We start from the raw sequence: 72,089 nt of genomic DNA, 5'->3' as shown, positions 1-72,089 counted from the left end.
ACCCTAATCAATGTATTAAGAATACGACTTACATGGTTAATGGATATTTGAAATCTATCACTCAAATCGCCATTCAAAAGACAAAGCCTAAGTTTCATTAGAACAAGGAGCATCTCATCTTTTCTGCTTAGCTTTCGTTTTGGTCCAAATTTCTTTGGTGACTGTAAAAATTTCCTTGGTACTTTAGTTGAAACAAAACCCTTCTTCCCATACCAATACCTCATTTTGTCTACTTTTGGTGCTATAAATTCATAGAGTAAATCAAACATTGCAATACTAGGTAGGTGGTATAGAATCTCACTTTCTTATCACTTGTTAGAAGTTGTTCACACATTGATTTTGTCTACATTTCACGTATGACAGATTTGGTTTATCATCCAATTTTGATTGTAACTCGTCAATTTGTTCCAGCAACAATTTTATAGTTTTTGATTTCTTTTCACAACCTTTACATGTGCAACTGGTAACACATTTACACTTAAAAGAGTAACTATGCTCATCAGTAACACTGAAGTCAAATGGATGTTCATTGTGTATGTACTGTTGTGAGTTGTTATTACAGTTATTATTATCACTGGTCATATTGTCACTATAATCCTCACTATCTGAAGCTTTTAGTCTCTTTGTTGGAACTGAAGCTGGAAACTTCTGAATTTTCCTTCTTGGTGCTTTAAGTTTTGCAGAGTAACCTAATTTCAGGCTGGGTATGGATTTTCTGTGGTTGGTCTCCCATCAACAAAGTGTTCAGAACAGACTCTGCTGTATTTGTCAGGCATCCAATTCTTTTTGTCTGAAAGTCCATTAGATTCATACGCCTAATCCATTCTTTATGTTTATCAGACTCTCTTTCCTTTGATGGGAATGTGAAAAGTTGAAACGGTGGTGCACAGAAGCAATTACCAACACCATGATGAATCTGATGTCTTTGACAAAACTGCCTTTTCCATGCTCTGATCTTCAAGGTATTGTTTGTGCAACCATACACTGAACAGGAACAGGTTGGCATTCTAAGAGAAAAAAAAATGTTGTTAGTTTAGTCAGCAAAAAGTCTCTGTCATCTGAAAAGTACAAACTGTAAACTTGTGATTATTTTTTGGCTATATATCTGTACTATGTATCAACTTCAAATTAACCGGTATATGTTGACATGCAATATTTAGCTAAAAGAGCAGTCATCACAAGCCGAATAGTCTATTTATATGCACTAAGCCAACTGGTATTATTGACTGAAGAATTTAACATTGACTTTAACCCTTTTCATGCAATGGTTTGGCCCTATCCCATCGTTTTCAGTGATCAAGTTGGACCAATATACAGATAAATGGGTGAAAGGGTTAAGTCAGTTTTTAACAGAAACATTGCTTGCTATACATAAACGTTCAGGCAAACAGTTGCTGGATTACCAACTTTTGGCTGATATTTATATTTTCCCCAATTTGCATGTTTTGGAACAATCATCTTCATTTGAACAAAGCCATATCTATACATACCATACTACATCTACACACCAATAATTCTTCACAAGAGTATGTTTAACTAGAAAATTATTCTAAACTAACAACTCTGGGTAATCTTTCAATTGCAAAATTTAAAGAAGTAACAACTTACCTGTAACAAGTTGCAGCTAGCTTGCCTGAAGATAGCTATGAAACTAACTTTCTGGTCCAAATCCTGCAAATGTGAGATATAAAAAGGTTAGAAAAACTATATTGCACATAACCAAACATTTGTGCAACAAATGAAGATCATTTGCTGTAAATGTTTGACATCAAATATGAACAATTATGCAAAACTTGCATACATTGCTATAAACGAATTTCAATATTTACCATGATGAAGCTACACTTGTTCAAGTTTATGGATTGGAAAAAAAAATGTAACCATTATAACTAAAACTTCAATAACTGACATAGTTTCCCAAGATCTTGTTTCCATGTTGCGTACATATTGCGGGACATATACATCTGCAACCTTTCTCAATGTTGGTACGGCTGTACCGTTGCCATATCCAGCGGCTGTACCAGTCACATAGCGTAGCTCAGTCGCCAGAAAAAAATATCAAAAAATTTCATCGTCACACGTCGACAACTGGTTATCTATGCTAGCTGACAAGCAAGACTGGCTGTAGAATGCAAACAGTGAACACTTACCTTGTAATCGGCAAAAAATTTTGAGAGCGGCAAATTTCTGCTTCCGGGTTTGCTGTCTGCTGCACAGATCTACGTACGTGTTGCGCAATCTTTGTTATGGTTCTTACCTCTGACCTCTTGACCTCTTAATTATTCAAAATGGCGTACGGAACTGGGACATCGACAAGGCTTATTAGTTTATACGAACGATTAATGGAGGGAGGTTTACCAGTGATAATAGTCGCGCCAGCGGCTTACTGACTACGCATGCGCTTATTCATAATATACTATGCGAGTAACCGGAAGTGTACCCTTCTTTCTCTTCTTGGGCGCCGCCATGTTTTTTTTTTTTTGAGTACTCGTAAATAAACAAATACGAAACAAATTACTATGATATAACATGCCTTTTATAAAATATACCTCTTTTATTAGTCAGTAAATGTTATTATACACCTTGTCGCTGATACAAAGTATCGTTGATATAGATAAACGGAGAAAACTGTCGTGCATATGAACGGGGGCATACGCAAAGAATGCTGGGATTGAATTATAGAAGAGCGCCCCCCTGTGTCAATAATTAGATTCAAAAATTGCAAGTTTTTAGACGGAACGCTATAGTTTTCAGCTTGCAAGTGGAAGGTGGGCAGTGCGGTTACCATTGCAATGATAATTATTGCATAATACGTCCCTTGTTTAACGCCATAGGCTGTTATCATTGTAAAAATTGCCAATTTTTGTCCAAAATTTTTACACGCTACAGAAAATCTATACCTGCCCTGCTGCAGGGTTTGACGTCGTGTAAGTACGTGAACTGCTTTCATCAGAGGGAAACTGGGCATAGTTGTCATATAAACGTTTATGAAGTAACAATTACAGTTTATCATGAATCAATACAAATAACATTGCCAATCTTTAATAACCCCTGGCGCGACACCAAGGGCTGAGCCCTATATAATATTATATAGGGCTTAGCCCTTAGTGTCGCGCCAGGGGTTAAGATTTGCAATGTTATTTGTATTGATTCATGATAAAATAATATGTAACAGGTCTGACCTGAGAGCGAGCGCAGCGTAGGGTATATCGTCATTGATGTTTTCAAGTAATAGCATGCTAATTTCTGTGTTTGTTGCACGATGCATATTTTGGCCATTGAGGTTGAATTGCTGTCAATTGTTTTTAGAATAATATTTATAGATTATTATGGCAATTTAACTCGGAAATGCCAAGTTCACTAACGAAAATTATTTAAAACTGGTAAATTACATGATTCCGATCAGTTTATTGTAACAGGGGTGGGAACACAGGCAGTCTAATGTAAAACACATACTTGATATTCCCATCGATAGCTCTCAAGCACACGATTATCGCGTGAGTTGACCGTTCGTCCTCGCGAGAGCTGGCTTGTTTCAAAATGGCGGCGCCTAATGATGACCGGACCAGGCTTTCAAAAGTGATCGAAAATAGTCATTTTGAACCAAATTTCACATTTTCTTTGGAAAAGAGAGATTCTTTTGTCGGAAATACACATTGTCGAGTAGGATCTGGTAGATGATATCTTTAATTTCACGGAATCCGTGTAAAAGTATTCAAAATTGGCCGCATCCATGCAAGTGCTCTCTTTTCAAACTCGTAGATATATAGAGATTTCATTCTAATTTTCGTGTACACACGTTTTTCTTAATGCTCGCTTCGCGAGCGGCCTATTATCGGCCGCTCTCGCTGCGCTCGCTATAATTAATTGTTACTTCATATGACAACTATGCCCAGTTTCCCTCTGATGAAAGCAGTTCACGTACGTACACGACGTCAAACCCTGCAGCAGTACAGGTATAAATATTCTGTAATGTGTAAAAATATTGGACAAAAATTGGCAATTTTTACCATGATAACAGCCTATTGCGTTAAACAAGGGACGTATTATGCAATAATTATCATTGCAATGGTAACCGCACTGCCCAACTTCCACTAGCAAGCTGAAAACTACAGCGTTCTGTCTAAAAACTGGCAATTTTTGAATCTGGTTATTGACACAGGGGGCGCTTTTCTAAAATTCAATCCCGGCATTCTTTGCGTATGCCCCGTTCATATGCACGACAGTTTTCTCCCTTGTTCTATTTTTTATGCGTTATATTAACGATATTTTGTATCAGCGACAAGGTGGATAATAATACTTACTGGCTAATAAAAGAGATATATTTTACAAATGGCATGTTATGTATTAATTTGCACATTTTTGTTTATTTACGAGCACTCAAAAAAACATGGCGGCGCCCACAAAAGTAGGGTACACTTCCGGTTACTCGCATAGTATATTATAAATCTGCGCATGCGTAGTCAGTAAGCCGCTGGCGCGACTGATAATAGGGTTATACACAAAATACGGCCCTGTATGGACTGAGTGACGTATAAGGTTCGTCCAATACGTCACTCATTGAGCCCGAGTCCATACAGGGCCGTATTTTGTGAATAACCCTATAATATTTTCTTACCATCACACTATTATATATGGACACTATTCGGCCCATGTGACAACCATGTCGAGAATGTCAAACGTATGAAAAGAAAAATTTTGCGAAATAACGTAAAGTTTTGTAAGGGCAATAGTTCAGCTTATTGCCCGACGCACTGCCTCGAGAACTGCTTCCTGGTAGTGGAAAGGTTAAGTCTCAATGAACAATTAAGGCGAAATTTCCATAACTGACGTCCGACTGGTATCACGTACGTAGCAGTAGTAATTAAAATATGCCACACAGCACTCAACATGTTATGCATGAGCTGGTTAAATTTATGGTCTTGATGCTTGTAGATAAGGTGCGAATCAGACAGGGTTAATGGTACCCTGACCAAGAAATATATCATAGCAAACACTTTATAAATATTACATTCTATAAAATGATATTCAATTAATTTATTTCGACATCGCTCTTCAAGGCTAAGTCACTCAACATCGAAACAGCTCGGGAAAGTTTGTTTCGAGGTGAAGTTGGTTTCAACGGGAGATACGCGGTACATACAGCACTACGTGCCAGCTCCGGAAAGGGTCCCTTGATCAATGGTACTGACGTCATGGCAATTATCAAATCAACGTTGGATAAAATGAGACAGTTTACAGAGGTAATTGTTAATTTTGAGTATATATATATTTATCACATGAACTGGCCCGTATCTCTACCTGTGTGACGTTCACCAGCACAGATAAGAAATCCGTATTACCCCTGTTGTACGTCATCAACCGGAACTTTTTTCCTGCAATGGTACCGTTCGCACATGCACGTATGCACATCGCGACACAGACCGATTTTCGTGATCGATGCCGTGCTCTCATGGCAATTTGACAAAAAGGTGACCCGATAAATCCAGATATGGAACAGAGAAGGCATGCCCAACGAAATTTCGAGTCGCTAAAGCTTTAGCTATTCCCTAGAATCGAATGAGGATACCGTCGATCGTTTTAATGGCTCAGTAACGTCACAGCACCAGTCGTATAGCTCAATGTGGACGTCGTCGTACCTGGCGCGGCGATCGCCAAGCGACGTCCTACCTGGCGATCCCGGTTGGCGATAAACCCGAAAGATACACCTCAACGAAAGCTCAGCTTAATAAATAAGTACCGTATAATCTTCGGGAAAGCGACATAGAAGGCAAAAGCATAAAGTCATTCGACGAACAACGATAAATTTCCTTCATCACACAAATTATTCCGTTGTTTCCGTCGTTATAAATCAAACCTGCAGCGTTACAGGCTGTAGTGAAGACATAAGCTGTCGACCTGTACAGAGAAGCGCTGTAGAATCCGATGTATTTCGAAAGTTGACGCGGACAACACTCACAACAGAACAGAGTGCCTGTCAAGTAACAAAATTGGAATGTACCTACGGGTGATATATGTGTCATAGCAAATATCAAAGTCCGTAAGACGAAAACATTGACGACTGAGATGGCCACTGGCGGAGACCGGTGACGGCGCGGCAGTGCCCACCTCAAGCCTACACTGTGTGTGTCATCGATCTGAAACTTTCGGGCTCGCCAAGGTCGTAAACGTGATATTTTAAAAGCCACAGCATCTCTAAGAATGATAACTACTGTTTCGATCGTGTCGTCGCATTAGCTTCATAAATATAATTGCAAATATTCTAAATAACTCATGTTACTGTGGTTATCCGTCGCTAGCGCGGTGAAAGCTATGTCCGCCGATGGCAGACTTGCCTTGGCATCGGTCCAGTGCGAGACAATGATTGACAGGCGCACGTGACCGAATCCGTATGTCTGATTGGTGGAGATACCATTCTATGTATCTAATTTTCAGCTTAATTGGATTTAGGCCAGGAAGAAAAAATAAATTGTTCATCAGAATCGCCGCTTCTACTTTGGCATACTTGGAATTTTTTTTTGATCGCGGCAAATTCTTACTTCCGCGTTACAAATATTTTTAGTACTGCCGCTGGTGGCGCCCTACACTTTGTCGGGTTTTCCCGGGCACGGGATTTTGAATGAGACTTCCGACGTGTTTGGACTTTATAGTTGACCGCCAACACGTTGTTGTGACGTCTGAATTTGGCGAATCACGGCGCAAAGTGGGTCGATTTGGCCAGAAATTTCCTCGTTTTGTAAAGGTTAGTACATGTCACATCATGAGTATTAATTTTATCACCAACATTCGACGTGATGGCCAACAGTTAGTTCCAAAGACGCTATTTAGTGTTTGTCCTGATATTACGTTCGGCGATTTGTTCAACAAGATCGCGACAGCAGATGGACGGTGCATCCGATTGAATGAAAATTGCATCGAAAGTATAAAAATTTACGGCAATGACAAAACACGTGGTTGCGTCGATGTTAAAGTATCATTTGAAGCTTGCTGTTTCTATTGTGGAGTACAAGACAGCCTTCTGAATGATGACTATATAACTCTACTCCGATCACAGTAGAGTGTTGTTAGACCATTGTGTAAAATGTGTAGAGACAGTGCTAAAGAGGCCAAAACATGGGGCCAAAGTAAAATGAAAAAACTCAGATGCTAGGTCCCACCAGGACAATATTAAAGGACAATACTGAATTGTTGGATTTCAGTGATTTGCTGTACATTTCAGTTTTATTCTGAGAGAATGTTGAAATGCTCAGAATATGTTGTGCAAACACTATGTTATTGTTGGGAAATATAGTATCGAATTCAGTTACCAGTATCAGTGTTTCTTGTCTGAGATATTTCTGGTAAAAAGGGAAACAATTATCTTGCCTTGTCTGCATCGGTGCAAAAATGCCAGAGAACCGCGTTTACCTTCGGCCTAAAAAAATAAAAATAAAAATTTTCGCTCGCCGCTCCTGGAACCTTGTCCTAAAAATCCGATGAACAAGATTTTTTTTCTCTGGCCTTGTCGTGAATTACATTATTGATATATATTTTATTGCAATATGTTATTATTATTGTTTACATTGTTATTCAGTCATTTCAAGTTCAAACCAGTTGTGTTCTAGTATTACACGCGTTCCTGTGGGAAACTGTCACAACTTTATGGACCAGGCCATTCTAGCCAATCACAACGCAGCCCGCTTAAATTGTTTTGTCCTACCGAGCCTATATAAGCACGCATGCCATGTATTTTTGGGCAGTCAGAGAGTGAGCGAGAGAGCGTGCACATGTTAGTCATGTAACAGTACTGCAGTCAATAAACGTGCATTTCCAGTTACAGCACAGGGTCCTCGAGCTCCGATGATGATGATGATTAAACATTTAAAAATGAAGAAAAATAAAAATATATTTGGACTCAGTAAAGTTGTTGTTGTTGTTATTGCTGTTCTTGTTGTAGTTGATAGTATTTGCAGAAAAGGACGAATTATGCGCTGCAAAATTCAATACGCACAGCCTCACTGTACACATGGAGGTAAGCTACCTCCATGCTATACACATGCGCTGCAAAATTCTATACAGCGATATTGATGATGATGATGATTAAATATTAAAAAATGGAGAAAAATAAAAATATTTTGGACTCTGTAAATTTGTTGTTGTTTTTTTTTATTGTTGTTGTTGTTGTTGATAGTATTTGCAGAAAAGAACGAAGTATGCGCTGCAAAATTCAATACAGCCTTACTATACTATGCGCTGCAAAATTCAATACAGCCTAACTATACATGTGCGTTGCAGCCTAACTATACTATGCGTTGCAAATTCAATACAGCCTAACTATACATGTGCGTTGTAGCCTAACTATACATGTGCGATGCAAATTCAATACAGCCTAAAATTACCCAAGGTTTGTCACTTCATTGCCACACACTTTTTTTTCAATCGCCAAAAATGCACCTAGCAAGCATCGAAATCGGTAAAATTCGACGTAGGGTCAAAGCACATTAGTCCTTCTCAATCATACTCAGACATTTTTACCTCTTACCGATGAAAAGTCGACAAATCGGCAGGTTTTTCAATGCATCTCGTCGTCTCTTGATTCCAGATTTAAAATACCCCGCGAAAGATCTAGTCACGTGGGAGCATTTCAAATCGAACCAATAGCAGAGCTGGATGGGCCAAGTGTGAAAACCCAGCAGTATAGTAAGTTTCTTACGTCTTTTGGAGACTATGGGTGACACTGTCTGCATGCGTCTGCGTATGAAATTCTGGTAACTTTAACAGTTCCATTTCACCCATAGCAAGAGAACGTTCTTTCCAAAGACTTGAGAAACTTACGTTACTGCCGGGTTTTCACGTCGGGCCCATTCTTTCAGTACGGGCTCTGCTATTGGTTCGATTTGAAATGCGACTTTTTATCGGTAAGAGGTAAAAATGTTTGAGTATGATTGAGAAGGACTATTGTGCTTTGACCCTACGTCGAATGTTACCGCTTTTGATGCTTGCTAGTTGCATTTTTGGCGATGGAAAAAAAGTGTGAGGCAATGAAGTGACATCCCTTGGGTAAAGTTAGGCTGTATTAAATTTTTTAGCGGTATGTATAGGCTGTATTGAATTTTGCAGCGCATACTTCGTTCTTTTCTGCAAATACTATCAACAACGACAACAATAATAAAAACAACAACAACAACAAATTTACTGAGTCCAAATATATTTTTATTTTTCTCCTATTTTTAAATATTTAATCATCATCATTATCGCTGTATTGAATTTTGCAGCGCATGTGATAGCATGGAGGTGTACAGTGAGGCTGTATTGAATTTTGCAGTGCATAATTTGTCCTTTTCTGCAAATACTATCAACTACAACAACAACAACAATAACAACAACTTTACTGAGTCCAAATATATTTTTATTTTTCTTCATTTTTAAATATTTAATCATCATCATCATCATCATCATCATCGGAGCTCGAGGACCCTGTGGATACAGTTCAGCTAGGTGTCATTGTCTTGTTTCGTCACCCACTCATTGCTGTGAAACGAACCCCTTCCATTGTGGCTCACCCACAATTTGGTACCGAGACCAGGATCACAGCCAACCATGCCGATTTTACAAGCTCTACTGAAAAGACGAGAAAAGGCAAAATTTCTTCTCATCGGACATCTGGAACCGTTAGAAGATCTCATCAGACAACATGACACTACCACAACCAAATCAAAGGATTACCACGAAATCATCACTGGGAAACCCACACTCGATCGGAAACTTGAAAGCCTACTGACTGCCTGTCAAGAACTGTACGATCAATTAGACATTACTCATGCAGAATTCGGAACTACCGCCGATCTCGAACGAGCTATCTCCGCCCGATGCTCAAGCGTCGCCGTATTCATTGACACAATCAAAGCTGCTGAACAGGTACGTACCACCACCGCACAACAAGTCAACACCATTGATACCTCGCAACAACCGATTCCCACTCAACAAAATCGACCAGCTACTCCATACAAGACTATACAACTACCAAAATTGGAAATCCCGATCTTCTATGGAGACTACAGACAGTGGAATCAATTTTTCGATAACTTCCGGTCCGCCATCGATGACAACGAACATTTGTCAGACGTGCAGAAATTCGTATACTTGCGCAGTTTCCTCGGAGGTGAAGCCAAACGTACCATCGATGGATTCGCGACCACCGACGCAAATTATGCTACCGCTGTCAAACTACTGAAAGAGAGGTACGGTCGAACTCAACTCATCAACGCACACATGAGATATTTGTGGGAACAACCACCCCCTTCGAACAATCCAGAAAGTTTGCGACAATTTCACGATGAGCTGGAAACCACGATTCGCGAATTCAACGTCATTAAAAGAATGAAAACGACTTCGGCGAGCTACTCATCCCGATGCAACTCGAGAAATTACCTAAGGAATTCCAAATGCAACTTGCACGTGGTCGCGACGACGATTCGTGGACTCTATCGGAATTAACCAAAGCCATGACCAAGGAAATTCGCGTATTATCAGTCGGAAATAAACTGTCAGATCTGTCTACGGTTGATGGAGATACTACCCCCACGGTTTCTGCGTTCTATACGAAAACCGCTCGCGGATCTAACCACGCCACCACTGGACTCAACCGCCGAAAATCGCATAATACTACTCCCGCGAAACGATCGCCACCTACTCAAAGAAAATGCGCGCTCTGTAGCGGACGACATTCTCCGAACGATTGTATCAAGATCTCCGAACCAAGTCAGAGACTGGAAATTGTCAAACGCGATCACTTGTGCTTCAACTGTCTAGGTAAACATTCTGCGAACTATTGTTAATCCAGATTCACTTGCCGTGTGTGCAAACAGCGACATCATACCGCCCTTCATGATGACAGCAAGGTCCGTTCAACCTCTCCAAACTCTGACTCCAAAGCTAACCAGGCGAGCGTCAACTTCACACAGCCGTCACGTGATTCGACCTCCACGAAACGTTTGTCTCCTCCTCGCCGCATACTGTTGAAGACTGCAAAAATCCGCGCCAGTTACAGAGGTAAAGAAGCCATCTCCAACGTACTTTTCGATGAAGGCGCCGACCGATCATTCGTCACCAAGCGATTTGCCAAATCACTCAACGCAAATGTGCATAACACTGAACTTTTGAAGTTGAAATCGTTCAACAACTCGCAAACTGACTACACGTCCGTTCCTGCCACATCACTGCAACTACACACACGGTACGGCAAACGCGTACTCATCGACGTCTTGTGTGTAGAGGAAATATCGGACAATTTGGACAATAATATAACTTCTGAAATCGCGAATCTACGATACTTGCACTCGCACATCCCATTTCTGACGAGTCTGCAATATCAATCGACATATTAATCGGCGCAGATCGTTATTGGGATTTCATCGGTAATCGCGTTGTTCGCGGACCGGGACCAACAGCTGTGAGCTCATCATTTGGATTTCTACTATCTGGACCACTACGTCACGGAAAACCGCGTTCGAATCAATCACAGACATTTCACATCACTACTCTGCCTCCTGACGACGAACTTCTGGACAAAAACGTCGCTTCGTACTGGGATCTGGAATCAATTGGCATTCGCGATACAATGAACAGTCCCCTAGAGAAATCTACGCCCGACGAACAATACGCTACAAATTGTTTGACCGAAGAAAACGATAGATTCACAGCTAAACTGCCTTGGAAATCGAGTCATGACCCACTACCCACGAACTATGACATTGCTCGCAACAGAACACGTCACATGATCCAGAAATTACCCCAGACATTGTATACATATACGACAGGATCATCTCGGAACAGCTGGAGTCTAACTACATCGAACAAGTGAGAGAAGATGACAACACAGAAGGACATTATCTTCCGCACAGAGCCGTAAAACGCGACAGCGACACTACGCCAATACGAGTCGTCTACGATTGTAGCGCAACAGGTGGGCTAGGTCAACCGAGCTTAAACGACTGCCTTGACACCGGTCCATCACTCCTCAACGATTTAACAGCGATCCTACTAGACTGCGCTTTCGCTCTAATCCGGTCGCATTGACAAGCGATATTGAGAAAGCATTCTTACAAATACGCCTGCACCCCGATGATCGCAAATACACCAAGTTCTTATGGCTATCAGATGTGAACGACGTAAACAGTGACTTTGTAACTTATTAGTTCAGTTCTGTACTATTTGGAGCAACATGCAGCCCATTCATCCTGAACGCAACCGTCAAAACATTGGTAGATGACAATACCGACTTGCCAGCTGCAACTGCTAACAACCTACGCGACGATATGTACGTGGATGACGTCATAACCGCATGTCGCGATACCTCTGAAGCCTCACAATTCTACGAAGACGCGAACAAAATATTCGCTACTCGCGGTTTTAATCTTAGATCATGGTGCTCGAACGACCCGACTATTCAACAAATCGCCGCCAAAGACAACAAATTGAAAAGTTCTTGCACCACCGGAACACTCGGTATGAAATGGGACGCCAACAGAGACTCGCTCCATTTCAAACAGATCGATTCGCCTCAAATCGGCTCGCTTACTGCGAAACGCAACATTGTCAGTTACTCAGCCAGTTTGTATGACCCGCTCGGACTCTTGTCACCTGTACATATTCGTGCAAAACTACTTATACAGAAACTATGGCAACTCGACCACCAATGGGACACCCCCATTTCCGCTGAATTGCGCAACACATGGTCAACAATCGCCAATGACCTTAAGGAGGTCACCAGCATCAATATTGCACGACGCTACTTTCCACATGACAACTCAGAGTCTGACGTTGAGATACACGCATTCGCCGACGCATCCGACAAGGCCTATGGAAGCGCCGTCTACATCAAGTCAGGGAATCATACTACGCTTGTTATGGCAAAGACGCGCGTCGCGCCGATCAACAAACAATCACTAACGCTACCCCGGTTGGAACTCATGGCCGCAGTAATTGCTACAAGACTCAGTAAATTCGTTACCTCAGCCCTATCAACGAAGTATAACATTCTACGTAACGTGTTGTGGTCAGATTCACAAATCGCGCTCCGTTGGATTAACGCACGCGGTAAACCAGACGTATTCACAACAAATCGCGTAAAGGAAATTAATAGCTTCACGCAAACCTACAAGTACGTCCCTACAGCTCACAACCCCGCAGATTTACTGACTCGCGGAATAACTCCTGATGAACTACGCAACTCCTCACTGTGGTGGGAAGGCCCTGCTTGGCTGAAAAGCAACGATAACTGGCCCGTATGTGAACTTATTGATTCTGCATCTGAAGCGAACATTACAGCTAATCACGTATCCTTGGCAACGTCTCCTCCAGTGGAACCAGTTCACGGATCACTACCCACTGCCTACGCGAAACAAGATACCGCGTCTACTGCGGACGTCACTACGGACAAAAGCAAAGACAATCACGACAATTCCTGTCTGCATACAATATGCCATGGACATCAACCAATACCGCGATTATAATCACTTGCTATTCGTATCTGCCTACGTCCTACGATTCGTACGTCTGCTGAAGAAAAAGGAAAAATGCAAACAAACACTACCATCAGCGACCGAACTCAACAACGCTGAAGTACTATGGATAGCTCACGTCCAACGCGAATACTATGCGGACGCTATCACTTCGCTCAGGAACAGTACCAAGAAATATGGAGCCTTGAGTAAACAGCTGAAACTGTTTATTACAGAAGATAGCTTGCTTCACACTGGTGGACGTCTTCACAATGCCAAACTCGATTATTACGCGAAACATCCTCTCTTACTGCCTCGCGAACACCAGCTGACACGAATGATCGTGCGCGATACACACGTTCGCTTGAAACACAGCGGTCCCCAGTCAACGATAACCGCTCTGCGAGAAAGATACTGGATACCCTCGATTCGACGCATCGTAAACAACGAACTGAACAAATGCGTTACATTAGTCCGTGGGCTAGAGGGGGTCTACGTGCAACCCCCCCCCCACAGGATAACAAACCTGTATTTTTCAGAACCCTTGGGATCCCTAGAATACGAAATGGAATTTTAACAGAAAAAATATAGGGACGCAATAGCTGTTATGGTCATGTTTTGAAGGGTACCGCAAAATCACGATTTTCCCAATGCATTTTCGTCAAATCTGTCTTCTTGTAAGTCATGTGCTGAGCTCATTTTTTAACATAACCTCACTTGTTTGGTATCATAAGAAAGGAAATTTATTCCTCTTTAAGATGACGTATTTCATTATGCAATATCTTCTATAGTTTTTGTCAAATATAACCAAAACTTACCCCTTACCCAAAAATTTAACATTACAAATCACAGAAAATCTCAAATTCTACCATTTTTTAGCTAGGCATAATAAAAAATGCAATGCTTTGTCTGAAATTTGTTTTATTTGATACAGGGACATGTCAGAATTATGAAATAGACTTTTAACAGAAAAAATATTGAGAATCTACAGCTGTAACAGTCATATTTTGAAGGGTACCGCAAAATAATAGTGTTGAAGATTTGCATGCATTTTTGTTAAAACTGTCTTCTTATAAGTTATTTGCTAAGCTTGTTGTTGAATATAACCTGGCTTGTTAGCTATCATTAGAAAGATAACTAATCTTTAGAATGACATATTGTAACATGCAATATCTTCTATAGTTTTCATGATATATAACCAAAACTTACCCCTTACCCAAAAGTTTACATTGAAAATTTCAGTCATAGCTAAAACCAAATTCTACCATTTTTTTAGCTTGACACAAAAATTCTGGCCGTTTTTGCTATTAAATCTATTTTATTTGGTACAGGGACATGTCGAATTATGAAATAGACTTTTAACAGAAAAAATATAGGGAATCTACAGCTGTAACAGTCATATTTTGAAGGGTACAGCAACATGATAGTGTAGCAGATTTGCATGCATTTTTGTTAAATCTGTCTCTTTATAAGTTATCTGCTGAGCTTGTGTTGAATATAACCTGGCTTGTTAGCTATCATTAGAAAGATAATTTACTAATCTTTAGAATGACATATTGTAACATGCAATATCTTCTATAGTTTTCATGGTATATAACCATACATTACCCCTTACCCCAAAGTTTACATTGAAAATTTCAGTCATAGCTAAAACCACATTTCTACCATTTTTTTAGCTTGACACAAAAAATCGGGCCGTTTTTGCTATTAAATCTATTTTATTTGGTACAGGGACATGTCGGAATTATGAAATAGACTTTTAACAGAAAAATATTGGGAATCTACATCTGCAACAGTCATATTTTGAAGGGTACCGCAACATAATAGTGTAGCTGATTTGCATGCATTTTTGTTAAAATTGTCTTCTTATAAGTTATCTGCTGAGCTTGTTGTTGAATTAACCTGGCTTGTTAGCTATCATTAGCAAGATCATTTACTAATCTTTAGAATGACATATTGTAACATGCAATATCTTCTATAGTTTTCATGATATATAACCAAAACTTACCCCTTACCCAAAAATTTAACATTACAAATCACAGAAAGTCTCAAATTCTGCCAATTTTTTAGCTAGGCATAATAAAAAATGCAATGCTTTGTCTGAAATCTATTTTATTTGATACAGGGACATGTCAGAATTATGAAATAGACTTTTAACAGAAAAAATATTGAGAATCTACAGCTGTAACAGTCATATTTTGAAGGGTACCGCAAAATAATAGTGTTGCAGATTTGCATGCATTTAGTTAAAACTGTCTTCTTATAAGTTATTTGCTAAGCTTGTTGTTGAATATAACCTGGCTTGTTAGCTATCATTAGAAAGATAATTTACTAATCTTTAGAATGACATATTGTAACATGCAATATCTTCTATAGTTTTCATGATATATAACCAAAACTTACCCCTTACCCAAAAGTTTACATTGAAAATTTCAGTCATAGCTAAAACCAAATTCTACCATTTTTTTAGCTTGACACAAAAATTCTGGCCGTTTTTGCTATTAAATCTATTTTATTTGGTACAGGGACATGTCAAAATTATGAAATAGACTTTTAACAGAAAAAATATAGGGAATCTACAGCTGTAACAGTCATATTTTGAAGGGTACAGCAACATGATAGTGTAGCAGATTTGCATGCATTTTTGTTAAATCTGTCTCTTTATAAGTTATCTGCTGAGCTTGTTATTGAATATAACCTGGCTTGTTAGCTATCATTAGAAAGATAATTTACTAATCTTTAGAATGACATATTGTAACATGCAATATCTTCTATAGTTTTCATGATATATAACCCATACTTACCCCTTACCCCAAAGTTTACATTGAAAATTTCAGTCATAGCTAAAACCACATTCTACCATTTTTTTAGCTTGACACAAAAAATCTGGCCGTTTTTGCTATTAAATCTATTTTATTTGGTACAGGGACATGTCAGAATTATGAAATAGACTTTTAACAGAAAAAATATTGGGAATCTACATCTGCAACAGTCATATTTTGAAGGGTACCGCAACATAATAGTGTAGCAGATTTGCATGCATTTTTGTTAAAATTGTCTTCTTATAAGTTATCTGCTGAGCTTGTTGTTGAATTTAACCTGGCTTGTTAGCTATCATTAGAAAGATCATTTACTAATCTTTAGAATGACATATTGTAACATGCAATATCTTCTATAGTTTTCATGATATATAACCAAAACTTACCCCTTACCCAAAAATTTAACATTACAAATCACAGAAAGTCTCAAATTCTGCCAATTTTTTAGCTAGGCATAATAAAAAATGCAATGCTTTGTCTGAAATCTATTTTATTTGATACAGGGACATGTCAGAATTATGAAATAGACTTTTAACAGAAAAAATATTGAGAATCTACAGCTGTAACAGTCATATTTTGAAGGGTACCGCAAAATAATAGTGTTGCAGATTTGCATGCATTTTAGTTAAAACTGTCTTCTTATAAGTTATTTGCTAAGCTTGTTGTTGAATATAACCTGGCTTGTTAGCTATCATTAGAAAGATAACTAATCTTTAGAATGACATATTGTAACATGCAATATCTTCTATAGTTTTCATGATATATAACCAAAACTTACCCCTTACCCAAAAGTTTACATTGAAAATTTCAGTCATAGCTAAAACCAAATTCTACCATTTTTTTAGCTTGACACAAAAATTCTGGCCGTTTTTGCTATTAAATCTATTTTATTTGGTACTGGTACATGTCAAAATTATGAAATAGACTTTTAACAGAAAAAATATAGGGAATCTACAGCTGTAACAGTCATATTTTGAAGGGTACAGCAACATGATAGTGTAGCAGATTTGCATGCATTTTTGTTAAATCTGTCTCTTTATAAGTTATCTGCTGAGCTTGTTATTGAATATAACCTGGCTTGTTAGCTATCATTGAAAGATAATTTACTAATCTTTAGAATGACATATTGTAACATGCAATATCTTCTATAGTTTTCATGATATATAACCCATACTTACCCCTTACCCCAAAGTTTACATTGAAAATTTCAGTCATAGCTAAAACCACATTCTACCATTTTTTTAGCTTGACACAAAAAATCTGGCCGTTTTTGCTATTAAATCTATTTTATTTGGTAGAGGGACGTGTGAGAAATATGAAATTGCCTTTTAACAGAAAGAATATTGGGAATCTACAGCTGTAACAGTCATATTTTGAAGGGTACCGCAACATAATAGTGTAGCAGATTTGCATGCATTTTTGTTAAAATTGTCTTCTTATAAGTTATCTGCTGAGCTTGTTGTCGAATATAACCTAGCTTGTTAGGTATCATTAGAAAGATCATTTACTAATCTTTAAAATGACATATTGTAACATGCAATATCTTCTATAGTTTTCATGATATATAACCAAAACTTACCCCTTACCCAAAGTTTACATTGAAAATTTCAGTCATAGCTAAAACCAAATTCTACCATTTTTTTAGCTTGACACAAAAAATCTGGCCGTTTTGCTATTAAATCTATTTTATTGGTACAGGGACATGTGAGAAATATGAAATAGACTTTTAACAGAAAAAATATTAGGACTCTACAGCTGTAGCGGTCATATTTTGAAGGGTACTGCAAAATATCAGTGTTGCAGATTTGCATGCATTTTTGTTAAATCTGTCTCTTTATAAGTTATCTGCTGAGCTTGTTGTTGAATATAACCTGGCTTGTTAGCTATCATTAGAAAGATAATTTACTAATCTTTAGAATGACATATTGTAACATGCAATATCTTCTATAGTTTACATGATATATAACCAAAACTTACCCCATACCCCAAAGTTTACATTGAAAATTTCAGTCATAGCTAAAACCAAATTCTACCATTTTTTTTTAGCTTGACACAAAAAATCTGGCCGTTTTTGCTATTAAATCTATTTTATTTTTTCATACAGGGACATGTCAGAAATATGAAATAGACTTTTAACAGAAAAAATATTAGGACTCTACAGCTTTAGCGGTCATATTTTGAAGGGTACTGCAAAATATCAGTGTTGCAGATTTGCATGCATTTTTGTTAAATCTGTCTTCTTATAAGTTATCTGCTGAGCTTGTTATTGAATATAACCTGGCTTGTTAGCTATCATTAGAAAGATAATTTACTAATCTTTAGAATGACATATTGTAACATGCAATATCTTCTATGGTTTTCATGAAATATGACCAAAACTTACCCCATACCCCAAAATTTACATTGAAAATTGCAGTCATATCTAAAATCAAATTCTACCATTTTCTTTACCTAGACATATAAATTCCGGCATTTACTTGTATGAAATCTATTTCATTCTATAATGGGGCATGTAATAAATATAAAATAGACTTTTAACAGAAAAAAGATTGGAATTCTGTAGTTGTAACAGTCAGATTTTGAAGGGTACAGCAAAATCTCAGTATTCCTGACTTGCGTGCCTTTTTGTTGAATCTATCGTCTTTTAAGTCATCTGCTGAGCTTCTTATAGAATATAATGTAAGTTGTTAGGTATCATTAAAAAGATTATTTACTAGTCTTTAAAAAGTCATATTGTAACATGCAATATCTTGTACAGATTTTTATGAAATATGACCAAAACTTACCCCATACCCTAAAATTTACATTCGATTCGAAAACTACTGTCATAGCTAATGTCAAATTCAAGCAATTTTTTACGCAGACATAAAAAATTAGGCAATTTTTTGAATGAACTGTTTTATTTTGTACTTGGCCATATCAGAAATATGAAATGAACTTTTAACAGAAAAAATATTGGGATTCTATAGCTGTAACAGCTGTATTTTGAAGGGTACAGCAAAATCTCAGTATTCCTGATTCGCATGCGTTTTTGTTAAATCTGTCATCTTATAAGTCGTCTAATGAGCTTGTTATTGATTATAACCGGGTTTGTTTAGTATCATTGAAAAGGTAATTAAATAGTCTTTACAATGACATAATGTGACAGGCAATATCTTGTATAGTTTTCATGGAATATGACCAAAACGTACCCCATACCCCAAGGTTTATATTGAAAGTACTGTCATAGATAACGTGATCAAATTTCGTGAATTTTTAGCTAGACATGATAAAAATAGCTCTGTTTCGGTATTAAATCTGTTGTATATGGTACTGGATCATGTCAGAAATGTGAAATAGACTTTTAACAGAAAAAATATTTGGACTGTATAGTTGTAACAGCCATATTTTGAAGGGAAATGCAAAATCGCAGTACCGCAAATCGGCACCTTTTTGTTAATTCTTCTTCTTGTAAGTCATCAGTGCTGAACTTATTTTGTGACACAACCTGGCTTGTGAGGTATCATTAGTAGGGAAATTTATTTTTCTTTAAGATGACATATTGTAATATACAATGTCATTCATAGTTTTCCTGGAATATGGTCAAACTTTACCCCATACCCAAAAAGTTCAAATCGCAAATTACAGCGTATCTTAAATTCTACCATTTTTTGCTGCACATAATACAAAAGGCAATTCTTGTTTAAAATCTGATTTATTTGTTACAAAAGTATGTCTCAAGTATAAAATTAACTTTTAACGGGAAGATGATACAATTTAGTAGCCATTTGGATCATTTTTGGAGGGGGAACCCATATATTGCAAATGTATGTGTTTCGGCAAATTTTCCCTGATACCTAGGTACCCTTACAAATATGATCCAAAAGGCTACAAAATCATATTATGTTCCTGTTAAAAGTTAATTTCATATTTGTAACATACTTTTTTTCACAAAAACACATATTTCATAGATTGCATACAAGCATTGCCTTTGGTATATAAAGTTAATAAATTGTAAAAAATGGTAGAGTTTCAGATTTGCAGTTATTTGCTGTGTAAACCCTGGGTATGTGGTAAGCTTTGGTCTTATTTTATGAAACCTAAACAAGACATTGCATATTACAGTATGTCATTTTAAAGACTAGTAAATTACCTTTCTATTGATACCTAACAAACCAGGTTATGTCAAAAATCAAGCTCAGCAGATGACTTTTAAGAAGACAGATTTAACAAAAAAGCAAGCGAGTTGGCAATACTGTGATTTTGCGAGACCCTTCAAAATATGACTGTTACAGCTGTAGAGTCCAAATATATTTTCTGTTAAAAGTCTATTTCATATTTCTGACATTTCCCCGTACCAAATAAAAAGATTTCATATAAAGCATTGCCTTATTTGTTATGTCTAGCTAGAAAATTGGTAGAATTTGACGATAGCTACGAAAGTAATTTTCGATATAAACTTTGTGGTATGGGGTAAGTTTTCGTCATATTCCATGAAAACTATATAAGATATGGCATATAACAATATGTCATTTTAAAAAGTAGTAAATTAGCTTTTCAATGGTACCAAATAAACATGGTTATGTAATAAAATTAGCGCAGCAAATGACCTACAATGGGACAAAGTTAACAAAACACATATGAGTCTGCACTGCTGTGATTTTGCAGTACTCCACAGAATATGCCTGTTACAGCCATAGAATCCCAATATTCTTTCTGTTAAAAGTCTATTTCATATTTATTACATGTTCCTGTACCAAATAAAATAGATTTAATAGCAAAAACGGCCAGATTTTACATGTCTAGGTAAAAAAATGGTAGAATTTGGTTTTAGCTATGACTGAAATTTTCAATGTAAACTTTGGGGTAAGGGGTAAGTTTTGGTTATATATCATGAAAACTATAGAAGATATTGCATGTTACAATATGTCATTCTAAAGATTAGTAAATTATCTTTCTAATGATACCTAACAAGCCAGGTTATATTCAACAACAAGCTCAGCAGATAACTTATAGGAAGACATTTTTAACAAAAATGCATGCAAATCTGCAACACTATTATTTTGCGGTACCCTTCAAAATATGACTGTTACAGCTGTAGATTCCCAATATTTTTTCTGTTAAAAGTCTATTTCATAATTCTGACATGTCCCTGTACCAAATAAAATAGATTTAATAGCAAAAACGGCCAGATTTTTTGTGTCAAGCTAAAAAAATGGTAGAATTTGGTTTTAGCTATGACTGAAATTTTCAATGTAAACTTTGGGGTAAGGGGTAAGTTTTGGTTATATATCATGAAAACTATAGAAGATATTGCATGTTACAATATGTCATTCTAAAGATTAGTAAATTATCTTTCTAATGATAGCTGACAAGCCAGGTTATATTCAACAACAAGCTCAGCAGATAAGTTATAAGAAGACAGTTTTAACAAAAATGCATGCAAATCTGCAACACTATTATGTTGCGGTACCCTTCAAAATATGACTGTTACAGCTGTAGATTCCCAATATTTTTTCTGTTAAAAGTCTATTTCATAATTCTGACATGTCCCTGTATCAAATAAAACAGATTTCAGACAAAGCATTGCATTTTTATTATGCCTAGCTAAAAAATTGGTAGAATTTGAGATTTTCTGTAATTTGTGATGTTAAATTTTTGGGTAAGGGGTAAGTTTTGGTTATATTTGACAAAAACTGTAGAAGATATTGCATAATGCAATATGTCATCTTAAAGAGGAATAAATTCCCTTTCTTATGATACCAAACAAGTGAGGTTATGTTCAAAAATGAGCTCAGCACATGACTTACAAGAAGACAGATTTGACGAAAATGCATTTGGCTTGGAAAATCGTGATTTTGCGGTACCCTTCAAAACATGACCATAACAGCTATTGCGTCCCTATATTTTTTCTGTTAAAATTCCATTTCGTATTCTAGGGATCCCAAGAGTTCTGAAAAATACAGGTTTGTTATCCTGTGGGGGGGGGGTGCACGTAGACCCCCTCTAGCCCACGGACTAATGCAAGAGAGTCGACGGACATGCATATTGCAAACCTCTCACTGCGCCTCTACCTAAATTTCGCGTGATCGAAGTGCCGCCTTTCAATGTAACCGGCATCGATTACACCGGCGCTCTCTACGCCCGAAACCCAAACACTAGCAATACATCTAAGGCTTATGTATGCCTATTCACTTGCGCAGTGACTCGCGCTGTACGTACATCTGGAGTTAGTTCCTGACCTGACCGCTTCATCGTTTATGCTCGCATTTCGCCGATTTGCAGCCCGTCGTTCAACTCCTTCTACACTTATCTCCGATAATGCAACGACGTTCATATCAGCGGCAGATAAACTGAAGGAAATCGTGACTAACCCGGAAGTACAGACTCTGTTAGCAGATCGCCGCACCACATGGAAATTTATCCCGAAACGCGCTCAATGGTTTGGAGGATTTTACGAGCGTATGATAGGAATCACCAAAACCTCCATAGAGAAAGTGCTTGGGAAATCATGTGTAACATTCATCGAGTTGGAAACTCTACTCGCAGAAGTGGAAGCCTCTATAAATGATCGTCCATTGACTTATGTATCATCTCACGTTGATGATCTAACACCGCTAACTCCGTCACAACTAGTCAACGGAAGGAACATTTCCGGACTGCCTTACGCGCCTCCTAGCGACCCCACGGAATATACTCCGAATGTTCGCAATCTCAACCGTCGTTGTGCACATTTATCATCGCTTCTACGCACATTTTGGAAACGATGGTCCACGGAATACTTAACCGCTCTAAGAGAACGACACTTATATACGACGGACGGTACCAAACATAATACTGTGAAAGTTGGTGATGTCGTACTGATCAACAGCGACGTGGACAAACGCGTGAACTGGCATTTAGCTAGAGTTACACGTCTACTACCCGGTGAAGACGGAATCGTACGCACCGTTGAAATCAAGACCAAACTGGGAAAAACAAACCGCCCAGTCACAAAGTTGTATCCCTTGGAGACTAGCGGAATCCCGTCGACAGCTGATCTGACGTCACGTCCAGTAGGGAATCCCCCCATCGATGATAACGCAAGGCAACCACAGGACACGGATGAAGCTACACAAACTGAACGCGCTCGTCCGACGCGCAAGGCTGCAGACGTAGCCATGCAGAAAATCAAACATTGGACTTGTTGATTTTCGCAACTCTTGAATGATCATTTATAAACTCTTAACAGAAAGGAAGTTGAATTTTGAACTCATTGAGTGAACTCAAGTTTTCAGTGAACATTGAATACAGATATTATTGTGTTCGTGTTATTAACATTGCAGTTATATTTCCATGATCGCTAAAAATAAAGAATCAATAATCTTGGAGTTCTTTCTCGCGGCCGGGAGTATGTCGTGAATTATATTATTGATTTATATTTTATTGCAATATGTTATTATTATTGTTTACATTGTTATTCAGTCATTCCAAGTTCAAACCAGTTGTGTTATAGTATTACACGCGTTCCTGTGGGAAACTGTCACAACTTTATGGACCAGGCCATTCTAGCCAATCACAACGCAGCCCGCTGAAATTGTTTTGTCCTACCGAGCCTATATAAGTATGCATGCCATGTATTTTTGGGCAGTCAGAGAGTGAGCGAGAGACCGTGCACATGTAATAGACATCAAATCAGGTCCAATAATCGTTATCATTCAAGGTAAACTATGAAATTTACCAGGTCCAAGGAACATATAGATGATGACAAAGGCAATGGGGCCATCTTGAACCACGAAATAGTGGTGGTACCAGGTGTCCGGAATTGGTAACAGTACTGCAGTCAATAAACGTGCGTTCCCAGTTACAGTTCAACTAGGTGTCATTGTCTTGTATCGTCACCCACTCATTGCTGTGAAACGAACCCCCTTCCATTGTGGCTCACCCACAGGCCTTATGAATAAAAGTATACCTGTAAACATTTGCACATCTCCTGGGTGACGGGCCGCTTTACTCATAAAATGTAAGTAATCCGCGTAAATAAAACACAAAATCGCGATAAAAATCATGCAATTTGTTACAAAAAGTGTTCCATCCACATCAAAGAAAACTAAGAAGACTGTTCATGTGATAAATATATAATCCCATGGAATTTTTCTCTGTTTGACGAGCCGCAGAACTCGCATTCGGCTCGAAGTTTTACAGCTCCGCGAAAAACACTAGTATACGATGACGTTAAACAGAGAAAAATACCATGGGATTATATATATATATATATATATATATATATATATATATATATATATATATATATATATATATATATATATATATATATATATACTTAAAGTATAAATTAATGATATCTGTTACTTAACTCTCATGAATCCTGCAATCTTCAGACAGAAGAAGTTAAAGAATTTTTATCTCGACACTGTCATCTGTCATGTATATGTTCGGGACGTACCACTCTATATGCTGGTGGTGTTAAAATTTCACAAATACTCTTGGTGGCGACATTTTGAAACCAACGCATTGCGTTTGTTTAAAGGCACATTAGCTTTAACTTTTGATAATATTTTCAGTACTTTTGTTCTGTGTGTCACCTACACTTTCTTGTTCTACTCCCTACATCATGTTGATAGGCCAATTATTCAGCTTGTCACCACAGTCAATATATGCACTACCAGCAATATTATTGTTAACAACTTAATTTTAGTCCGGACCAAAAATCAAATATCAACAATAACCTGGCATTTTACAAGCATACATATTTTGCTGGGAAGCTCAATACTTGGCACTTAGGCATGTTCTAGTGAGTAGATCAAGAAACGGTAGCTGTTGAACAGAACAAATATAGTGAAATAATCATCAAATCATCATGTATGTATATATATATATATATATATATATATATATATATATATATATATATATATATATATATATATATATATATATATATATATTATGTATGTATATAATTTATTTATTTATTCATTATTTGCGAGAGTGAAAGCGACAACGTGGTCTTTTTAATTTACATATGTATGTATGTACCCAGTTTGCTCGCTATTTCGTTATAACTAAATCAGTAGATAGCGGTTAGCGTTTTTTCCGAATCAAGCTGGTGTGTTTGTTTGTTTGTTCACGACGATGCAAGGTAAAGATGTATTTTATTTGCAGGCTGTCAGAAGTGGCGAATGGAAGGGATATACCGGAAAATGTATCTCTGATATTGTCCATATCGGTATTGGTGGATCAGGACTTGTGAGTGAGCTACTAAAATTAGTTTTTTTTATGTGCAAGAGATTATTATATCGTTGTTTATCTTTTCGTTGGCTCGGAACATTTACATGTAAGTGTTACAAATGCACAGACAAATTAATGAAGTTGTAAATTCATCTGTCAACGTAAGTGGTAAGTTTTTCTTAAAACAGTCAAAATATGTCGGCCTAATTGTGCATGCCTGTCTTTGTTGCTATCTTTATAATTATCTGATACTTTTGAATTGTTGTTCGCAGGGTTCTTTGATGGCAACGGAGGCTCTGAAAGCTTACGCTGGTAGCATAAAAATACACTTCATATCCGAAATTGATGATTTTGAAATCGCAGATACACTCAAAGAAGTTAAAGCTGATTCAACACTATTCGTCATCGTGTCACAGGTGAAGTTAATCTAACTTTATTGATCACAGGCATCATAAAATGTAATTTTAAAATTATTAAGAGAAATACTAAAGAAAGAAAGAGAAGATGATTGTGTCAATAAAGTTTTGAAGTGATTCCGGATTAACACAGTCGGTTTCCAGGTTTGTTTCAAAGGTGATATGATAAACGCCATTACAATATTATGTTATTTTCAAATTTCATTTCGTGGTTTCGCTGGCGAAATTCGAAATTTGGATACAAAAGTCGAAAGAACGGAATAATTGTCATAGTGCCAGTGGGCTCACATTATTTTTTGACGCATTTTACTACTTTTTTCCTCCTAGAACACTATATTACTGTATCCAGAATTACAAATACATTAGTTTGCAGATACAGAATATATGGCTGAAGTGGAATAAGAAACGGGGTTACCGTATGATTTAAAAATTCACTCGTCCTCAAAACAGAATTGTTCAATGATAAAAATAATTTCGATCAATAGCTGTGAATGCAGCATATCTTAGAATATATAAAAACTGTTAATAGCGAATATAATGTTACACAGTCCAAATTCCGAAAACGGCTGTATTCACTTTGACCAGTGCATATTTGCAATTCTACACTACGATGACTGAAAACAAAGTTTAAGAAACTATGAATACAAAATTGATATGACCCCTGGGTTACATAGCTTGGTCAAGTGTACATTATTCTTTTGCCCTCAAAATGATACAATGTTGGGATTTATTCATCAAGTAAGTGTGTTTGTCATAAAACATCCTTAAAACTAGTAACATTGAAGCTATTGCGATAATTGATAAAGTTTTATTAAATATTACAAAGTCTAACATCTTTCCGGCTTAATTTTCATCATGTACATTTCGAAACAAATTGACTACGACTTTAGCCCCTGGGTTACATAGCTTGGTCAAGTGTACATTATTCTTTTGCCCTCAAAAAGATACTATGTTGGGATTTATTCATCAAGTAAGTGTGTTTAACATAAAACATCCTTAAAGCTGGTAACATTGAAGCTATTGCGATAATTGATAAAGTTTTATTAAATATTAAAAAGTCTAACAACTTGCCGGCTTAATTTTCATCGTGTACGAAAAAAATTGACTACAAATTTAGCAAGTAACGTTTCATGGATGCATCGGATCAAGTCAAGAAGTTTCAATGAATTGTACTGTGACTTTGCAGACTTTCACAACGAAGGAAACAATTTCAAATGCATCATTATTGAAGATGTGGTTTACAACGATAACTCAGGACAACAGTGCATCCAAGAAGCATTTTGTAGCAGTAACACGTAACGTGGTACATTTCATTATATCTTTTCTTACCATGAAATAGACTATCATACGAATATCATTATATAGCAGTCCTTGCTAGATCAAACAGACGTATAATTCAGCAATAATGTACCCCCTCCCGGCTCATACTGGACGAAAGCGAACTTTGCACGACATAATGTACGAGGCGAAGCTGGTCATATTATGGGGTGAACAGTTTGCTTGAGCCCATTATGGGCCGGAAGGGGGTACAATATTGCTATTGTTTTGTAGTTTTGGCAATGCCAGTGAATTTGCAGATGTAGAAAACGAATGAAAAAGGAAAATGTAAAGTGAGTTTGAATCCCGTGAGCATCGCCCGGCCAAGATCGGCCCTGAATCTCTATACTGTATACATTTACACACACACTCCATATTCACTGCACTGTGCAAGCACGTTCAACGCACAAAAAATAAGCAGTACATTCATGGTTCGATTTGGAAATAAAAACTATGTATTTCCGAAGGAATTGAAAAGTAATTACATCCCTACCGTCTATATCCAGCTAGAAACATAAATTTCAATATCATATCATTCAAAGAGCTCAAAACACGTGAAATGTACGGAGGCTTAATGAGGCCACAGGTGTATTTTTTTATTTCATACTTGTGATTTTTATTTCATACCTGTAATTGTTTTTTCATACCTGCATTTTTTTTTCATACATGTAATTTTTGTTCATACCTGTAATTTTTATTTCATACCTGTAATTTTTTTTCATAGCAGTAATTTTTTTTTCAAGCCTGTAATTTTTTTTTAATGCCTGTAATGTTTTTTCATGCCTGTAATTTTTTTTTCATGCCTGTAATGTTTTTTCATGCCTGTATTTTTTTTTAAGCCTGTAATGTTTTTTCATACCAGTAATTTTTTTTTAATGCCTGTAATGTTTTTTCATGCCTGTAATTTTTATTTCATGCCTGTATTTTTTTTTTTCATGCCTGTGATTTTTTTTCATAACCAGCTGATCGATGCGATCAGTATCACAGACAAAAAGACAGTGTATTCGCTAATAGCACAACATTTAATTACAAACAATATCAACAAAATTCTGCAATTTTGTTTAAATGTTTAAATTTCATTTATAATTGCGTCAATAACTTTGATTTTCCATGGCTTCCTGAGGAGAGCTAGTGAATTTTGGCGAGCGGGAATACTCGACGTAAACGGGTGCTTGAAAGCTACAGTTCACAATCATACTAGAGAGGCTTTGTCGGGAACTTATTGAAACAGATAATGATATTTGTCGCCTTTTTACAACCGGTGCATCAGAAATAGGTTGTCGAGATGTTAGATCAACGGAGAGCCCACGGTCATCATGATTGATGGTCGTAGCTGACCTTGGAAAGAGACTTTGAATGGCTCCGTAGTCATTTCCGTAGACGCTACCGGACAAGGTTGATGACAGCTGCCATTGGCCTGTTGATGGCTGGTTAGAGTGGCTTTTAACGCTTGCCTCGTTTACATGGCCACTAACGTGGATAATATGCCGTGTGTAAAACCCAGCATCACCTAGGAGTTCACAAGCCGTGGCTCAGATACAGTGGTTAGTGTAGATTTTTTATAGTTCGGCCTCTTTGCTCAAAATTTTCATCATGGCCCCTAGAGTATTCTCCCCCCCCCACAGGCGCGTTCACGTTTTTGATAAATCGCACAGAAAGGCATTATTATTGACATTGTTAACCATTATCAAGAATTTTCGTTTAAATGTATTCCATGTTTACCCATAATTTCCCTCCTTTTAATTACTCACACCTTTATTCGTTTACAAACAAAAACCTGAGGGGCCACAATGCTGGATAGTGGGATACATTATCAGTAAAAATCAGGGGGTATGACGTAACAAAATTCACTGGTATTTAAAAAGCTACGATATAATGAATTTTAATGAATACAGCGTGCATTACCCGCAAATTGTCCTACCTCTCCTATGAAAAATTAACTAACATTCATCCTACATTAATACTCACTAAAATCGCGTTGACACATACTAAAACTATCAGGTAAGGGCAATTAGTATGCAATGTTTATGTGTGATGATGCGACATAACACACTAAATATCGTTCATTATATATATATATATATATATATATATATATATATATATATATATGTGTGTGTGTGTGTGTGTGTGTGTGTGTGTGTTTCTCTCTCTCTCTCTCTCTCTCTCTCTCTCTCTCTCTCTCTCTCTTCTTTGACATTTCGTTGTCAATCATTGACAAAGCATCGAGGTACTCTAATATAAGCAATCGGTGTAATCTTTGTATATCATGAAAGCTGCACATTATCAATTCTGACAAATCCACACTGTTAAACAAACGCTCTGAGTTGGCTTCAAAATATCGCCTCTAAAACAAATATTTCTAAACTTTTGACACCACCTATAAATAGAACGGTACGTCCCAATCATATATAAGAATGTAGGAATCCTCTCCCTTAAGTCTCAGGATTACAGGATGCCTGAAAAAAAAAAAAAAAAAAAAAAAAAAAAAAAAAATATATATATATATATATATATATATATATATATATATATATATATATATATATATATATCTAATATATATATATATATATATATATACAAAATGTATACAATGTGCCCTCCCGGTTATCACCATAATGACTGTATGGCAACCTCTGAACTTGGGCACAGAGAGTACGGTTACACATTGTTGAGGATTGAAAACATGGACTCACCAGAGTGCTCCAACGGCAATACATACCATGAGCGAAGCATAGTGCCAACAGTGAACGCCCCTTATATTACGCAAGAGGCTGCCCAAACAATCTCAGAGTGCTCTAACTACTATTAAAGCAGTGAGCGAAATACACAAAATGTATACAATGTGCCCTCCCGGTTATCACCATAATGGCTTTATGGCAACCTCTTAACTTGGGCACAGAGAGTACGGTTACACATTGTTGAGGATTGAAAACATGGACTCACCATGAGCGAATATATATATATATATATATATATATATATATATATACGCCATGTTTATTATATTAGGCGTCCTATCTTTTGCTCCGCACAGCTTAGTGACGATGCACCTGGCAGGTAATGTTTAATTTCGAATAAGACCATTTGCATATTTCTAAAAACACGTGCACGCCGACTTTTAAGTCCTGTAAAGCAGCCATTAAGATACCAAGAATGACAACCCATAATAATAAATGACAGATATTGAGCATGTTGTAGCGTCGACGAGAGTTGTCAAAATGTGATACCCTTACAACATAACCGATATCTTTTCTGCGCTAAAACCTTGTACAAATAAACAATAGATATGAAGTGACATTGCTTGCACGCTCTCTCAGAACAAAGAAATTCCAAGCTGAATCGAAGTAGCGACCATCCAAATTTTACATTTGATTCCAACGTTTAAACTAAGATATAACAACATGCTATAGTTTGCTAAATACTAATGGCGATGCAACCTCTGTAAGTTAAAATAGTATGTTTACGAAATTCATATGCGTTAGATACTGGTTACCTTTTTTCTGTTATTTCTTTGTCGATATCTGGGGAAAATGAGATCTGATACAAGTAAGACTTAAAGTTCTTTTACCCATGTTCCCCATTTTTATCCATCTAGGAAGAAGCAGTAGCATTTGGAATTGACAGAGGAAATATTTTTGCCGTTCCTGAAGTAAGTAATTATTATTAGACTGCCTGAAACATTAATATTTACAATATACAACATCCATTAACTTGTTCAATATATCAATGATGAAAGCCTCTTGCCAATGTTCATTTCTACAGATCTTGTAAAGCTTTCGTTCATGGTTCAAAGCATTTTATGTGTTTAACCTAAAATGGAATACAAACGCCTGTGAATTTTAAACGTGGAAACTACCAAATTGTTAAGAGTCCTGTCAACAACACAGAGAAACCTTGCATATATTATTTCTTAACGTACTTACTTACTACTTAGTTACTCACTCACTTACTTTCTGGCATTCTTGCTTACATTTTCTTACTACTTACCTCCCGTGCTTACTCATCTTCATAAATATTTGCCTACTGCACTATTTACTAACACCATCCCTTTTTAACTTACCTGCCAGTAGTAAAGACAATCTTCCCTTCTGTGATACTACCAAAAACCCCTCTTCTTCCCGAAACAAACTACCCTCTGTAGATCAGTTTTGCTGACTGAGCTGCTACTACTAGCCTGTATACGAACTCACGCGCACGTACAATAGACCGCTTTTGTGACGTTTTATGAATCAATTTTCATAACCATTCAGTCCGTAATGTTTTATGTATCGTTTTAGAAGAGGACTAAATCCTTTCTTTTTTGAATTTCTAGTGCCTGATGAAATATTTTCTGAATCAGATCTTGGGCAGCGACTGTCGTGGCTCTTTTTTGTATTTCAGTAAGCAATAGTTTGTATTGAACATAGTAGTGTTTATACTTCTTGCGTCTCTTTGCTACCCCTGTTTTTCCTTGTACAATTCAATAACAACACTTGGTATAGGTGTTAAGGCTATCAGTACCGCAACTGTTGGAATAGCTGCTATGACAGCAGAACTTACAAGAATTCATTTAGTTATATTCAGAACCATATCAATCATCCCTATTAATTTATAACCGCGATGATACGCAACACTGGTTCTTTCAATGTAGTCGGCCAACTGGTCAACGCTTACAACAACTGAGATGTACGTTTTTTGCTAATATGATATATGTTAGGGTTGATAAAAATAATTGCAGTAATATAGAGTCCCTACACAATATGGCAGACGGTGGAGAGGAAGAAAATATAGAACTCCAGGGAAGGGGTTATCTGAGTGATTTTGATGGTGATGCTGATTTTAGTTATGATAAAACATCCTTTAACAACAACAATAATGCCCTTGCAGAAGCCGACCCATTATTGGCTGCCAGCTTGCGCGACAGCCCACAGGTGGATCGGTTAACTGAACAGAGAGTAGAACTTGTAGAGCAAATGGTTGATCAATTCTTGAAAGAGAAGAATATCACTGATCCGTCAGTACGAGATCTTTTGATTTTTGGTGCTAGGATTGAGAAGGGAAGACTGTATTATGAAAATATCAGGCTGTCAAAAGTAAAAGGGAAGTGGATTTTTAGCGCACTCCTCACGAAAAGGTCAAGGAGCTTCGGAATTTATAAGAAAAATATTTGGTGGGGGCGAAGAGCCCGACCATGTGAGTTCTACATTGCTTTCTGAAGATGTGTTACGATTGAGAGTGCCGGCCGAGGAGCTGACACCTAGTGACATGGGACGACTCTAGCGGTAATGCACATAAAATACAAGCTATCGAAAATAGAATCGATGAATGGAATAATGTAAACCCTGACTATAGAGCTATTGTTGATGGATTAGAGTTGGCGAATAAGCAATGAAAGAGAGAAAATTTTGTCAGAGGAAACGCCTGCTGCAGCTCTTACATCAGAACACAGAACAAGAGTAACTATAATTAATAATCGAATTGAAGTGCAATATGACGTAATCAGTAGGGCACGTATCACTGTATCACATCACGTATTACAGAAGGGAAGATTGTCTTACTACTCCTGCCTCTTTACTTACCCAGTGACTCGATACGTACTTGCTCCCTTCTCCTTGTACTTACTAAAACATGGTCTTTCTTACCTGCCTTCTCTATATCATATAATCATTTTATAATTATCGCTGTTATGTTTTGCGATTTGCGTTTAATTTCTTTTTCAAATATTTTCCTACAAAACTTTAAATCCACAGTGGACAGGAGACTGAAGTTACATTACACCTGTAGTGTTGTAGAATAAATTCTGTGTTATTCATTTTCTACAGGGAGTCGGAGGGTATTGCTCTTTGTGGTCAGCCGTTGGTCTGTCACTTGCTCTATATGTTGGTATGGATAATTTTGAAGACTTCCTAGCTGGAGGTAATTACATGGATAACCATTTCCGAACAGCGCCCCTGGAAATGAACGCCCCAGTAATACTAGCCATGATTGGCATTTGGTATGCTGATATCTTCGACGCTGCTACCCATGCTATTTTACCTTACAATAAGGCAAGTATATTTTTCGCCTATAACCATGTTGCATTCGTTTAGTGTCACCTAGATACGAATAGTCTATTAACGTCGCGCATGTGAGAATGACGTAAATGATACATTAAAACATACGAGATATTACAGACCTTTCTGTTCTTCATATTTTTAAATGCTTCTACAGATTCGAAAATATCTTCCGTCGCTAAATAGATTTCAATGCTCTGTACTTCCACATTTTGTTTCTGTCGTATTAGATTATGCGCAACTTCCCGGCATATGTTCGGCAGATAGACACTGAAGCAAATGGGAAATCCGTAACCAGCACTGGTGACAAAGTCAACTACTTCACTGGACCGGTGGTCTGGGGAGATACTGGTACTCATGGACAACATTCATTTTATCAGCTACTTCACCAGGGTTCGTCGTATTACTTGTTATATAAAATCTTAGAATTGTGGGGCTATACGTCCGACAATGTAATCATTTCAATGTAACTAAGATTATGTGGTATTTGTGACTTCAATGAGATATTATATAGCATATCATATGATTATCGTTGTAAAAGGTGCATACAAATGATATTTAAATGCTAAGAACATCGGTCTATAATTATTTTTACGATTACATGTTATATATTCTGATTAAACTCTTAATCCAAGACTGACAGAACAACCTGACAGAAATTCCATCGTTCAACTATTTCGCTTTTTAAATATTTAACAATTTGTAGGGCTATAAAAAATTGACTGACAAACACACACCCAAGGGTAGATATTCATCACAAAAAAGGCAATGTTAAAATAAGGTGATTAATTAATTACATCTCAAGTAGTGTAGTGCAATGGACAATGCTTCAATCTATTTTAATACTTTAATGCTTATTTTCTTTGTCTTCTTTGAACATTAACGATATTTTATTTTGCGTTGTTGTGTTCCGCTATAAAATATCAGGTACTAGATTAATTCCCTGTGATATCTTGGTATCAGTAAAAGACAATATCCTTGACGACGGCGGTACACGTTATAAGGTGAGAGCGTTTAGAATTTCGTTTTATCCTTAAAATTTAATCACCATGAAAAACTCAAATCGTTTAACCAATAAGGATTGAATCAAACGTGCCTACAACGAATAATATTTACACCATTCGCCGTACATCATTTTGCTTAATCAATCCGGTTTAATTTCCTCGATAGTTCCCTACGATATGCAACAAAGATAATGCAAGTAAAGTTATACATATTCCGCTAAGCAAAAAATCTTCACCTTTTTACAAATTACTTTTTTATTCTACATTAAGGAGCTGCTGGCTAATTTTGTTGCACAGACTAAAGCCCTGATGATTGGGAGCACTGTTGGTATCACTAAAGAGACACTACAAAAGCAGGGTCGTTTAGGCGATCTTGAGAAAGAAATCCAACCTCAAATGGTAAGGCTATATGCATCACTATGATAACTATAAAAAAGAAACTTACAAAATATTTGAGAATGTATAGATAAAGTATTCATAGAAAGTATTTTACATATAGTTAGCTACTTAATTAATATACGGATGGTGCAACATGTGGGGCAGAATGTGAATAACATTCTCGGGACACCTGACATTTCTTCTCGATTGTGTATACCGGAGGTCCATATATATTTTTTCCCACGGATTTGACTTTGTTGTATGTACCACTACTTGCTTGTTGTCCATCTGTGCTGTGTTGTTTGTCTTTCTAGTATAGAGTTTGTCAATGTGAAACTTTTGACTCTGATGTAGTATATTGGGCAGTACTATTGTTCTAATTCAACTGAATACAACTACACTTTACAGTAAATTCCCTCCCGCCATTGTTCCTCAGATCTGTGACGGGAACAAGCCTACTAATTCGTTGGTATTCCAGACAATATCCCCGTATATCCTTGGTGTACTCATCGCAATGTATGAACATAAGAGTTTCGTACAAAGTATCGTATGGGGAATTAACTTCATCGATCAATTTGGGTAAGTGTGATGGAAAATTTAATTTGTGTAATAAGGTGCATTCTCATGATGAGAATTCAAGAAGTGCCACATTATTATCAATTTGGTAACATGTCTTTTTGAAAAATGGCAATAAAAAGAAAAAACTGTTACAGTCTATTTGATACATGTTTTTACAAACGTTTGGGAAAAAACAGTTGCCAATTTGTAAAAAACTTCTGAAACACATAGAAAACAGACTGACAGAAGACAATGATACCAGCCTACCTACGTAAGTTTGAAATAATCTCGCCCGTTGGGCTGTATCATTGCTTTCGGCTTATGATTTTAATGTTTTTACCTCTAATTTTCAGCAACGATTAATTAAGCAATAATGTACCCCCTCCCGGCCAATAATGGAGGAAAGTAAAATTTGCACGACATAATGTACGAGGCGAAGCCGAGTACATTATGGAGTGCAAAGTTTGCTTGAGTCCATTATGGGTCTGAAGGGGGTACATTATTGCTATTATTTTATAGTTTTGGTAATGCTAGTGAATTTGTAGATGTAGAAAACGAATAAAAAAGTAAATTTAAACTGAGTTTGAAGCCAGCGAGAGTCGTCCGGTATGATCGGTCCTGACTCTGTATACTGTATACATTTACACTTACTCCTCACTGCACTGCACTGAATACGCACGTTCAACGAAAAAAAATGAGCAGCACAGTTAAATTTCACGGTTCAATTTGGAATGTAAAAACTGTATTTTCGAAGGAAATGAAAAGGAATTGCATCCTTACCGTCTATATCGAACTTGAAACATCACATTTCAATATCATGCCATTCAAAAAGCCGACACAGTGAAGTGCCAGACATAAAGAAAACAGAATGTTCATGCATCCATATCAGCATGATCAGGGAGCTGCATGGTATCAGCTGATCAATACGGTCATTATAATATCTCTTGTAGTACAGCATTCAATCGCAAACGATATCAACAGAGTTCAACAATGTTATTTAAATGTTTAAATTTCATGAATAATTGTGTCTGTAAATTTAATTTTCGATGGCTTCTTGAGAAGAGCTTTTTTATTTCGGCGAACTTGAAAACTCGACGTAAACGGGTGGTTGAAAGGTACAGTGACAAACATACTGAAGGGTCTCCGTCGCGATGTCGTAAACAAGGCAAGGTGAAACTACAGACAAGGAGAAAAAACGATGAATGAAAGTTGTTTCCGATTACAAACAGTGCATCAGAACTAGGTGGCCGAGATGTTAGATCAACGGAGAGTCAACGGTCGTCATCATTGTTGGCTGTAGCTGACCTTCAATACTAGGACCGAGACTTTGAATGGCTCCATAGTAATTTCCGTAGACACTTCCGGTCAAGGTTGATGACAGCTGCCGTTGTTGACCGTTTATGGCTTGTTCGAGTAGCCTTTCACGCTTGCATCGTTTACATGGTCACTGACATACATAATATGCCATGTGTCAAACCCAGTATCGTCTAGGAGTTTGCAAGCGTATTAAGTTCTGTCAAGCGAACCATGTTGTAAACAACCTAGTACTGCATACTACAGCGTACAACGTATGCTGAGCATGTGCACGAGCTAGACAGCAGACGAAGAGTGCGTGCGGCAAGACACGATAAATTGATAAATCGTACAGTAAGACATTATTATCAATACTGTGCACCATTATCAAGATTTATCGTTTTGTGTATTACACGGTTTTTCCCATACTTTCCCTCCTTTTAAATGCGCAGTCCTTTTTTCGTTTTCCCACAAAAAACTTGTATTGTTATGCTCGCTGTGGGGCCGCAGTGCTGAATAATGGAATACATTATCAGTTATAATGTGGCGATAAGACGTCACAAAATTCACTGGAATTGACAAAGCTATAATATAATGTGAAAAACAAAATTGCATGTAAGTTGATTATTTTTTCAAACCTAATAGTCGACACAATGCAACTTAGTATGTACAAAGTCCTAGTGTTTGTACCTTGCTGCTTGTCCTTCCAACATTCATAACAATGTGTTCGAAGCATACATGTCTTCAAGCATAACCAAAGTCATTTATCTATTTAGGTATCGTTTTGGTAAAGAGTATTCAGAAGAAATCATGCCTGACTTGATCGGACCAGGATTAGTGACTCGCCATGACTCTTCCTCTAATGGTATCATCAACTTTATCAAAATGCACTCAAAGTGAATAATCTGATCGGAAGTATGTTCCTGATGGAAATAACAAACGGGGTATCACAAAAGCTTAGAAGTATTGTCAAATATGCCGCTTTAGTGTATCTTATTAGCGCCGTAATTCTAACGAAAATTTTCTCATTTTGAAACTTTAAAAATATGTTAGAAAAGTACTTGACGACTCCCAGATTTGCTGCATCGTATCCAAAAAAAGTAAATTAAAGATGTTGTTGTATGTTGGGCATCACTCGGCCATTCACCTTTCATTAAACCTTTAAAGATGTTGGTTGGGTGACAAGAACTTTACAATGTATTGGAACGTGTCATTTGGTTTTGAATGATTCTAAAGTCAAGCCTTCTCTCCTTATTGCACTTGTTACCTTTAAAAAAATCATAAGATCAAGGTATGAGACTTCGTTGAGAGAATATAGAAAAGCGAACCTGAATGCTTCGTGCGGGGTGTTGCACTCATCGACAATTATTTGAATTGATATTCTGTTCCTGTGTAATTCATGAAAATGTTGTCTGTGCAACGTTTGTATAAGTATGAATTTTTGATCGGAGTTGATATCTTATGTTATTTTCATGTTTATGTCAGCTATTTCTGGTAGGACTGGTAAGCCCATGTTGCATCCACAGATTTATTAATAATGTTCTCCACTGAATTTAATTTTTGACACTTTACATTTCATGTACGTTGTTGTTGGCGATTTGATAGCGTACGAATTGGCTGGCATTATTTCAGAGTCCAGCACCATACCCACTGTATCCAGGCTTTATTTTGCAGCATATCTGTGCACATTACGACCACGCCTAATATTACCAGGATAGATTTATTCTGTATTTATTGATTGCAGCTTACAGATTAAGTCTTTAGTGTCCTTCACATGTTTTGGTTAGTTTTTTGAACCGGTGTGAATTCTCTTCCTGTAATAGTGCATGTGTGAAAGGCAGATGCTGTGATCACTAAATATTGTCATATCTTTGGCGTAATGCGTAGACTAGTACTATCCTGAAGATTCGCGTAACCGTAACTTCTTTGAGTGATAACTGATTTCGTATGGTGTCACTAAGATTATCAAGACAGTGTCGACATCACCTAGGAGTTACATAAAATTATATGTGCTTGCAAGGTTGTCATCGATATACATTTTGATTTTCAAAATATGTTTTAGAATTATTTAATAACACTGACATGAGCTGGCTCATGGAATTTCACGGTTTCTTATTACTAACATTTGTAACTCTATGCTAACACACTACAGTAAAACAATGTTGGGGTGAAAATTCAATCTTTACGGACAGCACAACTCAGCCAGGTGGAGTGGAAGAAAACTCAAAAGAGAGGGAGAAGGCCTTATAAAACACACTGGCGAGAATGTGCGGGACAAGCGATATCCACAGCTACAATGCTGCGTATGGAAAGACTTGATCCCAGCACCAAGCCAAGTCCCACCATAAAATATAAATAGACAGGGTATATTGCACATTTTATGCTACATCACTACAGCGAAACCACGGTTTTGAAAACAGAACAGACTTATAGCCACATTCACCGACATAGCAACTGACATGGTTTTCATCATTTTTGTTTAGTCTCACTTTTAAGGCAAATATATTTTTCAAATGCGTTAGACTTCAAATGTCTCTGGTGTTTGATCCATAATGGGGAATACCAATATCGAATACAAATGAGGAGTTCTGCTTTGGATCACAGCCTGCAGGTTTTCAAACAGTTTTAAGGAACTACACAAACGTTTCACGTAGGAGACTCTTTAGCCCACAGTTTTTCCCAGTTAGGGTTCACATAAAAAGGGGATCACAAAGGTTGGATGATTCAGTGTGCAAAAAACATAAATTACAACGCTGCTACTGGGCTATTAGTGAGCATGCAATGCTAGAAATTTGGACCTGCAGGACTCGCTTACCAAAGCGTATTTCTATGAATGTCTTATGGTGAGAATAGCGCCCTCTGGGTAAAACTCACATCTTTCCCAAAAAGTGATTTACTATGGTCATGATAATCTGTAGATTTATTTAGAAATGAAGATTTTCTCACAAATGTAACAAAAGCAACAATACGTGTGCAAAAATGTAACATTAATTGAAATGGACATATCAAACTAGCTGTGGGTAGCCATTAAAATATCTAATCCAATTATAGGGAGTTTTTAAACTGGTGTGGAACGGTGACATCGATGAATGTCACGTTTGACCATGTCTAAAGACCAACCAATTTTTAATCGTGATAGGTAGCCCAACTACCTCATGCATTATATGAATAATATTCAAATGAACTGAAATACTTTAGGCTCTTAATCCTCTCAACAGGAAAACTGCGTACCTCCATATTGTTATTGTTTCTGCTGTTGTTGTTACTATTTAAGGGTAATCGAGCCACTAAATTTTTTTACCAAAAATTTTCGTTTTTTTCTCTAACAGTAAGACTTCTATGTGAGGATGAGATAACGACAAAAAATCAATATGTCACTAGATTAATTTGCCAGCTAGAAGGATTTGAAATACACCCACTTTATCCCATTCAAATGACAGAAATTATGAATCTACAATTTTGCGCATGGAGAGCCTCGATCCCAGCGCCTAGCATCGTCAAGCATAAAATACAATACAAAACGTGAGGGTATATTGTACACGTCCTACATGGTACGATTGCGACGTACTAAAACAGATGAAATCCCTTAGAGAGTATCGTTGCCGTTATTACTTTGATACAACGTTAAATTCAAATTCTCTCCACTCTTCGACTGTAAACGGTAGGGGAAGTAAAACCGCGTTGGGATAAATATCTACAAACTTTTTACTGATATTCATTGCGACGGTTTTATTATGTGAACATACATTTTCTCAAAACTAGGTACGAAAATAATTGGTATAAAAACTTTCCAGTGGCGAAAATCGTCAATATATATGGTTACTGCTTTCTACGAACAAACCTTACCTCGTTCCATGTCTTTCCTATTTAATGTTAACAATATTCACGCGCACGCTGTTGTGGCGTGTATGGACGGCTCGAAAGAAGTATGGTGTGCCTTTCAGAAAAACTATTCCTTGTGTCATCGATGAAAATGTAAACAAAGTATGACATTGCTATTATTGCCTAAATCGATAATGGACTCGACAACATTTCTGTATGCTTTCCTTGCATTTTTACTGTCGTGGCGATATATGTCTTTGTAGATTTCGTAGACATTGAATAAATATAGTGCGATTGCTGACCATTTAAGAGTGTAACTGTTGATTAAATGTAAAACTCTCGGCAACGCTTTCGCTAATGTAATACAGACGTAATGATTTTATCTGGCACATTGCATATGTATTATATTTATGTACGTATAAATGTATGGAGGTGTGTATGTATAAATGTATGTGGAATTAAAACGGTCATCAAAACGGTAATATTCTGTAGCTATCATAATCAGATTTGAACAGACAAGCATTTTTGATCATCTATGAATCTCCTGCAAATACACTGTGAATCTTATAATATTACACTAGTCTACATGTAATGAAATGTAAGCATAAAATAATTCATCTTAAAATGACGCAGAGAAACATGGTACATATCGTTAATTTCTCTTAAATATTTTGTCCGTCCTTCAAAAAATCAAACAACTTCTATTGACGAACACATTGTCGTTTACAAAGACTTCATTAAATAACACGTGTCATGAGAATCAGCATCGATCAACATCATTATAATACGGAACAAATGCATGGAAATATGCTTTCAGCGTTTAATCGCATTACAATATTGCTTGAAAATCTTGATTTTTATACTTACTTTTACACTAATTCATTTATCAAATAAGATTTTTAGAGGTAGGAATGATCGATTTATTTTGAATGCTTCCCCGAAAAACCATTAAAAAAATCACTTCCACTATAAACTCACTGTATTACAAAGTTTCGCCACTAATCCAATTCGTGTGGCAAATTCTCTGTGTACATGCTCAAATGACTACATGTATGTGCGTCCAAACATAAAAGACTTGCTCAAACGCTCCTCAATTGCATTTTCGACCAATCTCCTATCCAATCAACAATAAAAATCAGGATCACCACAAAGTTCCTACTGCTTACATAAATTAATTTGAAATTAAAAATGGCCTCTATCCTTATGATAATTCTATGAGGAAAAATAACATTTTCGATTTTCGAAAAACTAAGAGTGTGAAAGTCGTTTATACTCCAAGTGTTTTAAAATTAGCCCCCACGAGCGGTAGACCTGTATTGTAAAAAAAATGGGAGTATTGTAAAAAAGCTTGAGAGTCTAAATATTTGTCCCCGAGACGCATTCTACCTTAATGATAAATTACATTTACGAAAATACGTAGAGCCAATGGTGCGATAAATGACAATGGTTTTATCTTGATCTTCGGAATATCTCTCAATAAGATAAATAACTAAAGTGTCAAAATTGAATAGAAGTTTCCTCTTCTAACCGCAAAGTAGATGTAAGAATAGAAAGCAGCAAATGAGTTGACAACGCGGGAATAAAGTCAAACAATTTTAAATTAATAAAGGAAGCGGCTTTGTTTCTGTTACAACCGTAGGAAAAATTACTTTTCATATGCAGTGGAGTTACCGGAATAACCGTCATTTTATACGATACTAAGAATCGATTTCTGTCGGTTTGACTAACTTTGCCAAGGTGTCAGCTATGCCAACTGTCTCAAGTACTGTTGCTATTACACTTCGCACGGCACGAATCGGTGCTTTTCCAGTATCCTTAACTGTTACTTGATTACCATCCCATACAATTTCAACTTTGTTTTCCCCTTTCCCTGCTGAAAGCTTGAATTCGTCCCCAAAGCAGCGGATTGTTACCCCAATATTTTTCATCAACTGCATATATTAAAAAAAGGAACATTGTTAGAATGTGTTCTGACTCTACTGCATGTTGAGTCTTGCACTACGAAAACGCTATCGTGAATATTTTGCATCATTTAGTGTGTACCTCAAACAACTGTATATAAAATCACTAAAGGTTGATTACCAACCCACGTGACACAGTCTTGTTTATTATTAAAATCGCTATTCAGATTGACTGATGTAATGCGTGCATTACTTTATGAGTTCGTTTTGAAGTATACCAACTGTTCTTTATGAATACTCTGCGTTGGCTTCTAATAAGTCCGGACGGATATTTCTTTACATACTGATATCACCTACCTTGCTGTCTTTTTCTTTGATTTGCTAAAAATGAGTTTACATTTCTCAAAACAGGCCATATGACTTTTAAATGTTTTGTACTTGATCGCCAAGTAATCAATGTCGTCAACATGTAGGTTGTACTGGCGTATTGGTGTTGCTCCATCTAGTGCTAGTTTGAGTTAGGAAGAAAACGGAACAAACTTGCTCAGAGTATATATGAAGAGAATTCAATGACAGTGGTAAAGACAAAATATGGTGTAATCTGAGAAGGCAAGTGGCATATCAGAAAGCATGCATGCCAATCGGATACCAAAATGCCGAACTAGTTCAGAGTCGAACAGACCGTCAGATTGCACTGTTAGACAGGTCTTCCTCCCCATTTTGACGATATAGAGAGACGTGAACAGCTGTACAAGGCTGTGTTCGGTACTCTTAGACTCTGCGTGAAAATGTAACAACGTGATGAAATGCAGACAAACGACATACGACATTTATCAACGAGCTTTCCTATTCTTTTGATCGATGGCAACGTGATGCCTTCAGTCATTGGCAACACAGAGAGTCTTTGACTTGACAAGTCGTAATGCACAATCGTTCGATAATGTAACATTTAAAAAGACCTAAGGTATCATGCAAGGTAAATTAATAAGCAAGACCAAGAAACTATATGAACATGACCATTACAATGGAGCCATTTGAACCATCGCTTAAACGTTAAACAAGGTGTCCAGAGTATCAGCGGAAGTGCTGAAATTTATTGCTGACCAGAAATCAACTAAGAAATTAGGAGGTCTCCCGTGTGGTATTACTTCTTCTTTGATAAGGGTTGACCTTTGTAACCAAATGTTCAAAAATATTAACGATATCATTATACTAACCATCATCATGATATTGTGTACCATATGTAACGTCCACAGTCGGCTCTCCGTTCTTGTCACGACATATGTGAAATATATTCTCCTTATTCCTGAAGTCAGCTCGAAATTTTTGTCGTTTGCACAGCTCATCCTCAGGATCGCATTGCTCAATATCTAAACGGCGAAAACAATAGAACGAGACAAACCAATTGACAGGTACTTAATGTCTCGGGGAACCAGACTACACTCACAATTCAAGATGAAAGTATGATCAAACTAAGTTATGTTCCAGATAATAGATTGTATAACATTTTACACTCTTTATTATTTAGCAAACTCGAAAAAATCATTGAATGTTTTGAATTGGCAGTTTGTGCTGCTGGCTGACACGCCAGGCAAGATTTCCAAATTGCGGCGTAATTATAATCATCTTCTTTGTGTAATGTTTTCCAATGTGCCAGTGACAGCAATTATTAGTGGGTATGTAAAAACTGTCATCATAACATGATATTACACTTTTAATCAAAATTGCGTATTGATCATTGACAGTCACACACTTATGATTTGTTTTACGATAATGGTAAATCTGCTAAAAGTTACAGATCGTTTTAGGAAGAACTCTTGTGTTATGAAATCGTGAGGAAAAAGCAAAATTTAACTTACTTCTTTCTTTGAGCTTTCAACGTTAATAACACCTTTTGAGAGGCGCACAAGAGTGTTCCAATATGGACTTTTCTTACAAATTGTATTAAATTTGAGAAGCAGCAGAACATTTTCTAAATATTCCATAATGCCTTTGTAAGACGTGTTATTGGTGATTCTGTTAAACAGATATCAAAGGGACGGGTGAGTTTAAGTATACTACTTTCAAGAGACGAACGTAACACTTGATCGGTTGTTGACAAATAACAGCAGAATTATCATCCAGTTCTCTGCATTTCTTTTTAAACCATTTTCCTGCCGAGGTGTTGCACGACTTCCTGCGAAGTCTTTAGAAAACGGCCCCGAAATAGTTGCTTGCAAAAGACCGCATAACAGCTCCGTTATCCTACCAGACATTTTGGGAGAAAACCGTCCATTTTCAGGGTAGTTTTAGCAGCGCAGGTAGCTCGGATCACCAAGTAATTACATAGCCCATTAGCAAACGTAACCAATTCAAGCAAAGAAAATTTAATTGTAAACCTGACCTTCCACCTTTGGGGAATCTTCAAAGTCTCTTTCAATTAACACTTCGTCTTTGTCATCAATACTTATCTCGACTTCATTTTTTCCATCACCCGACTCCAACAATATCGAATAGGCTTCGCAGTAAATGCAATGCTGGCGTTCCCATTGTCTTTGGTGGAGCATTTACATGAAAGGAAGGGACAGGAAAGTAAGAAAGAAACAAAAAAGGAAAAAATAAACAGTTTTTACAACTGATGATATACAAAGACACCCATTAGATAGATTATGTAACATCGGATTTAAATTAGTAAAACTAGGTTAACAGGAATTTCCATTTTAAGGTTAAGAAAAATAACATATTATATGTCAGGTGTCCGTTAAAAGTCTTTACATTCAAAACATGTTTATCTATCATGTATTTTACCTTATTTCCTTCCTCCCGGATTACGCTTTTGGCTGCCGTTAGACACTTTGTCATGTCCTGTGATATGTCGTCAGTGAAAGATTTTATTTTTTTCTTGATCAATTTGATATGCTTCTTTCCAATATGACTGGAGCAACGTAAATGAAATGTAGTCCCTTTAAGACATAAAACAGGTCATATGAGATTTATTCCTATCATCTATTGGTTTTGAATCCGCAACAATGTAATTTTGAAAGGTTTTCATAAATCGATACCAGCAAATGTTTAACTCGATGTGAAAAAAATAGTGAGGTTCTTTTCTATTAGACAGGTAAAATGTTCGCGAAATGTTCAATAATGCATCACTAAAAAGTATTCAATTATGAGTACAAATTAAGAGTGGAATAATTGGTATTGTAATTTATTGAAGTTTTTTTTTCAAATTATCAAAACAACGTCTCCAAATAACGACAACTGAATGAGCAATTGAATGTTTGGCCATCGTATATAAGGTACAACGTTTTATATCGCATACCGTCATCGACAACGGACACGCCGTCTGCTTCCAGAATTTCTCTTCTGTAACAAAAAATGAGAACTTGAGCAAGCAGAGCTATTTAATAATCACAGTACAAATGCAGGTCATCGACAAGAAAATTAAACACATTTACAACTTCAACAGCCAATAACTATGCGTATATATTAAAAATATTAAAGTGTTAGCATTCGTCCCCGAGACTGTCTTTCGCCCACAGTTTAATTGATTGCTTCGGTAACGTTTTTGTGCTACGACATGTGATAGTGAGTTCAGGAGCGTGAGTGTTTTATGAACTCTACAGCGTGTGGGTCTAAGGCAAAAAAATTGTTATAACTTATCACGGTTATTAAACCATTCTTTTGCCTGTGGCTTCTCCGCTAGGTGACTGGCTACCATATATTGTGAGTTCGAACCCTATTGAAAATTTACCGTATGGTATAAAAAGTACGACTGAAGTTACCGTTTTGTCTCTCTTATTTGGGCAATGGCTACAACGTGGTTATGTTTTAGAACGCTCAATAAAGATCAAAGACAAAATATAGTTTCGTAGGTAGGAGGATGAAAACGTTGCGAAAACAAGGAAAGTTACTGCTTTACTAATTACCTACACAAATAGCAGTTTTGTTGACACTGTGAAGCAATGTTTTCAATGTAGATCGGGCTGTATAGTTTACAAGAAATTTTCGGCTTTATTTCTGGAAAACACTAGTCTTGCAGGTCAAATACCTCTCTATAAAGTATGCCGAACTACGCAAAGTACTTTGTGTATAATATGCAATGGTACAGTCGACAAGAGGATTCTTGTCATGATTGAGAAGATGGTTGTCAAAATAACATTGGATACTAGAAACACTTAGTTATCGACTGGTTGGACAAAGGGTACCTTGATATGGAAGAATAAGGAAATATTGTACTTCGAAAGCAAAATACATACTAGAAATAAGTCAAAAGTTACCGCAATTAGAGCTTAATATATCGTAAGTGAGAACGTTTACAAAATTCGCTTCCCTACCTCCTATCGCTTTTCATTTTAGCTGTTCTTGATCCATCGTAATATTCTTCCACCCCATTGCCGTGATCAACCTCATCGTCTCCACTGCTATATTCCTCATCACTGCTTTCGACAGCAATCTGTTCAAAGTCGCGTCTAGCGCCATCTACGTCGTCGCATGATGTTTCATCTGTCGAAGTGTCGACCCCGGGTGAAGGCTCTGGACAAAGTAGTTTAGCCTGTTCAAACTTAAGTCTTGCTTCTTCGGAAGTGAAAACCTCCCGATGTGCTGGCTTCCCATGTTCAGTCTGCACCTCAATTGAATGACCTGGTTTTTGCTCTGTCTTAAATGTGAACTTTACATTTTGACAATGAACAGTAACCACAGCATCAACAAATGCCTGAGAAATAAATGAGAACAATTAACTTATTTTTAAAACAGGATTGTATAGATATATTCTTGCTAATGTCATTTATTGGCTGCAACTGATCCGCCTACATTGCATTCGCTCTAAAATAATTCATTGTTCCCTCTTGCTCTTTATAACAAATCATGAATGTGCGTGTAAAGAGATTATAACGTCAGTTGCTGGTTAAAATATTGAAGAAAACTGTGATTACTTATTGTTTAAAAACAGCAAAGGGCTGCCAATTATAGCATGGTTGCTCCCTTAGTTCGTCAAAATTGTAACTTTTTGATGGATATTACCCAGACTAGACCAAATATTCTATACATATAAATAAATAAATAAATAAATAAATACAAATATATATATATATATATATATATATATATATATATAATATATATTATATATATATATATATATATATATATATATATATATATATATATATATATAGGGACTTTTTTCCTGCAATTGTATCGTTCATACATGCACGTCGCGACACAGATCGATTTGTCGTGATCCGTGCTCTGATAGAATTTCACAAAAAGGTATCCTGATAAATCTAGGCGTGGAAACATAGAAAGCATGTCCAATGAAATTTCGAGTCGCTGTAGCTTTACCTATTCCAAAGAATCGAATGAGGATGCCGTCGATCGTTTTCATGGCTCAGTAACATCGCGGCTCAAGTCAAGTTTAAGACTCAATGGTCGTACCTGGCGATCGCCAACCAACGTTGTCCCTGGCAATGCCGGTTGACGATAAACCGAAAGAGACACCTCAACGTAAGTTCAACTAAATAAATGAGTAAGTTATAATCTTAGGGAAAGAGACATAGGAAGGAACAAGCATAAAGTCATTCGACGAACAACGATAAATTTCCCTCATCACGCAAAAATTTCCGTTAATTCTCGATTGGAATCAAACGTGCCAGCATAGAGCTGTAGTGAAGACAGTGTAGAGGTGTAGCCTGAACTCTGCAGTACAGCACTGTGGAATCCGATATTTTGAAAGTTGTGAGACAACACTCATAACAGAACAGAGTTTCCGTCAAGTAACAAAATTAGGATGTATCTACGGGCGATATATGTATCACGGCAAACATCAAAGTCCGCAAGAAGAAAACGTTGACGACCGAGATAGGAATTTTGACAAGTTGACACCGGCGGATACCGGTGATGCCATCACAGGCGTACACTCTGTGTGTCATCGAACGGAATCTTTCGGGCTCGCGAAGGTCGTAAACTTGTGATATTTTTAAAAGCCACGGCATCTCTAAGAATGAGAACTACTGTTTCGATCGTACGCTTATTGTTGCATTTACTTCATAAATTCATTTGTAAATATTCTAAATAACTCAAAATACTATGGCTATCCGTCGCTAGCGCGGTGAAAGCTATGTCCGCCGATGGCCGACTTGCCTTGGCATCGGTCCAGCGCGAGACAATGATTGACACGTGCACTTGACCGAATCCGTATGTCTGATTGGTGGAGATACCATTCGATGTATCAAATTTTCAACTTGATCGGATTTATGAATGAAAGTGTACCTCTAAACATTTGCACATCTCCTGGGTGACGGGCCGCTTTACTGAATGAAAATATCCGCGCAAATAAACACAAAATCGCGACAAAATTCATGCAATTTGTTACAATAATTTTGATCCGTCCACATCAAAAATTAAAAATAAGAAGACTGTTCGTGTGATAAATATATAATCCCATGGAATTTTTCTCTGTTTGACGTCATCGTATACGTGTGTTTTTTCGCGGAGCCGCACAACAAACGCATGATAAAGTCATCGGTATTGGATTGTTCTCTAATTGTTTGAAATTTGATTTTAAATAAAAATTAACAAATAAAATGGCTGCCGCTCTACTATGCAATGTTGCCGACATAAAACTTTGAAGGGCTTTGAGAAACAGTGATATTTCGGGTAGATAAAGTGAATAATGTGTTGAATCGTGCAATGTTATCCCGTTTTCAAAGTTCTTGTAATTTTTAGACAAGATAATTGTGATTTGTTAATGTTATAATGCTATAATGTTTTAGACAACCTCTAGCAAAAATTTTTACAATTCGCACGACAAGCTCTACCTCCTTACATATAGTGAACGCGTGGCGTTACAGCGATGTTGTGCGCGTGACACCTGTTGACATGGCAACTCTCCGCCCATAAAACGATCGAGCGCGATTGAAATCGGGAGAGATCAGTGAGGAGAGAGCAGTGAAAAGTCTTTGCTCGGTAACGATTATAATAACATATGCATCATAAACGATCTTCCCGTGCGACATTTTGAGTCACGTTATCTTTTCTTATGGTGTTCATTACGATCCATGTGTGGACGGGACGATTTATCGCGTGTGGTGTTGACTTCTGCTAAAACTTAATGCATTTTATGGATGAAGCCTGTTTACACAAATATTTCGATTTTATTACGCAAGGTGTAATAAAAGTAGAGCCTCAAAATGTAAGATTTTTCTATCATTTGTAAAATTCTGCGCATAGGAATATGAAGACTCGGCTATTACCCAACATCGCCAGTTTCTTGCGTCGTATTAGCATGAAAGTCATTTGTGATGCGTAAGACACGAGACGAAGTCGAGTGTCTGACGCAGCACAAATGACATTCAGGCTGATACGGCACAGGAATAGGCGATATCAGATAATAGCATCGAAGCAAGCGCGTACCATCGGTAAGCTTATTTGAAGTACATTACCGAACAACGTTATGCCATGAGCTTATATTAATGGACACTCGTGATCCGGACTGCTTTTGTTTGTAACCAGCCTATAACCAAAAACGGTCGCCTTTAAGCTGTTCTATGTCCTACGAAAAAAACCTTTCTGTCGTAAATTGTAAATGAGAAGCTATTGCTTTGCTCTGATCTTGCCCGCCGTGATTTCATCGGAAGGCTTGAGCGACGCACGTTCCGCAAAAACACAAGCATGTACTGAACATGTAAGTGACACCTAACGGAATCAGAATGAGTGTATGAGAAGTCAATGACATCATGGAACATCAAACTAGATTACCAAAGTGGGAACTTTCTCATTCCGCGAAACGTCAGATGTCAAAACGCCTCATTCTTGTTATCATTTTGACTTTGTTTTGGATTGTAACATAATGTAAAAATAACAGAAACCAGTGGCGAAAATGCAAGCGCGACGTACTCGGCATATTTGCATGAAGGTTTACGGTGTATTCTGCTGTCCCTGCACTTGGTAGACAGGCGCAGGGACGGCTGCAGAATACACTTCAAGCCCTCGAGCAAAATACTCCGCGAGTACATAGCGCTTGCAATGTCTCTCCATGGGGCTCTGTCATACTATTCAAATTCTTCATCAGTCAATAGGAAAACGAATTTAACATTCAATTACATTAGTGATATTACGCTAAAACACCATGACACAGTATAATACACTATACCTCCTCTTGTTTCCTAAAATGTCCTTGCAATATTCTATGCAATGCCGATCTTCGTCGGTAAAACTCAATGCTAAGCCATCGATGGTCTTGTTAATCAGGCTATAGCTGATGTTTGGTGAACACAGAATTCGAAGTCCATGACGCTATGTTTTTCTGTTGAGGTATCCACACAAAATGAAGTATTAAGTAAATAACCGAATAGCTCGCTCTCTCTCTCTCTCTCTCTCTCTCTCTCTCTCTCTCTCTCTCTCTCTCTCTCTCTCTCTCTCTCAATATGACATTAGAAGAGTAGCTTTCCTTTCTTTATAATGCTGAACAACAGAAGAGTGACTGATTCCTAGCAGAGTGCTGACCACAAATAATAATCACTCTTCAAACATTGTGTAAGAAAATGACTACTCAAAAATATTCAGAGCCGATGGGATTACTAATTTTTAGTTTTCAAAATTAACAAGCTGTATCAGGAATTACGCTCATCGATGTGATATGACTGGAGAGAGTGGAAAAAATTATTTCCTGCAAATTAGAACAGGAAAGCATCAAGAAAGACTAGTAAGAGTTCCGATGGATTTTACTGCTTTTCCGGGACACTGCCATATTAGGGGCGTCATTCACAAATGTGGCTTTTTCTTCATGTTTACTTTGTACCGAAGAAATGATGATTTGCGTACTGCACAATTATGACCATTTGGAAGAAAATGTAGAGCTTTGACTCCAGTACTTTGGCGAAAATATTGACTTTTGAATCCTAATTTGACGGAATATTGTATATTTTTCTTTTATGGTTCGAATTATTAAGGGTAATCCTTAACCCAATCGGGGTACCCTTTCGGCGACTGATTCCCGATTTTAGTTTGCTTATATCAAGTTAAGTAAGCTCATTATGTATATATTGTTATTGTAACTGCTAAACACCAGCATATATTATTGGCAAAAGTTAAACGTTTTCGTATGCGTGGCTAGCCGCAGTGTTTTTTTATATCTTATAGACGAACAATAAGTTAGCTCATTGGTTTGTTTAATGCTCCTTCGCGCAAAAGTACATTTCTTATAACCAGAAGTGAATTGAGTAATACTTTTATATTTGCATTATGAAATTGAAATAAGTCTTGTTCAAAGGGTTAACCATGGCTTAAAGCTTGTATTCTCTTTGTTCATTATGAGCAAACACAACTATAGATTTAATATCACCACACGTCGAAAAGCCAATAAGACATTTTTAAAGAAAATACAAGATTATTAGCTCGTGAGCACGAGCAATCATCTTGTGCTCACGAGAAAGTTTTTCGTGCTAATGAGAAAATTTCTCGTGCTCACGAATAAATTTTTCGTTTAAACCAAGATATTTTCTTATGCTGACTAGATACTCACCCTTACAGGCACTCATAGAATAAAAAACCCCGACAAAGTTTAAAATATAAGTATGAAGCAGATAAAAGGTTAAAGTTTCATAATCTGCATAAATGTTTTCATTGGGTTTCTATGAATGATTACTATAAATCGAATACACCCATTGCATCCAGTTTGTCTCGGCAAAATCTCATGATTGATAAAAAATCTACTTTGGGTTGATAATATATTCTCCAGGTGTATTATATACTTGTATGTACATATTGGAAAATGAATACTTATTAGGGACTTCTTTTAATTTGTTCCCCTACTGATTTCACTGTCAGAGACCATAGCCGAAAATGGCGATAAAAGAAGTCTTCTCCGTTAATACTTCAAGTCTTTTCACAATACAGTGAAAGAAATAAGCCGTAATGTGTCTCACTAGCTAATGTGTGCTAAAGGCCATACATTTGTCTGCTATGTATCTGTTGCGTTTATCTGTCTGTTAATCTTTACTCAAATTATTTCTCGCGTCAATATAATGACAACATAAGTATTGTGTTACAATGGATTCTGTAACTGGAGTATAACACTTCAACGAATGAAGATCACATGATTTTGTACATTGTATCCTGCTCGACGTTCTTATGAACCGAATATAGTACTTTCATAAATTTACACGCATTTTTAGACCAAAATAGTGTGTCGACGAAATTCACGGATGGATGAAATATAACTTGCTAGTTCTCAACGATAATAAGACAGAGGTCGTCCACTTCTCATCGCGCCTTGAATCAGATACTATACCACTGACGAGCCTGAGAGTGGGTGAAATCAACATCATTCCTTCTCTCTCCGTTCAGGATTTAGGTGTTTCTTTCAGCAATGACTCCATGTCAAATCATATAAGTCAGATCTGATTTCATTATCTAGGATTAGCAAGATACGTAATTTACTGGATAAAGCAACAACAGAGAAATTAATCCACGCGTTTGTTACTTCCCGATTGGACTATTGCAATAGTCTCCTCTATGGTGTCCACAAAGATCACTTTGCACGTCATCAATCAGTCCAAAACGCTGCAGCTCGCCTCGTTAGCCGTACTCGTAGATTTTGTCACATCACTCCAGTTTTAACTGATCTGCATTGGCTTCAAATAGAGGCTCGAATTATATTTAAAGTTTTGCTACATACCTTTAAAGTTGTTTATGGAAATCGCACCACTTTACTTGAAAGAACTGACCGAAATGTATGTCCCATCCAGAGACCTGCGATCGTCGAACTCCGTACGGTTAGTGCACCACAAGGGAAGTTAATAAAGCGTACGGTCAAAGAGCCTTTTCTGTGTGTGCACCTGATTTATGGAATTCTTTGCCGCTTGAAATTCGTACTGCTATAACTGTTCACTGTTTTAAACGTCGTTTAAAGACACGTCTTTTTACTAAGTACAATTCATAGGTCAATTTATGTTTTTACAGGGACTACTCATTTCTATATTTTATTCTATTGGACTCGGTTTTACTCGACACTATATTTTATCTCATTTCCTAATTTTTAATTCATCATTTCAAATTTCAAGTCAATTTTTCGGAGTTGTTTTACTATCTGATAGTTTTGTCTATTTTTGTCCTTTATGGTATTACAATGCACTGAGACGTATGTGTAGTGCGTTGTTAAGAATTAAATAATAATAATAATAATAATAATAATAATAAAATATAGTGTTAAGAATGTCAATCAACAAAAGTATGCAAACTTGTATCGGGTTATGCATGTTTTAAAACAAATGATTGTCGTGATACATCCTAAGTGATAGTAAAGTACACAAGGAATTTTAATTAGCCTTTTTATATTTTGTATGTTATCAACCAGTTTTCTGGTCAGGATTGAAAACCATCTTTGAACTTTAGGGAACTGAGAAGCATAGATTGATATACAATGAGCCCTGGATTATGTACACCACGATACGCGTAAGAAGGTGAATTTTCGATGACTCCATTGCTGTGATTTATACTCCTCTGCTTACACGATTAAGACAATATCATGGAGGCATAAGTATGGATTAGGAAGTTAAAACAAAGAAAATGTTATTCTAAATAAGAATTAATGAACGTTTGAAACAAAAGTTATTGATTAATTGCATATCCATGTGTTCGTGAGTATGCAAAAACATGATGTTGACCTCAACCTTTCGCCCTGGCTGTAGTAGTTTGGTTCAAAGAGCATATTCAAGACAAAAGTAAGTTTCCTTTGTGTATTTTTAATATGACCAAAATTTAACGTTATAGGTGAATACTATTGTTAGTCCGTGTCGAAATCTTAGATCAGTTTAACTTGTATGCTGATGAACACTGGCAGTTTATAGGCCAACTTTTAGTTTACTGCGTATAGCGAAAAGTATAAAAGAATCTTCTGGCTATGAAGCGACTGGGACTCCAAGTCAGTTCAATGCATGAACACTGGCAGTTGCTTCTGTGATTAATGTAAGTTGGCATTGATTGTTTATCATATCAGATATATCATGGTTTTGCCTTTGGAAAAGTTGGCACTTGCATACCTTTCTTGATAGAAGGTTTCAACTTCGTTGGTTGGTTTTCAAAACTTTATTATATTGGCATACAAGCGTATTTCCCTAGGTATGCAAGTTTTCAAACATAAAACACTCAAGGATTTGCAGAACATATTCCCATGGGCTTATTTTCTGCATGTGTGCTTTCTGCTTGCTTGCAATTTTCTAAGGGTAAATATGACAGTTATCGTTTACTTTTTATCCATCACCAACATTGCACAAACGACGAAAATCGAAGATGAACACAACACCTGCGGGTTTTTATCGCAGAAGTATGCAGAACCAGAGAAAGGTGGTTCAATTTGACAAAATGATAATTATTCACGACTGACATTTGAATTCACATTTTACATATTTTTTGCAGTTGAAGTCAATAAGAATAGAATTCAACTAAGTGTTCAAGCATTTATACAAACTTAGAATGAGATAAATGCTATAATAGCCATACTGAAAAGCAAGGCGAGCACGAATTGTTAGCTTTTTCTGCCGTTTCAGATATAAAGGAGAGAGGTTATTCACTTTATCACAAAAATTAAAGTTTAAGATTACAAGTAACTAATTTTTAAATCTTCACTTACCTAAAGGAATTCGTCTGAGAGGAAGTACTATGTGTTACCATTCACATAGGCGTATCTTGCACGAATAAAGTACTTTCAAGGTTCTATGTTTATTTCTATTTCCATGGTAGCGTTTAAACATTAACATATATCAGCTTTGTTCAATTTTAATATAAAACCACGACTTGCACGAATGAAGTACTTCCAAGGTTCTCTGTTTATTCATATTTCCATGGCAGCGCTTAAACATTAACATAATCAACTTTGTTTAATTTTAATATCAATCGAAGGTCAAATTATTCACGACTATGAAGTGGTAATATTTAAATCATCTGGATGTTGAGCTCGAGAGGTAATGTGTCTGAACATTTCTGAAAACAATTATCTCGAAATCGTGATGTAGCATGTGCAAGCACTCCAGAAGTTTGATATTGTAGATGATTCTGTAAATTGTGTATCTTTAATTGCATGTTTAGAAGAAGTATAATATTGATTCTTTTTTTAAAGTTTATATTGAATAAAGGGTCTGTAGTTATAACTTTCGATGACCTTTTTATAGTTTGTATGCCATTGCAAGTTCTTTTCCTACTCCGAAAGCACGTGAACCAACTACTGTGTACATCTTGCCAACAATGTGTATCTACGTATGGAATACGCTGTTATTGTTTACATTTGATTCTTGTCGGGACCATAGTCAATGTGTCAACAATAATAGCGCAGTTTGCAGATGTATAGGCTGACTTGACAAAGTAATTACTGTGTCTCAAATTTTTTGGGGGAATAGAACATGATACGCATTGAATGTGTTTGGAGAAAAGCTTGCTCAAATCACAACCGCAAAAACTTCTATAAGGCCAAGAAAATAAAAAGTTTGTTTCTCATCCTCGGGCGCATCAATTCAGTCCCGCAGCGTCAACCTTTTTTCTGCTCATGAGGAAATGAAATGAAAAAACAACGCAAAAATACGCGACGATAGTGCATAACACAGTGCTGTATAAAACAGAACTGTAAACAAAATAACTGACACTAACATTCAATTCAGAGCTGTCAAAACTGTGCATTGCTGCACTAAAAGTCAAACCACAGAACTTTTGCTATACAAAAATACTAAAGCAACACTGCTGTGCATTTATCTCTGCGTGCATTCCTATGTTGTTTTCATGTTATTTGCGCGTTCTTGTTGGTTGAAGAAAAAAATGAGAAGAAAAAACCCGCGTCACCGCATCATTTTTTGCAATATGTCTAGGATGAGAGACAAACTTTTTATTTTTCTTAGCCTAAGCGCTAAAGATACACAGCTCACCTAAAAGTATTCATTCGACCGATACATCCTTCGCAGGCCCGGTCAGAATCCTCTTTGTACGTGTCTGTGTTAAAAAGACGGCAATATATTTCAACAGAATAGCGAAACAGCCCTACATATTCTGCTGTGCTGATATTCCTTTTAAGTGGGTCGTGTAAAAGAAGCAGATATAGGAATAAGACATGTGATTTGCAAAAGGTCTTGAAGTGTAAGTAGGCATGGGACAGGTACGGAAAAGCCGTCGTAGATAAACTCAAGACTAGGAAGAAAATTTAGTATTTTCTGCCCTGTCCGGTGTACGCATCACTTTGCATTTTACCTTTTCACTAAAACAGTTTTAGAACCAATTCTTTTCTTTTGATTACTATTTCCCTTTCGGGTTTCGTCCGATAGGATACACTGTGGTCATCATCAGTGGTGTACTTGCCCACATAGAATCCCATTCAGTTGTTTCCTGTTTATGTAAGTTACCATGGTGACATCTAAACATTAACCTGCATAATATCCAATCCTAGCTGAATTCTGAGTAGCCAGATGGGTATAAAAGATCGAATTATTGGCCTCCCAAAGGTTTCAATTGATAGTATGCTTTTCTTTGATGCATTTGCATAAAACATAGAGCAGCTGTTATGTGATATGATAATTTGAGGTTCGCTAGGCATTGTCTAACCATAGACCAGCGAGAAAGATCTACGGTCTAACACGCGTCAAGAATTTTGATGCTGCCGTTGCAACGTGGCTGTTGTCGACGGAGCCGTGCACCTTGTACCTCAGTAGCATATTTTTAGAATGAGGACTGAACACCCGTGCTAAAGGTGATATCGGACACTGATTGAATTGATTGAATAATTGCATCGCAGTGTAATAGGGTTATACTGTGCACGTACGTATTCATGCGACTGATGTTGTTGTCATGGAAACTGATTTAACGTATTGAAAATCATGTGTATTAATTGACTTGCTAACATTGATTTTTATACAAAGTCAAACGGTTATCACAACAAAGGGAGTACAAAGTTTGAACATTAAGTTTCTAGGTTGATAACAATGTGAAGAAGGCGGAACTAACTGTAATATTATTTTGTTTTGCGATTTGGAACTAAGACAAGTTTGTTACAGTTCGAAATTACTTACATAATTCTGTCAGATAGAGCCGATAATGTATCTTATCCTTATGTGTGATGACGTATTCATCAAAGAGGAAGGTCCTTTCCAAGCCCTGTAAGAATGGTAAAGATCTGTATCGATAAAAACGATATGGTGCCGAGAGATGGTTGCAAAAAAGATCTGTGTACAAAGATTACTTTTATGTGTTAAGTGATTTGTACCTTGCACTGGCATAGCATGAGAGTTAAGATTGTTTCTGCGCACAACAACCAACGGATCTGTCTAAAGTTTAATGAAAACAAACAAGTGACGTGACGTAAAATATAAGCCCGTCTTAGATGTTTTTGGTGATCTAAATTTATATTGTAGCACAATTTTGCTTATTGTTTAAATCTGTAAACGACTTCAACAGATTCCTTGTTATTTTAAAAGATTGTTCAGGAATATTCTACGATCGGATTAAGCATGAACATATGTGTGGCTGCCATTCGTCCAATCACAATCTGTTTACAAGGGCAAGGATCTTCTGCATACTATTACTTAAATCTTTTTGAAAGCTCAATTTCGCATTGCTTTGTGACTGTCATATACATACGCACTCATTAGACCCGGTTCCAAACATAAGAGCGGAAGTATGCAATCCCTGGTCCTCTCATAAGTGTGTGTTCCCATTTACTTTAAACATGCTATTAAACATTTGTTTTGGAAGTCGAATCCTTGTTAATCACTTTGTTCAGAGATTAAGCTGATAAAACCTGCCTCTTCAATTCGTAATACGGACATACTAAATTTTTAGGGCTTTTTTACAATTAACCAGCAAAATATTGTCCGCTAATATTTAAATAATTATGTAAATCTATGATCTTTTTAATAATAACCCCCACAGGTCGCCGCGGCATATGTATGTCGTAAGCCCTGTACAAATCCTACTACATCACAGGCGAAATATCCTAGTGACAGGCTCTACTCGTTCGAGCTTATAACCTGTTGATCAAAGGGCTTTACACTATGCACATTACCCGGCTAGGGAAAACTTCATGTTTAGAGGTTATTTTATAGCATTTTGGCCAGATTTGTTTGATTGTTCTTGAGAAGAAGTCCATGGTCACATGCTGTTTCTGTGCATTTTTTATGTTTACCTTTAAATTCAATATAACGAAGGTTAATAACACATTTTCCTAAAGACATATAATGTTGAACTTAGGGAGCGTTCATTTATTATGGCCGGAGAGGGCCGGCAAATGCTTCCTGTGCATCAGTCAAAATAAGTGAAACCCCCTTCCTATTACACGTAAAAATTAATGACCCCCTACTTTTTTCAGATGACAAAAATTTCATGCCCCCTCCCCTCCCATCGCTTGAGTAAAGCTGCTTCAAATGACCCCCCTTACAAACTCACAATGCGTTCAAATCTCTCCTTCTGACTTGCTATAATTTTGAAATCCCCTCAAAAGGATTGGACAGAAATCACGAGGAGGCTCATGTATGAAAAGTGATTCCATGAGCCTCCTCTATTGCCGTACAAGAGGGTCGCAATTATTTTACCAAAGCATTTTTGCCGGGTCATGAAATTTCAATCATGCCTTCTGAGGATGGTCATCATTTTTTGCACAACTATTAGAAGCCAAAATGTGGCTGATATGGTGCTTCATCCTAAAATATCAGTTGAACACCGAAACTGCTTTTCGATGGGACAAATACTTACGAGTTTTGGATGACCCCCACCCCCTCTGTGCAGTTTGAAAAATACATAACCCTTTTGCAGTTTTCAAATTTAAGGTCACCCCACCGGTTTTTGTCGGCTTACCCCGGCCGTAATAACTGAACACTCCCTTATGCATAACTACGATTTAATAACCACTTGATGAGAATGTTGACACCCTAAGTTTACGCAAAGTGATGGCTCAATCATTTCCATGTTAGCATTTCACTGTCTGTAGCAGGTACTACGTCTACTAATTATCACTCATTATTCTACTAAAAGCCGTAAGACAAAGAGAATTTCTCATGCCCAGACATATACGAAACAAACAAGATACGTTGTTAACAGGGCATGTCACGTTTGAGTCTGAAATCACTAGCCATACAATAGTATATCCTATAGTAATTATATTGTTTAATATTAGCATAGCCATTGTCAGACATTGACCCAAATAACCCTCTGAACTGACGTCAACAAAATTTCGAGGTAGTACATTTGTTTTGACCTTCATCCTATTTCTATCTTCTTCGTTAATGTTTCTTCACCAGTCATGTTATGTATACTAGCTGGTAAGATTAACGGCGTGGGGATCTTTCAACGAGGTCAGTGTTCCTCAATATAAACGTCAAGATGTGTTACATTTTAACTGAATGAATGTTTGGTACTCGAGACTAGTAATGATGACAACCACTATTCGAAAAGTCTGCTAGTCTCACTAAAGTAACACAAACATTACTCAGCTAGTTCAGCGTACTTTTTCACCGTAATATTTAAAAATCCGCTAACAGAGGCTTTAGTTTATTGTGTCATGTGCAGTATTTGATCATTGACTACATTGTCACGAAAAATTATGCAGCAATTATACCTCACAACATGCCTTGGACTAAACGGGAAGTTTTACAGGACCGTGGGTGCACAATAGGTGGATTACTGATGACGCAGCCATTTACATACACTGGGCGGGAGTTTTTGAATTCTCATAGCATCGCTTTGACCGTGTGATAAATTTAAAATAATCATGATTGGCACTTTCGTGACATGTGCAAAGAGGGGTCAAATGGTCGTGCAGGAGACACATTTTGAACATACATGTTCTCCGACAAAAACGGAACAATTTTTCAGTTTATTTACGACTCAAGTCCAGTCACTATATATTCACAGATATCATATACAAGATTTGATGACAATTAAAGCCTGAAACATGGCAAAATTATGGGATTCTGGGACCAAACATGGCATTTCTGGTCAGTAGCATGGCTTTTTTACATTGCATAAATTTACGACAATCGACTTTTATAGGGGTAGCTCCTTTTTAGTAGGCTGCATTTATGAAAAAAAGGACCTTACCCTAAAAAAATTGCTACAAAAGGTTTCTCAACAGTTTTCTATAGAGTCAAATGTGCTTAATAGCATACTAAAAGTCTACCAAAATCTGACCAACGGAAACGTGTCATTTTCAAGATGGCGTCCAAAATGGCCGCCATATACTTAAAATGGCCATAACTACTTAAATATTAAAGCTAGACTAGTGATGTCTGTGTCTACCACCATGTTTTGGTGGTTTAGGAATCCAGGTACCATATCTAGATTATAGGAAAGTGATCATAAGTCCCATAATATGCATATTTATACATGTATTAAAAATAATCACTGTCATATTCTTCATCCGGAACGTGTTGCTTATGTGGATTTTCACAATTTCCGAGGTTAGGTAGTAAAGGGAAAGCAACTCCACACATCGTTCATATTTGGATTGTTTGCATTTTGTGTATGAAATTGTGTATAATATAAGTGCATCTCATGTTTGGCTGTTTTATGTAAATGTTGCTTAGCCATGGCTACTCCGCACTGGAGCGGAGAGAAGTGTGACACTGCGATCCTTTGGCGCTACGTTTCGAAAACAGAGTTTTCTTCATCAGTCGCTTAAAATTCATTTTGACTGGTGAGACGTGTTAAATGGTTGATTGTTTTTATTTGGTAGTATGTTGTTCCACATACGTTTGTTGTTCAAGTAGGGAAGCTAGAATATCTACTGTTTGGTCTTGTTGTGTTTGTGTAGGTTCGTGTGAACCTGAGTTCGAGCTGTTGTCGCTTTTGTGAAGTCTGGCGCTTATAAGTGTGTCGCCTATATTTCTGTTCCTTCTATATGCGATTGTTGGTTGATTTTGGAAGAGTTTTTATAGTGTTTCGTCTTTTTCAAGTTTACTCCAGTTTTCTGTCAGGGTTTGCTTGATTTTTGTCGTTTCGATGTATGGACTCTATGTTGTTATGCAGACTACTGTATTGTTTGTGGCGTTCTTCTTTCTTTTTGTTGTTCAAGCTGTCTTTTTCTGCTGTTATGATCTGTTTCTCTGATAATGCGTTCTATTTCATTTTAGCTTGTATTTGGTATGTATATATATATATATATATATATATATATATATATATATATATATATATATATACCAAAAAGAGCTTATATGGTGATTCTGTGGCGTCTGTATGTATGTATGTGGGGGTGTATGTGCTGATGTATGTCAGTCACACGCAAAAGCTCCCATACCGCCGAAGCTACCATCTCAGTATTTGGTGTACAGGTAGATGCAGAGGTTTAGATGTGACACTGTTCAAATGAACACGTCAGTGTCAAAAATGTGCAAATTAGGTGAGAAAAAGGGAAATCCTGCAAATATGCAGGAGTGTGGTGGCATGCCAGTGACTGAAACAGGCTACTCCACTGACCTTGAGTCATTTCCTGCCATTGTTTATGAACTGTTAGAAATTAACAGACCTGCTCAGACTAAGAGGGACTAGCAGTTTCTGCTATGCATGTTGCTAAAGTTGACCTCCAGTACCTAAAGTTTCAGACCTTATTTACTTTTGTCAATTTTGTTTTTCTGGTTTAAATGATTCTTGTTGTTTTTCTGATTGTTCTGTGGAGAAATCATTGTCATAACATCAACGTAGAATTTTCCTGCACTGAACAGATAGAAACAACATTTATTGTTGATCTTTGATACCCATTCTAGTATGTTCCAATTCTGATCAAATATGAGCGACACCGTATAATTGCGTTTTTTTTATATTGTTGGTCTTGTAACTTTTCACTCAATTGTGTGACTTTCTGTGTAAAATCTGTTTTGTTGTTGCATGTTCTGATGTATCGTAATGTTTCACCTTTGATAAGACCTTTGAATGTTGCTGCCGTATGACATGAGTTTCTTTGTAAGAACTGGAATGTATCTATTGGTTTTATGTGTGTCTTGTAGTCGAGAATGTTCTTTTTGTTGTATCGACGACCTTTGTAGATAGTCAAGTCTAAATATATGATTTCTTGAGAGGAGCTTTCAAACGAAAATTGAAAGTAGGATGCATGTTGTTGATGTTTGATATGAATTCATTGAGTACATGTTGTGTTCCGATGAAACTCAGAAAAACATCGTCCCTGAACCTCAGCCAGGTCGGTATTTGTTGTTTGTGTTTCTCTTTATTCTCATTTCTGTCTCGTAAAATGTAATATCTGCATAGAGCATCCCATATTTGCCGGTAGAATTCATCGTTGAATTCAAATGTTATGTTTTTTAAGTATTTTTAGCAGAGCTATCATGTATTTCGTTGCTTGCTGCTTGATTATGTAATTGTTTGATGATTTTTGATAACCGTACAACACCCATTCAAAATGAGCAACAAATGGATCCCACATACAACTGAGAACTCAAAGCTAGAAAATTATTTGGAAGCGACAAAATTGGCTATTGTTTACAACCTATTCGAAACGCAAACATGACACATACAGAAAAATAGCGTTGAAAACGCTATCGAAAAGCAAGAAGATAACTATCAAACCGTTTGATAAACGACGGGGGACAGCAGTTTTAAACACTGATGATTACATAAGAGAATGCAAATGTCAACTTAGCAATCAATGATGTACACAAAATTGGCAATAGATGACACAAACACTACAATAGAAGACATACACAATCTCACAACAGAAATGTACAATGAAAAACATATCTACTCTCTCATATATGAATATTTGAATCCAGTCAATAGAAAAATAAGAAAACCACTTTGGTACCTTCTACCGAAAATATATAAAATGCCGCAACCAGGAACTAAGCTCGTAGGGCGGCCAATTACAAGTGGAAGCTCCAGTCCAACATTTCACATACCAGAATTCATTGACCACTTTCTCAAACAAATCGTCAAGAAACAACCAACATACATCAAAGATACAACATACTTTATACGGAAAATTAGGACAATCAAAGTACCGGCCAATGCGACATTAGTAACAATAGATGTTATTTCAATGTACACAAATACACCAAATAATGAGGCAGTTGAATCAGTCGGCAGAGCATTAAATCAGGAAGGATCATCAAACAATTACATAATCAAGCTGCCATCAACGAAATACATGATGGTTCTGCTAGAGATAATCTTAAAAAACAACACTTTTGAAGTCAACGAGGAATTCTACCGACAAATATGAGGGTGCTCTATGGGGTCTCTCTCGTGTCCGGAAATAGCAGATATTACATTTCATGAGGCAGAAATGAGAATAATACAAAACACAAACAACAAATACCGACCTGGCTGAGGTTCAGGGACGATGTTTTTCTGATTTTCATCGGAACACAACACGAACTCATTGAATTCATATCAAGCATCAACAAAATGCATCCTACTTTCAAATTTTCGTCTGAAAGCTCCTTTCAAGAAATCACATATTTAGACCTGACTATCTACAAAGGTCGTAAATACAACAAAGAGAACATTCTCGACACCAAGACACACACAAAACCAACAGATGCATTCCAATTCTTACAAAGAAACTCATACCATCCGACAGCAACATTCAAAGGTCTGATCAAAGGTGAACATTACGATACATCAGAACATGCAACAAGGAAACCGATTTACACATAAAGTCACACAATTTAGTGAAAACATTACAAGACCGACGATATAAAAAATGAAATAGAACGCATTATCAGAGAAACAGATCATAAAAGCAAAAAAGACAGCTTGGACAACAAAAAGAAAGAAAGAACGCCACAAACAATACAGTAGTCTTCATAACAACATATAGCCCGTACATCGAAACGACAAAAATCAAGCAAGCCCTGACAGAAAACTGGAGTGAACTTGAAAAAGACGAAACACTAAAAAAAACTGTTCCAAAATCAACCAATAATCGCATATAGAAGGAACAGAAATATAGGCGATACACGTATAAGCGCCAGACTTCACAAAAGCGACAACAGCTCGAACTCAGGTTCACACGAACCTACACAAACACAACAAGACCAAACAGTAGACATTCTAGCTTCCCTATTTGAACAACAAACGTATGTGGAACAACATACTACCATATAAAAACAATCAACCATTCAACACATCTCACCAATCAAGAATGAATTTTAAGCGACTGATGAAGAAAACTGTGTTTTCGAAATGTAGCGCCAAAGGATCGCAGTGTCACACTAGTCTCTCCGCTCCAGTGCGGAGTAACATCAAGACACGCAGATTACGGGTACGTCTCGCCATGGCTAAGCAACATTTTACATAAAACAGCCAAACATGAGATACACTTATATTATACACAATTTCATACACAAAATGCAAACAATCCAAATATGAACGATGTGTGGAGTTGCTTTCCCTTTACTACCTAACCTCGGAAATTGTGAAAATCCACATAAGCAACACGTTCTGCGGACGAAGAATGTGACAGTGATAATTTTAATACATGTATAAATATGAATATTATGGGACTTATGATGACTTTCCTATAATCTAGATATGGTACTGGATTCCTAAACCACCAAAACATGGTGGTAGACACAGACATCACTAGTCTAGCTTTAATATTTAAGTAGTTATGGCCATTTTAAGTATATGGCGGCCATTTTGGACGCCATCTTGAAAATGACACGTTTCCGGTGGTCAGATTTTGGTAGACTTTTAGTATGTCATTAAGCACATTTGACTCTATAGAAAACCGTTGAGAAACCTTTTGTAGCAATTTTTTGGGGTCAAACCATATTTTCAGCCGACTAAAGCCATAATTTGGTTCGATTATTACATCCCTGCAGATCACGTATCTTCATATAAAACATTTTACCGAAAACATCAAACATGATTTGAAAGAAAAGTAGAATTATTTATTGACAGAAGCATCATTCAAATGGGCGACCGATAATTGTACAGAAAGACTTTTATACGCAAATTGGTTTGTTGAAAGCATGATCATGCAATAACACATTTCAAGTAACCAGAAGAAACACATGTGTTTGTTTCAAAACTGCAGTATAAGATAATTTAATCTTGATCCAGGGGGTAACTATGAAAAGCTGCTGGTATTTTCTTAGTTCATGATAAGCAAACACAGCTGCAAAACTTCAAAATGTATTATTACTTGCTGTAGCTTTACGCAGTATTGACACTTTCATGATTGCATAGACCTTTTCAGCTTCAGTTTCAGTTTATTTCGCTAGAAATATAAACTTACATTCGCTCAAAAGGCACATGGAAAAAAAATAAAGATAGAGAAATTGGTACAATTGCTAAATTTATGTTCTATAATTTAGCAGGTATTCCTAGCGGGGACCACAATATAGTTCTTCTGAACTAGTCGAGTTGTGGCCCCTAATGTTTATACTATATAGATAACATAAGGTGTACATCTGCGGATATGGACAGAAAAATCTATAGCAATAATTTCAAACTATATTTCATATCAGGTACAGATCAAAAAATATATTACGGGAAACAAATGATATGAGACAGATCAGAAAACAACAAGACAACGTGACCAGAAAACCCCACGATTTTGGGGGAAAATAGTATCAACAGGCAAGTAGCCAGTCTTTAAATGACGTTTGAAATGTTTTCTTTCACTTAACTTTTTTATAGAATCTGGAAGTTTGTTCCATAGCATAGTTGCAGCATATTTCAAATTATGTTGGCTCAAAGTAAGATTAACCTTAGGAATATAGAAGTTTTCACCAGTTTTAAGACGTGTTGAATAACTATGAGGCACTGGATCGAGGTAACGATATACCGAATGTGAGAAATGACTATTTTTAAGGTCAAAGATAAAAGTACAAGTATTAAATTCACATTGCTTATGGACATTGAGAATTCCCAGTTGCTGAAATAGAGGGGCGGTATGAGCTCGCGCAGCAGAGAATGTGATAAGGCGGACAACCTTTTTCTGTAAAATTAGGATAGGTTGGAGTAAAGAACTGAATGTATTCCCCCAGATCTCAATACAAATATGGGGTAAAATCATGGAATTATAAAGCAAAAGCAAAATTTCTTTAGGGACGATATGACGAATTTTAGAAATATTTCCAACCATCGGGGCGATTAATTTCCTAACTTTATCAATGTGAGCCTTCCAAGTCAAGTGCTTGTCTAAAATTACTCCCGGATAATTTGTCGACGAGACATTATCGACCATATTTCCATCAACACTCAAGCTGCCCTCTGTATTTACCAGCCTCTGGGGTGTTTTAATTAACATAAAATTTGTTTTTTCTACATTAACAGTGAGTTTGTTTGCACTGCACCAGTCACAGGCCTTCTGAAAGTCAACATTAATCTGGTCAAGGTTGATGACACTTGTGTTTTTAATAAATTTGAACATATTTGTATCGTCAGCAAATAGACGAAAATCGAATATATCAGTAGAATTTACAATATCATTTATATATAACAAAAATAAAATAGGACCAAGAATAGACCCTTGTGGAACCCCACATTCAATTGACCTATATGACGAAAATACATTGCTTATTTTGACGGTTTGTTTACGTTCTGATAGATAGCTTTTGAACCAGTGTAAAGGCAACCCCCTTATACCATAATAGTCTAATTTTTGTAACATAATGTCATGATTAATTGTATCAAAAGCCTTTCTAAGGTCTATAAAAATCCCAAAGTTGTGAAACAATCGTCAAGTTTTTCCATTATATCAGAGATCAAATCGGCCAAGGCAAGTTTTGTACTATGTTTTTTGCGAAAACCAAATTGAGTCTTGAGAAGAATATCATACTTCTCCAGGTAAGTGATGAGTTGGTTTTTAACAACAGATTCAACTATTTTACTGAAGACTGGTAAAACAGAGATAGGCCGATAATTTCCAACATTCGTAACAGAGCCCTTTTTATAGACTGGTATGACTTTGGCGACTTTTAAGTCGTTTGGAAAGACGCCTTGGCTTAAAGAACAATTTATTACATGTGCCAGTGGATAAGAAATAATATGTGCTGCATGGTTTACAAGCCTAGGGTGAATCATAGAGTCTTGCGCGATGGATTTATTGGGGTCTATCTTCCTAATTTCATTGAACACATCATTTTCAGAGACCGGGCGAAAGAAAAAAGAATTAAGATGGTCGCCTTTTAGATATTGACGAAAATCCCCGTTGTTACGAATTTTCTCAGCAAGATTTGGCCCTACACTGGTAAAATACTCATTAAACTCTTCAGCAATATCAACACTATCCGACACACAAGGCTTGTCGGGTCTATTTGTATGCAATTTGTCTGGGGTACATTTTGTACAGGAATTGTTCAAAATTTCATGTAAAACTTTCCATGTCTTGTTGGTGTTCCCATTTGCACTAATTACCAGATTTGTATAATATTTTTTCTTTGCTGATTTAAGTAGCTTCGTCAGTAGATTTCTGTACGATGTGTACGTATTTTTAACATTTTCATCGTAAGGATTATTTTTCATTTCACTTTTTAAGGTTCTAAACGACTCGTTTTAATCCAATTGATCGTTTGCTCTATTGGTGAGCTTTGGAAACCCAATGATTGAGCAAAAATTTTACCCGTTGTTCAAACGCACCTGCTTGGTGCATTGTGTACACATTGCGTAGATAGAGAAGTGAGCAGACAATTGTCAAAATGGTTGTACCATCTATATTCATGTCAACTTGTAAAATTCAAAAGGGAACGGGGTAGTTTAGGGCTCGTCGCGAGGTAAGTGTTCTTACTTTACTTCATTGCAAAGACGTAGTACGAAAGGCAACTTTCTGGTATAGGTCATATGACTGTAGCATAAACAACACGTGATCGCGTTATGGATACTTTTTTGCTCCACGTGACAATACGCAGAAGTCAACAACACGCGAAAGATCATCCATATCGAAATGAACACTATAAGAAAAGATACCGGGAACCAAAAATGATCGAATGGGAAGACATTTTTTATCATGCAATATGTTATTACTATCACTATCGATTAAAAACCAAACTTATGCTCTGGATCTCTACCGACTTCGATCGCGATCAATTGTCGTACCGTAGACCCTCGAGAAAACCCTCGAGAAAAACGCTCCCGTTTGTTTTTTCTCGAGGGTCTATGGTCGTACGAAGCGGAGGGAGAAGGCTGTGTTGTTTGTTTTCACTGAGAGTTGCCATGTCAACAGGTGTCGCGGGCGCTATCATTTATTACCTGTTCGGAGGTGGCCCGTCACATGCGAACGATAGTATGTTTGCTAGAGCTTGTCCAAATAATTACAAGAACTTTAATGGAATAACCACGAGAAAACATTACAAAATTCAATGTGTTATACCCGTTTTTAGTAACCCGAGTTATCCTTGTTCCTCAGAGCACTTCATAGTTTTATGTCGGCAATATCGCATCGTAGGCAAAGGTACTCGAAACTTTGTCTAGATAAGCTATCCGCGTAGTCACGGCCGCGATACCCAGCGTTCTGTGCGTTTTGGCACTATGGGCTAACGCAGTGATGCTAAATTGTTAATATTATTGAGCTAGCCTATAGTGCCAACACGAACATGCTATACAAATGTTAGAATGTCGAGACAAGTTAGTGGGTTTTTTAGCCTTGACTTTGAAATAAACATGTATTCAAGTTTTCTCCTTGCTACACATATTCCTATAAACTGTGAGGGCATACTGCCGCCTGTCATAAGGATGTAAGAAGCATTAATCAAACTACAATTTACTACAGTTTGGAAACTCATTAACCATGGGATAACCGAGAGACCAGATATGTACCTTGATCAGTCAGCTTCGATTCCTGTAGTATATCCAAATTTAATGTCTGCGACGGTCAGTGTACACAATCTATACAAGAATGGTCTTACAACAATGAGTATGAAATGGTGCCAAGGCTATGACACATCACAGTGCCATCTTTGTTGAGACATACCTTCAAACAATGTTCTGGCGGGGCCTTCCCATCAAGGTCTTCTTCATTTCGACTGTGCGTGAGTCCTCGTTCTATTTTAAAGTGTCAGGAGTTCAGGAGTGCTGACCTTCTATAATACAGATTATAACCATGTAGTATTACCTTGTTTGTGCCATTGTCACCTGGTTGTCAAACCAACAAGATAAGTCTCAAATCAAAATTGGCAAAAACCAACTGCGATCATCTACTGTATTTTTAACGATGGAACTGATCTGAGTAAGAAAGTAATTTCTTGAAGATATTATCCTGGACTGCACATTGTTTCTGATCATCCGGGTCAGTTAGGTAGCTCCGAACTAGAAATGTGTAGGGTTAATTATTGCCTACACACATAGGATAATTGACCAAAGCCAAAAGTTCGTGTGAATTTGGTTCAGCTTGATTTCATCTCGGGAGATGCTCCTTTTACATCACCCAGAGATAGGACGGGGAAATTGACCAACGTTGCGATTGTTTAAAGGGGAAGTTCACCGAGGATGAATTTTACATATGTGCTAGCTTTGTGGTCATTTACGCCGGAAAAGCTATTTTAGCCATTTATAACTCGTGCAATGTTTTACAAAAACCCTTAAAATAGTACAGGAAGTTGCCCATGTAATTTGCATCATGGGAAAAAAGCTCCAGGCTATGATCTTGCATCATGTGATATGGAAGGGACCAATTTCGGACGGGAATGGCCCCGCATTGTCCTCTCACAGCAACACAGTAGTAAACAGCAACACAAAATCTGACAGTGTACAGTTTACTATGAGTGATTTATCGTTTATGCAAGGATTCTCACTATTAACAAAAGTTAGTAAATAAGCACAGCCTGGTTTGAGCGTGGGTGAGTGGACAATGCCATACCCATGGGAAGATGGTCCCTTCCATAAACCGTGATGCAAGCTCCAAGCCTGCAGCTTTTTTTCCATGATGCAAATTACATGGGCAAATTCCTGTACTATTTTTATCGTCTTTTGTAAACTATCGCGCGAGTTATAATTGGCGGAAATAACTTTTCCGGGGTAAGTTACCACAAAGCTAGTACATATGTAAAAATCATCATTGATGAACTTCCCCTTCAAAGCAGTATATCACAGTGCGCATCACTAGGTCGCAGAATATAACGTGGTTTGTTCGGTTTGGATTGGCTTAGTGTTGAGAGCTTGTTGGTTTTGAGTAGAAATCTGTGGCCGTCTCCAGTTTCCTGTGCATTAGGTGATACCCAGCCTGTAAGTCAAGTAAGGGAAGGCCAGTGCATTCTAATCAAATAACATTGTGTTAAACTTTGGTAAAACATCAGCATTTAACACCAACTAATGGACCTCTAATGAGAATGCCGATACCGCAAATAGAGTGATGGATTGTTAATTCTCATGTAAGCGTGTCACTGTCAGTAGCAGGTTACTATGTTCATATCTGGTGACAAAAACATGCTGCAGCCAAAAATCGCGGGAGTCAGTGTTTACTCTTTAATTCAAGTGTTCAAATGTATGCATAGGGGTAAGAACTTGTTGGAACTCGTACCGAGTCATGCAATCGGCCTAAAATCCTACATCAACCATGGTGACATCTATTATGGAAGGTGGTGATAGCTTTGTAGGTTTAACATCTCAGATAGAAAACACTACAAATAAGTACTGCAAAAAACCATACTAGCCACAATTGCATCATTCAGTTATATTTTCAGGGCGCCCTTCGCGAGCATAACCTCAATACATTAGGGGTATATATATCAGAAATATCTCAATGTTTGCAAATAAAAAGTCTGTTTTGAAAAGTGTACTAATAGTAATGAAATCTGCAGTTCATATGAAACGTGTGGCAAAATCCTGGTGCTTTTCTGGGGTTTTTTTCTATGAGAACTCAGTATCAGAAAGCAACAAGCACTAATATTACACAGTAAAGTAATGCAGCGTTTTCCTTCCTGTCATAGGTTTTCAAATAAGAGACGTTTTTCATGAGTAAAAATGTAGTTAACAAAAGGCAGTTTTTATCATTATTAGCTGTGCTTTTATGGTATCAATGTTAAAGGCACAGACACAGAACACATCAGATTTGGCTACAACTTATAAAAAGCTCTCTAGGGTTTTCTCAGGAGACGTAATTGGATTGCTGGCAACATTTTAATTACCCAATGAAGTTATTGATTGACTACTGTTCTCCCTTTGATATTAGTGATAGACATCCATTTATGTACAATAGAAAGTGTGAAATACAGCCCATTCGAAATACTGTATATACACTGTAAAATTGCAAATTTAAAATTCCTATACCACAAATGACATGTCAGCAATTTCACCAAAACAGAATGTCACCCAGTCTTTAATGTCGACAAAAATGTTTCCACTGATCCCCACCACCCCGCCGCAGAAACTGACTAGTCCCGATGAAGTGTAAGATACTGCAAAGATTTAACAATTTAACACAGTGCTCTAATGAAATCGATGTGCATGTATATGATGTGATGCAAGTAGTACCTGGGGCAGGTCAGGAAGGGTGTCCCCTCCTGATGAAGCAGATTTTGAAAAATAAAACAAGTAACAAAATGGTAAAGTGAGATTTGGTGCACTTGTATAATTTCAATTTATTTTGTAGATGCTTTGATTGAGAGTTTTAACAATGAAAGTAGCTGGATAAGGTCAGATCCCTTTTTTATGTAGAAGATTTTTAAAATAAAGTTATGAAACAACGTGATTTGGTGTCGCTTTTATGATTTAAATCAACCTTTCATAATTTTTATGAAAATTGATAACATGTGATGTACAGAGTAGCTGCGGGATGTCAGGAGGGGATAGCTCTCCTCCTGATGTAGAAGATTTGGAAAATATACTTACAAAATGGGGTGATGATTAGGTGGCACCTGTGTGACTAAAAATTATATTTTACTTTGATGAAAACATTTTACAGCGTGCTGTGTAAAGCAGATGGGAAAGGTCAGGACGAAGTG

At 37.0% G+C, this 72,089-nt stretch overlaps 2 protein-coding genes across 2 annotated transcripts; both read left to right on the top strand.

Annotated features, from left to right (window-relative positions):
* Positions 1-22,539: 22,539 nt before the first annotated feature.
* LOC139132710 (uncharacterized) lies at positions 22,540-23,469 on the top strand. Its single transcript, XM_070698977.1, has one exon. The coding sequence runs from the start codon at positions 22,540-22,542 to the stop codon at positions 23,467-23,469; it is 930 nt and encodes a 309-aa protein (XP_070555078.1).
* Positions 23,470-25,791: 2,322 nt separating this feature from the next.
* LOC139132709 (glucose-6-phosphate isomerase-like) lies at positions 25,792-38,862 on the top strand. Its single transcript, XM_070698976.1, has 8 exons — positions 25,792-25,926; positions 27,113-27,229; positions 30,845-30,898; positions 33,051-33,275; positions 33,512-33,674; positions 34,209-34,285; positions 34,556-34,684; positions 38,707-38,862. The coding sequence occupies exons 1-8, from the start codon at positions 25,792-25,794 to the stop codon at positions 38,860-38,862; spliced, it is 1,056 nt and encodes a 351-aa protein (XP_070555077.1).
* Positions 38,863-72,089: the final 33,227 nt, after the last annotated feature.

This window comes from Ptychodera flava, chromosome 5 (assembly GCF_041260155.1).
Source record: "Ptychodera flava strain L36383 chromosome 5, AS_Pfla_20210202, whole genome shotgun sequence".
NCBI classification, from domain to species: domain Eukaryota; kingdom Metazoa; phylum Hemichordata; class Enteropneusta; family Ptychoderidae; genus Ptychodera; species Ptychodera flava.
The sequence above is the reverse complement of the archived record's forward strand: the minus strand, read 5'-3'. Positions and strand labels throughout refer to the sequence as shown.

Bases quoted from the DNA above. Each gene is read 5' to 3' on its own strand.
- LOC139132710 (XM_070698977.1), top strand. From the start codon at position 22,540: ATGCTCGCATTTCGCCGATTTGCAGCCCGTCGTTCAACTCCTTCTACA.
- LOC139132709 (XM_070698976.1), top strand. From the start codon at position 25,792: ATGGCAACGGAGGCTCTGAAAGCTTACGCTGGTAGCATAAAAATACAC. The intron at 34,286-34,555 runs GTGAGAGCGTTT...TTCTACATTAAG, and splicing joins ACGGCGGTACACGTTATAAG to GAGCTGCTGGCTAATTTTGT. The intron at 34,685-38,706 runs GTAAGGCTATAT...CTTTACGGACAG, and splicing joins AAGAAATCCAACCTCAAATG to CACAACTCAGCCAGGTGGAG.